Source organism: Magnolia sinica, chromosome 17 (genome assembly GCF_029962835.1).
Source record: "Magnolia sinica isolate HGM2019 chromosome 17, MsV1, whole genome shotgun sequence".
NCBI lineage: Eukaryota > Viridiplantae > Streptophyta > Magnoliopsida > Magnoliales > Magnoliaceae > Magnolia > Magnolia sinica.
The window spans coordinates 53,743,775-53,815,863 of NC_080589.1; the positions used below are offsets into that span (position 1 = coordinate 53,743,775).

The following is a 72,089-nucleotide window of genomic DNA, read 5'->3' on the forward strand; positions in this document are numbered from 1 at the left end:
TCAAAGACCCTTTGCATTAGAGACGGTCCTAAACCATATCTAATGCTCAGGTAAAAAACTAAGAAGTTCAAAAAAATCATGAATTTCGAAAAGAAATAGTTGAGAAGCTTAGAAAAATAATTAACAATGTTTAAGAAAAATTTAGATTTTGAAAAAAAAACTGTGATTTTATAAAAATTTAGATTTTGAAAAAAAAAATTAAGAACTTTGAATAATGTTGATAATTTTGAAAAAAAAAAGATTTCGATAAAAAAAATGATATTTTAAAATATTTTTAAAAAATTAAACAAAATTGTGAAAAAATTGATAAATTGTAAAAAAAAAAAAAAAAAATTTTAAAAAGAAAACTAGATTTTGTATTTTGACAAGAAAAATTAAAAAGTTATATGACAAAAGTGAGATTAAAAAATGATATTTTGAAAAAGAAAAATTTAAAAATTAAACAAAATTGTGAAAAAATTGATAAATTGTAAAAAATTATATATTTTAAAAAAGAAAACTAGATTTTGTATTTTGACAAGAAAAATTGAAAGTTAGATAACAAAAGTGAGATTTTGATGATGTGTTATATATCCTTACCGCCCTTATGTTTCTTCAACCCATTTTTGGGCTGGGTATAAAAAATTGTGTAGATTTATTTAAATCTTAAGTGGGCCACATCACTGGAAAGAATGATAATATAATACCTCGCCATTAAAAATTATAAAGAGCCCATCGTAAGGTTTTATTAATGTTTATTTGCAATCCAACTTGTTGATAATGTAAAGAAGATCTAGATGAATGTAAACTACAAAGATCAAATTGATCCAAAACTTTTGTGGCATTCAAAAGGTTTTTAATAGTTATTCATCATTGTTTTGATTGGTATGGCCCACCTGAGATTATTGAGTTCTTATGATTTGAAATCACATCCAAAAATATGATGGAAAAATATATGGACGGTGTCGATATACATAAAATATATTAAGGTGGGCCCTACACGGTTAGAGTAACACCCATGAAAGAGTTACCTAAATAGTGAAACACTACTATAAGGTCACCTCATGGGAACTTCCCATGAGGTTAATCTGTGTGCGCCCCACCATGATGTGTGTAGAACATCAACACCATGCATTTGATGTGTCCCCTTTAAGTCCAAAAATTAGTCATATACGAAACTCAGGTGGGCCATACCATCTAAAACTATGTGAAGACATCCCTAAAACATATAAAAGTATTTGGTGGGGCCCACATGAGTTTTGGATGTGTATGTAACTTGGTCTGACTCCTCATCCAAGTGGGACACACATAATGAATGGCTGGATCTATGAACCACATCTAGGTGGGCCCAATAAGTGAGTTTTGAATGTTTTAATGGGAGGGTAACCCTCTCAACTATAGTATGTGGTGTGGTCCACCCAAGTCATGGATTGACTTTATTTTTAAGCTTGTGGCCCACCATGGAATGGTGCATCTGACTGATGGGGCAGATCCAAAGTTCAAGTGGACCCACCATAGAAAGGAGTGGGATAGTAACACCCACTATTGAAACCTTCTTAGGGACCGCCGCGATGTTTATTTGAGATCCAACCTGTTTATAAGTTAATACAGACATGGAATAAGGGAAAACATATATATTAGCTTGGTTGGAAACTTCTATGGCTCAAAGTAAGGTTTTAATGGTAGGCATTCAATCCCCACTATTTTTTTGTGATGGGGTCCAAATACTTGAATTAATAGGAAAAACAAATTTCATACTTTATTTTTAAACCCATGGCCACAATGGAATGGTGCATCTGACTGATGGGGCAGATCCAAAGTTCAAGTGGACCCCACAATAGAAAAGAGTAGGATAGTGACACCCATTGTTGAAACCTTCTCAAGGCCGACCATGATGTTTATTTGAGATCCAACCTGTTTATAAGTTAATATAGACATGGAATAAGGGAAAACATGAATATTAGCTTGATCGAAAACTTCTATGGCCAAAAGAAGTTTTTAATGGTAGGCGTTCAATCCCAATTGTTTTATGTGGTGGGGTTCACTCAAACTTTAGATCTGCCTCATAGTTTGGCTCATACTCATATGGTAAAATGGATGGATGGTGCGGATAAACCACATGCATTCGCCTGGGTTATTGTGGGGGTGACCTTGATGCATGTATTACGCATCCATGCCATCCATTAGTATTTTCAAATCATTATTGGGGAAAGCCTGATTTTTAATGGTGGACATCCAATCACTTTTCTTTTCGCATTGTGTGGTCCACCCAAGCTTTAGTTCATGCTCATTTTTTGAGATTGATGATAAAATTATGTTGAGAAATGGATGGATGGCATGGATGAAACAAATCCATCATGGTGGGATCCTCTTGAGCATTCGATCTGCATCCTTTTTGGTATGGTCTCGTAAAACTAACTTCAAAATAAAAGTACGGAGTGGATAAATCAAATACACCACGATGGGCCCACAGAGCCCTTGATATGACCGTTCGTCTCTGCCTATGCGGGAAACAGATTGGCTACTCCCCTTGACACCAGCCAATGGCTGGTGATAGGGCTGGGCATCGGACCGAGTCAGATTGGATTGGGTCCAACTCAACTCAGTCTGGTTTCTACATGGTTTGACCCGAACTTGATCCGATCCGGGAATGAGTTCAGGTCATCTGACTCGATCCGACCCGATTTAGTGATAATTTGACCCGAACTGAGTCCGACTCGGTCAGAAAAAGATTCGGGTTGGGTACTACTCGAATCGGAAGAGAGAAGTGGCCGGTGGTGGAGGTATGTGTTATATCCAAACCATCCATCCATTTGGGGAGCTTGTCTTAAGGCTTGAGCCGAAAAATAAGACAGATCTAAAGATCAGTTGGACCACACTACAAAAAATAATGGGGGATTGATCGTTTACCATTGAAACCCTTTTCAGATCAAAGAAGTTTCAGATAAATTTGAAATTTGTTTTTCAACTTTATTTATGTATTTTTAAAATTATTAACCGATTAGATGGAAAATAAATGTTATGGTGGGGCCATGTAACTTTGATCGTATTTGAGCCATTCGTACAACTCGGAGCTCTAGGCGTGTACGCACTCATCTTCGCACGACATGTATATACAACAGGCTGTAACCCCTTGCGTGTGGCCGCAGGAAATGGATTGGTTGGTCTACTCCCCCTGTCACAAGCCAATGGTTGGTGGTCGGTTCTATGTGGGCCCCAACATAATGTATGTGTTTAATTCAGTTCGTCCATCTATTTTTACAGATCATTTTATGATATGAGTCCAAAAATGAGGTACATCCAAATCTCATGTGGACCACATTACAGGAAACAGTGTTGAATGGGGGTCGACCGTTAAAAACATTTGGGGCCAATAAAAATTTTGGATCAAGATGATCTTTATTTTTTCAATTCATCTGGGACCGTATGACCTAATCAACAGATTGGATGTCAAATAAATAGTATAGTGGGCCTTACGAAGATTTTAATGGTGGATATCCAATCTCTATTATTTTCATGTGGTGTGGTCCACCTGATATTTATATTCCTCCAATTTTTTGGACCAAGCCATGATATTGTCGTTAAAAATGGATGAACGGAATGGATGAAAAGCATACATCATGGTGGGGCCCACAGAGCACCAATCACCAGCCGTATGGGATGTGGATTAGCTACTGACATGTTTAGTAGCTAGATTCCCTGCCGAAGTGACGTGATCAAGTTTTGTGAAGTGACGTGACCAAGTTCTGTGGGACCCACCATGATATATGTGTTGTATCCGCACCGTCCATTCATTTGGAGATATCAATTTAGGGTCGGAACAAAGGAATGAGTCAGATCCAAAGCTCAAATGGACCCCACCACAGAAAAAAGTGGAGAGAGTGACGCCCACCATTAAAATTTTCTGAGGCCCACAGAAGTTTCTGATCAAACTGAAATTTGTGTTTTCACTTCTTTCATGTCTGTCTTAACTTGTGAACACATTGGATCTCAGATGAACATCATAGTGGACCTTAGGAAGGTTTCAACGGTAGAGTCACTCTTCCCACTGTTTTCTGTGGTGGGGTCCACTCCAAATTTAAATCTTACTCATTCTTTATCTCATTGCCTAAAATGATCTCTAAAAATTGTTGGACGGTATGGATACAACACATACATCATGGTGGGTCCCACATAACCTGGTAGTGTGACTTCAGTAGGAGGCTTGGTGGCTACTCAACCTATGTAACTTTTCAATTTTCATTTATATTGCGTGTGATGCAAGAAACCTGCTTAAGGTTATCCTGGTAGGCAACACAACTGTACAGTTGCCTAGCTCTAGGCGTGAATGCAAGTGGGGCCACCGTGAATGCATGTGGTTGATCCACACCGTCCATTCATTTTTCCAAATCATTTTAAGGGTTAAACCCAGATCATTTTTCCACACCATCCAAATCCCAAGTGGACCACATTATAGTAAACAGTGTTGAATGAGGGTCGACCATTAAAAACATTTGGGGGGCCATAAAAGTTTTGGATCAACATGATCTTTATTTTTTCTCTTCATCTGGGATTGTATAACCTAATCAATAGATTGAATGTCAAATAAACAATATAGTAGGCCTTAGGAGGATTTTAATGGTGGATATCCAATCACTATTGTTTTCATGTGGTGAGGCCGGTAGCGGTGTTTTGATACTTAGAGTAGTAGGGAATGGTCTCTGTAGTAAAACCCTAACTTCCCTCACACTTTCTCTCTCTTTCCTTCTCTTTCTTTTATCTTCTCTCACCTAGGTTAGCAAATTCGTATGGAGTGAGAGAGAGGGGGTTTTAAGCCTTTATATAGGCCTAGGACTGATGGAAATGGCCCCAGGGCCAAGGTATACTTAGGTTATATCCAAAGGGCGTCTGTTTCAGTTTAACGGAGCACTTCTGGTGGCCTCCCTTCAGTATGCTGTCGGACTTAAGCTCCATGACATTAGATCTAGGTCAAGCTAAGTTTTCGGTCCGATCGGATTTACAGATCGACCATGGAGGACCAGTTTTAGTTCAACGGTTACTGGTACTCGATTAGGGCCACAAGTGCACCGACATGAGTGGAAAATTTTCCTTGATCCAAGGGTGTAATTGGGTCAGATTCCGACGGTCTGAATCTTTAGATTTGTCCTGCAAGCGAACGACTCAATTCACTTAAATTTGGGTTCGTTTTCTAAAGATATTCGTGTTTCTCACACACTTTGCTCCAGGCTCAAGTTGTGCATTTCTGGATACTGTTAGGACTTAATTTCTGAGATGGTTGTCAAGCCTAGTAAAACGGTCATATTCGTATAGTTTCGCGGTCATCGGACTTTCGACGTACGGTCCAGGTCCAATACGGAGTTTCAAGGTGCTCCCGAGAGCAACGGGGTCTAGAGATTGATTCTAAATTTTAGGGTAAAGTAACGACAATGATTCTGCACATTTTGGGTCTTACAGATCATATTTAAAGTGATTAGTGCTAATTTTACAGGTACTCTAGTGTAACACTAGCTAATACTCGTCTAATTTCTAAAAGTTTGGTCCTGAGTAATTTCTGCCTGAGGTGATACTCGGGTCCTTGTACGGATTTTTTCGAGACGTTACACCATTGACAATAATGAGATCCATGAGCTAAATTTCATGGATTGCTTGATAGAAGAAGAGGAATTGGAACCTAGTCTGACTAAGGAATTGATTCAGATCTTTGGGGACTTGAAAAATTTTGATTTAGAAAAAGTGCTTTCTAAAATTTGTTATGATAATGAGAACACTACCACCCAGGACATTAGTATGTACCAATGGAGACCGCGCACTCAAATCCTATCTATCGAGGACTCAGACCTCTATCATCACCAACCAATGTTCCAAAGCTTGATTTAAAACCACTACCAAATGAACTTAATGTTGAGGGTCAAATATTACAACTTATACCCCATTTATCTCTTAGTTTTACAAACATAATATGGCTTAATGGTATATTTTACATGTGTTTGTATTGTAAGGTGAATTTAAGAGCTTGGATTGAAAAGAATACTAAAAGCATGGATTTAATGCTTAAGAATCATCAAGCAAAGAATGGATCTTTGGAGACTAAGATGGAAGATTTCATGACCCCAAGATTCAAGAAAATCTAGTAGAAAAGGAAGGAAGTGCAGAAATTAGAGAAAAAATTTGCAGGATTTAAGCTTAGATGTCATCGAGGGCCTTAGATGACATCGAAGAATTATAGAAAAATTGAGTTGATTGCTGGACATATTGGGTGCTCTTTTCGATCCATCGAAGATATGTTCGATGACATCGAAGGAAGGGGTTCGATGACATCGAAGTCTTCTCGATGGCATCAAATTTATTGAAGAATTTGAAGCAACTCGCTTGACTATTTTGGGTACACTTTCGATGACATCGAAGGTTGTTCGATGACATCGAACCGGTTACGCGGAATGCGTAAATTTGATCCGGTTTTGTGATGTTGCGGAACTTTGCTTATAAATATGGGTTCCTATGCACTTTATGGGATATTTAGGATTTGGAGGAGCAGAGCAAAAGGGTGGAGCCACTTTCCAAGAGTTTTTCTTCTCTTCTCCTTAGTTTTTAATGCTTTCTTCTAAGGTTTTTAATTCAATCATGTCTATGGTTGGCTAGATCCCTTAGCTAGGGCTAAGGGGTGAAGCTTATAGCATGTTTGGGATGTTTTTCTTATTTGATTCTTGTTATTGTTGAACTCCTTTGATTCTAGTTTGATATTTAAGGAATACTTTTAGTGTTTAATGGTTTGTTGTGACTGAAATTACAATAGATCTGCAATAACTTGAAGTATTTCCTTTTTCTGTTTGGAGTTTGTGGAACTAGGAAATCCTGTTGTTCTCCATCATCCCTTGGGCATGGTTGAGTGATGAAATCTCTTCTATTCTTCACAAATCTCCCATGATAATTGTTGGATCGGTATATCCTGTTGTCTACCATTGTCTCCTGGGCATGGGTAGGTGATTGAATTACTTCCAATCTTCACAACGTTCAGCCGTTGAGAATTAGGTCAATGGAGATTCAGACCTGATCTTATTGAATTTCTTCCAATTGGATAAGATAGGACTCCAATTCCAATTGAGTGCCTTGAATTGAATGAGGAAGCATCCTAATAGCTACAAGTGGATCCCTAGAATCCCTAGTTCCCACTTTTAGATTACTTGAGTTTCTTAATAAACACTTCACAATTACTCTCTTTACTTTCCTGACTTAGGTTAGATCTTCTCCAAGTTTTGATTCTAATTACTTTCAGAATAGATACACAAGATTAGTCCCTATGGATTTGACCTCGGTCTCACCAAGATCATTACTACATTGCGACCTTACACTTGGGGTTGTGAACAAGTTTTTGGCGCTGTTGTCGGGGATTAACGACTGTGTTTTTTCTGAGATTAACTCGTTTTTGAATTAGGTTAAGATTAGGAGTTTTCTATTTTCTATTTTTAGGATTAGGTTTTTCTAAATTATTTTAGAAACTTTCTTTTTTTGTTTTTAGATACTACTTTCTATTTTTAGATTTAGAAACTTTCCTTTTTAGAAACTAGTTTACTTTCCTAATTTGTTTTTAGAAACTTTCTAATTTTAGGATTTCTTTTATTTTTAGAAACTAACTTACTTTCTAATTCTAGGTTTAAAAACTTTGTAATTATAGAATTTCTGTTTTAAGAAACTGACTTGTTTTGTTTTGTTTTACAGGATCTTAATTTAGGAACTTCTAATTTGGTAACTTCTTTCTAATTCCCTCTCTCTTTTTATTTCTAGATTTCTATTCCCTTCTTTCTTTTTTTAGGTTTAGGTTAGAATCTGAAATTGAGGGCTGAGAGTGTTTCATGCCCAAGTGGGTCCGTGACAACACTCAACATCTTTTGACTGAAGGAGGATTAGTTGAGGGGTTATCTATCCATCACAGGATTAGACACCGCTCGAGATCCTTAGAGTTAATTGAAGTGATGACTACAAATCAATCGGTCAATCAACCAGGAGGACAACCTCAACCTAAGGTTGAGGAAGTCCAGGATGAGAATGAGGTGCATCAAGCACCCCCGCCTCATAATTTGTGAGATTATTTACAACCGGTGGGGGTGAGCACACCCTCATGCATGATTTTTCTAGAAAATACGGAACACATGGAAATCAAGCCAGGGGTGATTCAACTCTTTCCAAAATTCCATGGACTTAAATCTAAAAGTCCATATTTGCACTTGAAAGAATTTGATGAGATCATAGCCACTTTATATTTTCCAAATGTGTCTGAGGACACGGTTAGACTGAAACTCGGCCCCTTTTCTTTGAAAGAGAAAGCTAAGATGTGGTTGTATTCACTACGTCCCAGATCTATTGGTACATGGAATGACATGATAAGGGAGTTCATAAAGAAAATTTTTTCACATCATAAAAAGAACACCCTTAGAAATTCAATCATGAACTTCACTTAAAAGGAGGATGAAACAATCTTCCAATATTGGAAGCGGTTCAAGGATCTTATCAGTTCATGCCCACAACATGGTTTTGAAACTGGCGCATTACACACTTTTTCTATGATGGACTGACATCTTTCATGCGCCAATTGGTCGAGATAATGTGCAGTGGGGAATTCATGAAAAAAAATGTTGATGATGTGTGGGACTACTTGGACAGACTTGCTGAAAATGCAAAATCATGGGACACCTACCCAAAATCAAGCACCATTTCTAGGCCCACTCAATCAAAGGAGAGGGGCGGGTTATACCTTTTGAAAGAGGATGATGATATTAATGCTAAACTGTTTAATCTCATAAGAAAATTTGAGGCCATGGAACTAAAGAATGATAAGATTAAGGAAACTGTTTGCGGTATTTGTGCTTGCAACGTTCACACAATTGAAAATTGTCGAACAATATTACCTGCATTTCAAGAGCTATTGAATGAGCAATCTAATGCCGTGAACAATTACCAAAGACTTTTAAATGGACCTACCTCCAATACATACAATCCTAATTGGAGAAATCATCCAAACTTCAGTTGGAGGAATGGACAAATTGCTACCTCTCAAGGTTTAATTCTTTAATTAATTTTCAAATCAAGTGAAACTTGAAGAAGAACTGGTTCAAAATTCCACATAAACTCAAGCGCTTCCTGCTCACAACGTAGGTTGAGGTTGAGGTTGTAACCGTAACATGTGAATCCATCTTTGGCAATCACAATGTAGACTAAATCCAAACATGAAGGAAGTGGTTAATAGAGATGGACATTCCATTTGGCACGTTTGCTTTCAAACAGATGCCATTTGGATTGTATAACTCCCCAACAATTTTCCAATGATGTATGTTAAATATTTTTTCAAATATGGTTGAAAAGTTTCTTGAGGTTTTCATGGACAACTTCTCTGTATTTGGTAGTAGTTTTGCGGAATGCCTCAACAATTTATCTATTGTCTTATCTAGGTGTGAAGAGAAGCACTTTGGCTTAAATTGGGAGAAATGTCATTTCATGGTTCAAAAAGAAATTGTTTTGGGGCAGTTATCTCAAAAAATGGAATCGAGGTAGATCGCTCAAAACTCGATATTATTGTTAATCTACCTATCCCCTTGAACTGTTAGAGATATTAGATAACTTCTACGGCATGCTGGTTTCTATAGAAGATTCATTAAGGACTTTAGTGCCATTACTAGACCCTTGACTAATCTTCTCCAAAAGGATGTCCCATTTAAGTGGATAGATGAGTGTGCAAGTGCCTTTAATAAAATTAAATCATCCCTTACCATTGCACCTATCATGCGTCCACCAGATTGGACACTTCTTTTTGAACTAATGTGTGATGTAAGTGATTATGCCATATAGGCTGTTTTGGGCCAAAGGAAAGATAAACGGCCCTACGTTATTCACTATGCGAGTAAAACTCTAAACTCGCTCAAGTGAACTACTCAACAACTGAAAAGGAGTTACTTACAGTAGGTTTTGCTTTGGATAAGTTTAGGTCCTACTTACTGGGATCCAAAGTGGTCATTTTCACGGACCACTCAGCTCTTAAATATTTACTATATAAGAAGGATGTAAAGCCGAGACTTTTGAGATGGATCCTCCTTGTCCAAGAATTTGACTTAAAGATAAAAGATAAGAAAGAACTAGAAAACGTAATGGTCGATCACCGTGTTAGATGATTCCATTGAGGGGATGCACATCCAGGACACTTTCCTTGATGAACGATTATTTGTGATTTCTAAATTTTCTTGATATACGGATATTAGTGAACTATCTTGTAACGGGAAAATTGTCATATCATTGGAAGTCACAAGATAGGAAGCATTTTAAACCGAGGTTGAGAACTTCTTTTGGGATGACCCGTATTTATATAAATATGGGACTGATCAGATTTTTAGACGTTGTGCCCTAGATGATGAAGTTCAGAGTGTCATTTCCTTTTGCTATATGGAAGCATGTAGTGGCCATTTTTCTACTAAGAAAACCACTGTAAAAATCCTTTAGTGTGGTTTTTACTGGCCCACCATGTTTAAAGACACCCATGCTTTCTGTGTTGCTTGTGATAGATGTCAAAGGTTGGGAAGAGTGTCCCAGTGCAACATGATGCCTTTATCCCCAATTTTACCATTGAAGATTTTTTATTATTGAGGTATTGATTTTATGGGCTTATTTCCATCTTCTTTTGGATTTTTTTATATATTTGTTAGTGTGGACTATGTTTCAAAGTCGATTAAGGAAGTTCCAAGTAAGATCAATGACAACAAAGTGGTTATATGATTCCTCAAGGAAAATATTTTTTCTAGATTTGGAACTCCAAAGGCCATCATTAGTGATGGTGGGTCTCACATTTGCAATAGGACATTAATTGAGGCTTTGATGAAGAAATATGGCATTAAGCATAAAGTGAGCATCCCATATCCCCACAAACGAGTGGGCAAGCAGAGATTTCTAATCGAAAAATTAAACACATTTTAGAGCAAACTATAAGGCCAGATAGGAAGGATTGATCCCTCAGACTATCCGACACTTTATGGGCTTATAGGACTACTTACAAGACCCCGATTGAAATGTTCCCATATAGATTGGTGTATGGGAAGGCTTGCCACTTGTCTGTGGAATTGAAACATAAAGCCTACTTGGCAATAAAGAAATTAAACTTTGATGTGGATTGAGCGAGTGGACAAAGGAAATTAGAGTTGAATGAATTAGAGGAGTTGAGGAGAGACTCCTATGAAAATTCTAAAATTTATAAAGAAAGGACCAAAGCTTTTCATGACAAAAATATTTTGAGAAAAAAATTTGAACCTCAGCAAAAGCTCCTATTGTATAATTCCTGTCTCCAGTTCTTTTCCAAAAAATTAAGATCAAGATGGATAGACCTTCAATGTGAAGAATGTTTATACTCATGTGGCTATTGAAATTGATAATCCACATAATGACAATATGTACAAGGTTAATGGTCAGAGATTGAAGCCTTATGTGAAAAACTTTCATTTTGGAGAGGTGTCCATCCCTCTTCATGCGCCAGAATATTTAGATTGATGCTCTTAGTCTGATGAAGCATTTATGTAGGATTTGTATTATATTCAATTTTATTCTTTTTAGTGTTACTAGCAAGTGAGTTCTTCATGGTATGTACTATCCACCCTTTGTTTTATCTTTATTGTTCTTTGCATTACAATATCATTACATTGGGGACAATGTAGATTTTAGGTTGGGGGGGGGGGGGGGGGGGTGTGGATATTAAACAATGTGAGTTTTTTTTTTTTTTTTTTTTTTTTTTTAAGGTTTTCGGGGAATTTTTTTTTAACATTTTCAAAATAGTATGTTTATATACAAGAATGTGAACATGATATTATACAAATTCCAAAGGCAAAGTTAATACTTAGTTTAGGTTGAAAGTAGTCAAAATTCTGATAACTGAAAATTATAGACTTGAGTTCGCTTATCAAATCACTAGTTTAAAGTGAGTTTTAATTTGATGTGCTAAATACACAATACACCCTAACTAAGTGAAGAATATGATATGTGAACTAGAATAACAAATTTTGATTCAAACAAGGTTGAATGAACTAATACTATTGATATATGCTTAAAAGAGAGAATATTGAAAAAAAGTGATGGAAAAAGAAAATTTTATTATAGAGCATGAATGCAATGACTATAACAATCGTGTCAGTAATCCGGATTAAAGATACCTAAGTATCTATTACTGTTACCATTACAAGTATGATACCTTAGGTTATAAAGCAAACCCGGTGGGAATCTTCAAATAAGGGTCGTCTATAATAATGAGGATATGATGATAAAAGAAGAAATGACATGAAGGAAATGAGATAACTAGAGATTTAATATTCTTGGGATGATTAAAAGGAGTTAGGATAGGGAACATGAATATTTCTCAAAGTTAGATTAGTGTCGCCAAGCACCTAAGTATATTGGATCATAATTATTCTAAATTTTGATTAGGTTTCTGAACTCAAGGATGTAATGGATTAGGAAATTGAGATCCTAACTAACTTCATACTTGGGGTAAGTATTGTTTTGCTTTGGAATTCATATGATGAATGAAGGCATAATTGTATAAATTTCTAAGTGTTGAACTATTTTTCATGTTTTCAATATTTGTAAGTAACATTTCTGGAAACCCTCATGAGACTATAACTCATCCACTAGGAGAAACCTAGGGGTTTGAAGGCTTGTTGCATATGATAAATGTAATCGAGATTACCTGCGAAAGTAGTGTAGTTAGAATTTTTGTTTTCGTTTTAATTTTGTTTCTAGTATTAGTTTTTATTCTTATTTGTATTTTTCTTCACCGATTTTGCTCGGGACTAGCAAAATGCTGGTTGAGGGTTGTGTTGAGATTCAAATAATGCATAGTTTTTCCCATTTATATCTTTGTTTTATGAACATGAATCAGCTTAATGTTCTATTTTACTCATGTTTATATTTTAAGGTGAATTTAAGAGCTTAGATTGAAAAGGGTACTAAAAGCATGAATTTGATGCTCAAGAATCACCAAGGCAAAGGATAGATCTTAGGAGACCAAGATTGAAGAATTCACATGCCAAAGATCCAAGAAAATCAAGTAAGGAATGAGGAGAATCAAAGATTTGAAGTGAAGAAAAGGAATCCTAAAATCGTCCTGAAAAAGCATATTCTGAAACTTTAAGTTATTTTGGAAAATTGTGCAGAGTGAAGTCTATTTTAGCAAGCAGCATAAATTTGAGGCGGTTTCTAGAGTTTTCCAACTAAGTGCGAAAGTTGGAGTTCCCCACTTATAAATAGGGCTTCATAAGGCATTCCTAAGCATCATTCAAGGTATCCCAAAGTAAGATTTAAGGTTTTTAGAGAGTTTTATCTAAAGTTTCATAGTTTTAATTTATTTTTCTTTATAAGCTTTTAGATATTTATTCTTTCTTGTTGCTTTCTTTCTCTATTTTAGTTATGTTTTTCTAGTTTCCTCTATCCTAAGCTAGAAGGGAAGCACATGGGTTTAATAATTCTTTAAGTTTTGATGATTAATTATTTTTAATGATGAAATCAATGGTGTATGCATGTTATCAACTGTTTAGGTTTAGTTTTTGATCCTCATGTAAGATCCATATGTTTCCATTATATGAGATCCACATAGTTGAATAGGCTTACTCTAAATCAATTAGATTTCCTATATAGGAGAGGTTCCCAACCTGTTACATTTCTTTGATATTCAATCTTATAGATATGAATTCTTAAAATCACTGGAGCTTGAGAATATATATCAATGGTGCAAATTCATGATTTTCTAATCTTTTATATCACTTATTTAAAATGTTTAAATTATTTTATTTTCCAATTGGGCCGATGTTCACCACCCCAAGTATAGGGTTGCGATGTAGTAATAATCTCGGTAAGCCCGAGGTCGAATCCACAGGGACTGAATCTTGTATGTAATCTGAAAGTAACCTGAACTAGAACTAAAGAAGATGTGATCTAAATCAGGAGAATGTAAGAGAATAATGGTGAATTATTAAACTAAAACTTATAAAATTCGAAGGTGGGAAACTAGGGTGCCAAGGATCCACTTGTAGCAATTGGAAAGTTACCTTGCATGTTTCAAGTACACAACTGGAATTAGAGTCCTATCCTATCCAATTGGTAAGAAGAGATTTGTCAGATGTCTGAACTTCTCATAGATCTAATCATCAAAGGATGAGAGTGGTGAAGATTTGGAAGTGATCCCATCACCTAACCATTCCCAGGAGACAAGGTAAACAACAACAATTTACCAAACCCACAACCAATCATAAGAGAATGGTGAAAGTTAGGAAGGATTCCGTCACCCGACCATTCCCATGGGATGATGGTGAACAACGGGATTTTCTAAGTTCACAATCTCAATTCAAGAAAAGAAGATATCTCAAGCTATCATGGATCCATTGTAATTTGAGTCACAACAAACCATTGAATGCTAAAAATATTCCTTAATAATCAAACTAGAATCCATAAGGTTCTATAGGACATGAATCAAAACAAAACAAACATCCTAATCATGCTACAAGCTTCACCTCTTAGCCCTAGCTAAGAGGTTTAACTCATCATAGACATGATGATCTAAAGCCTCTTAAAAGCGTAAAGGAAAGAAGAAGCTAAAGAAGAAAAGGAGAAGAAAAACTCCTGTTGTGTCGTCCACTCTCTTTCTCTCTTGCTCCACGTCCAAGGATGATCCCTCTCACATCTTGCGCTCCCCCTTTTATAGAAATAATGTAGGGCGGTGGCTGGAAGTTGTTGGAGAAACTCCTGCGGAAGCTTTTTATGCAGCATAGCAGCGTGCACAGCAAAACGTAAAATGACTTGCGTTTGGAGGAGTTTTGGGACGCTGAATCAACCCATCCTTTGATTCTGACTTCTTGGCTAGGGTTGTGGCCCTCTTGTGCATCTTTTGGGCAATCCAGATCATTGAAACGATCGAAGATCATGGGCCACAACTTCCACGAAATTTCAGTTTTCCTGGACGCTGGCCATGCACACGGGAGTTGCATTGAGCTCTTTGTGGGCCCCATAGTGATGTTTTCGGAGAAATCCACCCCGTCCATTAGATTCATTGCAAAATTTTAGTTAAAAATGGATGGTTTTTCTTGAGTTTGGTGTGGCCCAAGGGATCGAATCTTCCCCCCGTTCATCCTGCGTTTAACGGTGATCTTCTTACGATCACTTGCATGGTGGCAAAAAGACATCATGGCTATGGTCACGCTCCCTGGACACAATGAACGATCTAGATCAACGAATCGCCCCACGGTGGTGGGCCATTACATGTCCGAACATGCGGACGCTGGATGCAAAGCCGAGTGGAAGTCAGGTCAGCTCTTCTTTGACCAGGAATCTGGTCCGTTGCACTGCCTGTGTACATGTGTTGTGCATACGCGCACCCTCAAGGTGGGGTCCTTAGTGTTGTTTTGATGAATCCATTCCGTCCATCATCTTTCTCATCTAATTTAAGGGGTTGAGACTAAAATTGAAACATATCCAGATATCAAGTGAATCCCAAATCAGTGATTTAGTGGCTGATCTATCCTTTAGGCCACTTCCACAAAGATCTAATGGCTGAAATTTATCTTGTACGGTTACTTTATGGTCCTCAGGCCAGATATAAAGTTTTGAGCTAAATGGATGGTGGGAACCCTGTGATCTTGCATTCAAGATGATTTTCAGGCCTCTTTATTATTAATCACTTAGTTTTCTTAGATCTTTGGTGTGTAAATTTTTCGATCTCAATCTCCTAGGATATATCCCTTGCCTTGGTGATTCTTGAGCATCAAATCCATGCTTTTAGTACCTTTTTTAATCCAAGCTCTTAAATTCATCTTGCAACAAAAAAATATGATTAAAATATAATGTTAAGCATTATCATGTACGTAAAACTAAGTAATAACTGGGGTCTAATATGCAATATTTGACCCTCAAAACAATCCCCAACCAGCATTTTGCTAGTCCCGAGCAAAGTATGTGAAAAATATTTTAAGAATTACAGGACAATTTCTATAAACCCGAGTGATTTTTTGAAAAACAATTTAGATACTAGAATTCTAAGATACATCAATGTTGGGTATTTCCTTCTCCTAAACTCAAGTGCATGGTAAACTTCATGGTCAAGTTCAAGGTATTACTCCGTAAATTAGAACAATTCTAAAAATTGAGTTCCATGGGTATTTAGTGTGACTTCGACTTATTACAATTACAGATCCAATCGTCAATTTTTATGATAACATGGATAAAAATGAGCATTCCAGATAACTCAACCTAAATCGAAACCTGCCTTACAGTTCAGCCTTTTTATTCTTCCAGCTTTTGATTTTTCTATTGATGGCTTTCACACTGTGTTAACCTTTTTAAAGATCTTTCACAGGTAGCCATTTTCGACGGCAACTATTTTTTAGCTAGGTATTTTTTTATTATTCATTGAACGTGATGGATAAATTCCCTAGGTTGGTTCCTTCCATGCTTCGTGATTACCAAGATAATAATTCAATATCAAATTGAGGCTTTAATGTGTAAGCTAGGTGTGACACGTGAGATCATGACTCAATCAATCTTAAAAACTTCTAATCATGGATTAATAATTCGAACTTAATTGTGAAATCTAACAGTCAACTGAATCTAAGAATCGTAAATCACCAACATTACATATCTTATACTTCTTAAATCAAGACTATCCTTCAAAATCACGCGAATTCACAAGAATTTCCAGAAAAAAATTTCAGAAATTTTCACAATTTTTGCTCAAGATTGAGAAAACACTGATTAGGTAACCTAATTTCCCATCCCCAATTTAAAATCTACATTATCATTATTGTAAAAGATATAAGCATATAATGCACATGAGGCAACGAAATTGAAGGAGAAGTGATGGAAAGATAGTACCTGATGAAGGAGTTAAGAGACTTTTTCCAAAGAGATCTCAGCGTGAAAGTGGGTAAGCACAAGAGTGAAACCAACAAAATGCGAACTATCCTAGAGCAACTAGAAAGCAAACTATCCTAATGACATAAAGCTAACTATCCTAGAATGACAAAAAAGCAAATTGCCATAGTTTTATGAAAGTGGGGGAAAAGCTACTCAGTCATGCTACAAGGTTCCTCCTTCGACTAATATCGTGATAAATTTCTTAGTAGGTTTCTCAACAAGATCATCCAAAAGCCCTTTTTGTAATAGGATTGGATACCCTGGAGCATGAATTTTCAGAGAAATTTATGGACCTCATCAAAAAATTATCGTTATATCGCTTAAGGTATCCAAAGTATATATGATTCACCTGTGACAGAGAAAGTTTCAAAGTTAGTATTCCTTTGTGAATCAGAGACTACAAGTAGAAAAAATTTAGAAAAAATCTCAGAAGATGATGTAGTCTCAGCACATTTCGAAGTTTTAGACTTCGGTTCAATTTCTAGCTCCTCCTTTAATCATAAACATTTAGGATCTGGGAAGGAGGGGCTTCAGAATAAGGTTTCTCTCGGTCAGTAACAACTATCGAAGTTTGTCTTGTAAGGCATACACTATTTCTTTTATCATAGGATCATTTGAATCTGCAAAGTGTGCCAAGCAATCGTTTAAAGAATTAGAAAATTTAGCTGAGAGTGGCTCATTCTCCACATTGAAGTGTGTGATGATCTGCCCAAGGATTCCAACCTCTCTGGAAGTGGATGGAGGCATGCTCTCTTGCTCTTGCCCTGCACAGACATTAAAAATCAATAGGGGAAGCATTAATGTAAACACTTTGTTCATTGAAGCTACTTACTAGAGGCATTGAATCGTCAAAAGTGTACAACTCAGATAGTGGCCTCAACTGGGTGGTTTCAAATTCTAGAGTCATATCGAGCAACTCGTCCCTCTCCCGAATTATATTATAATTCAATTTAGGGGAATGGTCCAAACATGTCTCATAAGAGTTAGAAGAGTTGGTTATAAGGGGCTCATCCTCCATATTTATATCAGACATGTCAGATGAGTGGAGTAGAACTTCCTGTGCCTCATGTGATCACCTTCCTGGACCATAATTGAAGTTGATTCTAGTAAATATTGGGCTGTACTCTCATGAATCTCATCCCAATACTTATTATCATCTAATTCTGTGCAGTACACACTTGGGATGCGATCACATTCCTCACATTCTATTCCTAGATTGGGTTGAGGTTCGAATAAACTAACCTCTCCCTTATCATTGAAACCAAGTGTGTCATGCGAGTGAAGTGTCATTATCATTATATTTGAAAGACGCCCACGTCTCTTAATCATTCCTTTGGACAGTCATCGAGATCAACTCATCGGAAAATTAAGCCATATGCTTATTAATGCATTCTAAATCCTCATTCTAAATTTCAGAGTTCTCCATAAGCAAGTTAGGATCACTCTCCTTGTATTGTGTTTCTGAATGGAGTTGTGGCTGGGATGAACTAGCCTCCACTATTTTTTTGATGCGCGAATCAAACGCTTCTAATGTTTTTCTGATTTCTGCAAGATAGTCCATGGAACTCTGAAGTGAATCCTCTTGGATCGTTTCTTGTTGGATTTCAAAAGTAGAAGACCCAAGAGAATTATCACTATGATGTATTGCTTGTTCATCCTCCCAACATTGATGTTTCCACTGATTATAGTCATATGGGTCATAGGTGGGGGAATCTGATGATTGTTGGTACATATTATCACCCATAATATAATCTCTCATTATTTCCTTCCTATTTGATGGATGATGATAGTTCTCATAAGTAGGGAATCCAAGGGAGTAATCAATAAAATCAATTGGTAGTTCATCTCTCCAATGTGTCAAGTTGAAGTCACTTTCCTTGCACTGTATTTTTAATTTGGGCTGCGGTTGGGATGAATTAGTCTCCATTAGCCTATCAAAGCGTGATTCAAGTGCTTTTAATAATTTTCTCATGTCAGTAACATAGTCTGTGTAACTCTGAGGTGACTCTTCTTGGATCATTTCTAGTGAAAATTCAAAAGTGACTAATCTAAGAGGGTTTTCACCATGATGTTTTACTGACTTAACTTTGAAATATTTCTGTTTCCACTGATCATAATCATACAGGTTATAGGTCGGGAGTTAATATGCGTCATCATACCAATAATCACATACTGTTTTCTTGATTCGTGGAGCGCAATTATGCTCCCACCTATAATCACCGAAGGACTTCTTAATCGATGGAGCATCATATTCCGATTGGTTTTTGAAGAAATTTTCAGAAAATTTTTGCTGCATAGGCTGTTTCCTATCATAATCATCATATATCCCTTCCCATGACCTCCAAGTTATCTCAGCGTACTGACGTTCCCACTCTTGCATGGTGAAACCCTAATTCTGAATCGAATCCTAAAAGAAAGAAAAATCTTACAGCAATAAGAGATCTAGAAATAGAAAGAAGTTACCAATTTAGAAGTTCCTATGTTAGAATCCTACAAAAGAAGACAAAATAAGTCAGTTTCTAAAAACAAAAAATAGAAAGTTTCTAAAAAGAGAAAAGAAAATTTTCTATACCTGGAATTAGAAAGTAGATCTAAGAAAAAGGAAAGTTTCTAAAAAAGATAGTTTCTAAAAACCAATTAGAAAAGTTTCTAAACCTATAAATAAAAGGCTAAACTAGTTTATAAAATAATTCAGAAAACCCTAATCCTAAAAATATAAACTAAAAAAAACCCTAATATTAAACTAATTCCAAAACTAGCTAATCTCAGAAAAATGCAACCATCAATCCTCGGCATCGGCGCCAAAAACTTGTTCACCACCTTAAGTATAGGGTCGCGATGTAGTAATAATCTCAGTAAGACCGAGGTCAAATCCACATGGACTAAATCTTGTACGTAATCAGAAAGTAACCAGAACTATAACTAGAAGAAGATGTAATCTAAATCAGGAGAATGTAAGAGAATAATGGTGAATTATTAAACTAAAACTTGTAAAATTCAAAGGTGGGAAACTAGGGTGCCAAGGATCCACTTCTAGCAATCGGGAAGTTACCTTGCACGATTCAAGGACACAACTGGAATCAGAGTCCTATCCTATCCAATTGGTAAGAAGAGATTTGTCAGATCTCTGAACTTCTCATGGATCTAATCATCAAAAGATGAGAGTGGTGAAGATTTGGAAGTGATCCCATTACCTAACCATGCCCAGGAGACAAGGAAAACAACAACAATTTACCAAACCCACAACCAATCATAGGAGAATGGTGAAAGTTAGGAAGGATTCCGTCACCCTACCATGCCTATGGGACGATGGTGAACAATGAGATTTCCTAAGTTCACAATCTCAATTTAGGAAAAGAAGATATCTCAAGCTATCGCAGATCCATTGTAATTTGAGTCACAACAAACCATTAAATACTAAAAATATTCCTTAATAATCAAACTAGAATCCATAAGGTTCAACAAGACATGAATTTAAATAAAACAAACATCCCAATCACGCTACAAGCTTCACCTCTTAGCCCTAGTTAAGAGGTTTAGCTCATCATAGACATGATGATCTAAAGGCTCTTAAAAGCATAAAGGTAAGAAGAAGCTAAAGAAGAAAAGGAGAAGAAAAAATCATGTTGTGCCATCCACTCTCTTTCTCTCTTGCTCCACGTCCAAGCTCCACGTCCAAGGATGATCCCTCTCACTCTTGTGCTCTCCCTTTTATAGAAATAACGTTGGGCGGTGGCTGAAAGTTGGTGGAGAAACTCCTGTGAAAGCTTTTTACGCAGCACAGCAACATGTGCAGCAAAACGCAAAATGACTTATGTTTGGAAGAGTTTTAGGACGTTGAATCAACCCATCCTTTGATTCTGACTTCTTGGTTAGGGTCATGGCCCTCTTGTGCATCTTCTAGATGGTCCAGATCGTCGAAACGATCGATGATCGTGGGCCATAACTTCCACAAAATTTTGGTTTTCTCGGATGCAGGCAATGCGCATGAGAGCTGCATTGAGCTCTTGGTAGGCCCCATAGTGATGTTTTCGGAGAAATCCACCCCATCTATTAGATCTATGGTGAAATTTTAGTCATGAATGGACGGTTTTGCTCGAGTTTGGTGCAGCCTAAGGGATTAAATCTTCCCACTGTTCATCCTGCGTTTGATGGTGATCTTCTTGCGATCGCTTGCAAGGTGGCAAAAAGACACCATGGCTATAGATGCGCCCACTAGACACAATGAACGGTCCAAATTAATGAACCGGTCCACGGTGGTGGGCCATTACACATCCTAGCGTCCCAGCGTGCAAATGATGGATGCGAAGCCGGGTGGAAGTCGGGTCAGCTCTTCTTAGACCAGGAATCTGGTTTGGTGGACTGCCTGTGTACGTGTGCTGTGCACATGCGCACCCTCAAGGTGGGGTCCTTAGTGATGTTTTGATGAATCCATTCTGTCCATCCTCTTTCTCATCTAATTTAAGGAGTTGAGACCAAAATTGAAGCATATCCAAATATCAGGTGGGCCCCAAACCAGTGATTTAGTGGCTGATCTGTCCGTTGGGCCACTTCCACAGAGATCCAATGGTTGAAATTTTACGTGTACGGTTACTCCATGTTCCTCAGGACAAAGTTTCGAGCCAAACGGACGGTTGGAACCATGTGATCTTACATTTAGGACGATTTTCAGGCCTCTTTATCATTAATCACTTGGTTTTCTCGAATCTTTGGCATGTAAATCTTTCGATATCGGTCTCCTAGGATCCGTCCCTTGCCTTGGTGATTCTTGAGCATCAAATCCATGCTTTTAGTACCTTTTTTCAATCAAGCTCTTAAATTCACCTTACAATAAAAACATGATTAAAATATAACGTTAAGCATTATCATGCACGTAAAACCAAGTAATAACTAGAGTTTAATATGCAATATTTGACCCTCAATAGCCAACCATAATGTTCGGATCCTTGTTGTGTTATCTAAGTCATCATGATTTTGGAACATTAACCTATGTGTGGAACTTTGAAGCTTGGGTGTTGTTTTAATTCAGTTGAATTACATCCATTCGAAACTCCTAAAATCAAATCATCAGTTTAGTATTTATTACTTAGTTTGACATGCATTTCATTTTCTCCTTCTCGCAATTCATCTCCCTGTGGGATCAACCCTATATTCACAGGATATTACTTACGAACTTCTGCACTTAGAGGCAAGCAATCATACACTCACTTACATACATGATCAGAGTACTAACCATTAAGTTTTTCTATTTTTAGCCTATCATCTGACCAAACTAATTATATTGGTTGATATATGTACATTTCCTTAATTAGTTTGGTGAATATTTTCTTATTCATAATGATTTAGATATAAGTTCTTTTGTAAGAATTACTTAGAAACACGCCTACAACCATGTAGAACCATTAGATTTTCTAAAAATCTCATATCAGCAATAATTATGAAAATGTCATTAACCTAGACTCCTGAATTCTAGATCACATGGTTCTCACGATCCGTTTGAGGTGAAATTTATACCATGCCTATGTATCATAAATTAACTATACATGTCAGATTTCAGCCCTTAGATCATTGTGAAAGTGACTTGATTGACAAATCAGCCCCTTCACCATTGATTTTGGTGTCCATCGAGTATAGAAACCTTGTGAGTAGTTGTAGTAAGATATTTTCCTTCATATGAATGACTTAGATTACCCATTATATGGACCAAGTCTTAAATATGAAGACCCCACTTTGGTAGGCTTTTCTTTATGGACGAAGTTATCCTGTCAAGGCCTACCAACTACTTATAAATCTAGATCTTCCGATTTAACCACTTTTTTCCGTCCATCGTAACTCAAATTTTGACCACAATCTAGTCTTATATGATTATGAGGTTACACCGTTGAAGGTTGAAGTCAGTTCCTTCATTTTGGTACAAAAGGTGAAATTTTAGATTTAGGATTTTTTCACCATCGATTAACCACCAGATTTTGTTCAATTATTTGCCTATCCTGACTACACATTTCTCCCAAAATTGGGCCCTAATCATTTAGTGTGGACCGTTAATTGAGATCAAGTTTATTTTGACACCCGTTAGGAGAATTTTTAAGATAGGCCAATCTAAGTTTCGGATCACCAAGAAAATCATATACGCCGGCTCTATTCGATGACCTTGACACAATGGACAAATTAAATTTAAAGAAAGGTCGTTAGGCAGGAATAAAGTTGGAGAAACTCAATCAAGTGGGATGTGAAACACACCCTTCTCACACGCCCACTCCTTTTAAAAAGGAGTGTGCACTCCCCTCTCCTCTCACACACCTAAATGCCCAAGGATAGAGAGAGAGAGAGAGAGAGAGAGAGAGAGAGAGAGAAATAGAAAGAAAGAGAAAGAGAAGGAGAAGGAGAAGGAGAACCTTAGACGCCCATTTCCTTCTTCATATGTATGGTGCCTCCCTCTTACTTAAGCAATGTCGTGATTCATGTGGAAGCTTTTCTTGTAGAAGCTTAAACGCCCACTTCCTTCTCCATATCTACCAAGGGTTTAGTCTAAGGCTAAGGTGAGGGATTCCTTTAAAGCTTACCTTGATTTAAGTTGATATGATTTATCTTACCTTTTAGATGCTTTCATGTTACTATGATTCTCTCCTTGAAATTATTTAATTTACCACCAACAATTATTTACTCTTTGAGAATTATGGTATGATGTTAATTACGAGTGATCTTTATTATTTTATATGGGGCGATGGAAACAAGCCTTGTCTTTGCCTTTACCAATTTTGTTGAGTTAGCCCTTGCTACTCTCCTCTTTTATTGAGTTAGCTATTGCTATTCTCCTCCTTATTTGAGTTAGCCTATCGCTATTCTTCTCTTTTATTGAGTTAACTTATTGCTACTCTCCTCATTTATTATGTTAGCCCTGTGTTACCTTCCTTTAAGGCTTGTGCATGTGTCTTGGAATTCCAAAGCTCCCATAATTCAATTTATTTACTCTTTGGTGCAAGTACTATGTTGAAAATCTCACTTCTAGTGATCAAATAAATATCGTGGACGTAATGCGGTTTGGGAGTGGCCCCTTGGTCGACACGTAATTTCATGAATTTTGGGTAGTGGTACACAAATTGATGTAAGTATTTTGCAATACGTGTTACATCACTTCTAGGATTGGATGTTGCAAATAGTCGCTTCGTGAACAAATCGTGTCACCTAATTCATCTGAGCCTGTGTTGTGCCGTCATGGGATGCTCGCGTAAATCCACGTTAACATGGGACACACCGATGAATCTCTATAGAATGGGATGCGAGGCGAGCCAAATAACTCTAAATAATTTTCCACATTATGGCAATTGCTAAGTGTGATGAACTACATATACTTTTCTAGGCATGCATCTCATGTAGGTTGCTTGCGCATATTGACACCTGTCGTAGTTGTGGAGTACAGGACGTATCAAAACCCTTGCATTACTTTTATGAATCTCTTGAATCATTGTGAATCTTAAAGGATAACCATCACTATGAGTTGGGCATTGACCCTCTCCAACCGTACAGATGATGCAGGTAATGTACAGATTCATGACCCAAAGAACCATCTCCCTATGGAAGATTATATTGAATGAATAAGAAGATAGTTTTATGATTTAGTTTTATATTTCTTCTGTAAACTCGATAATGTAATATACTCCCATTGAGAGGGCATTTGATAATTTGTTGAATTCTTTTACTCTAATGAAATAATAAATACAGTCGATTTTATTCTCGTGAATAGCTACCTTCTTGAATATAACTGGATGTGATATAAATGAAAAAAAATAGGGTGTAATTTTTAAAGCATCTAATTTATACATTATTAACACCCGGATTACTCGGGTACGAGTATGTACTCAGGCAACGAAAATTCGGGATGTTACAATTTGTATCAGAGTATGAGAATGAGATTAACTGGGCCTGAGGGAATGAACCATCATAAGCTTTATACGACTAGGATAAGATCATGAATTAGATACATATACTTAATTAGATTCCTAAAGGAAATAGGAAGTGGAGGAATTAGAAACCCATATTTAGGTTCCCTATTGAAAATATTAAGTTAGATGTGGAATTTAGAGACTATAATCTAGGTACCTTTAGCAAAAAAAATTTAAAATCCCAAATAAACTTGTTATGAACTATCATCCTTAAACGAATTTTTAAGTAAGAAAAACTAGTTTCACAAACTGGAATAGGATATTTTCCAATTTTCCTAAATTTTGTTATCATTTCGATGAAAACTAACATGTTAGGAAACTTTCGCTGGTCTCGGTAGGTGTACTTATTGGAAAATTTTGAAACTTTTCTGGTACCTCATTTAGGTCCCCATAAATCTCCTTCTAAATTTTTAACCCAATCAGATCTGTACAAAATTCTATAAAAATCCGACAATAAAAAATAGGTAGTAATTGTTGCTGGACACCAAGTTTTTATACACCTCACAAGCATGAAACAACCCCCAAACCGTGGAATATTACCTCATAAATTTTTCTATAACCTCAGGAATAAGTCAAGGACTTAATTTCCAAATTTTGAATAAATTGGACACACGGATCATAAATTAAAATTTTGAGAGTGACATGCTATCAATATAAAATGATTTTGGAAATTTACACTTTTTATTTAAAGGATACACTAAAACTTAGGTTTAACAATGAATGAATAATTTGGGCCTATCCTTTATAAAACCTAGGGTAATTTTAAGGTGGAATGAAAAAAATGTATATATGATATTATCCAAGGATCTAGAATGATTGGGACCACAGATTTACAGAATCAAGTTCAAGCAAGGTAGAAGCGGTTTGATCCGAGTACTAAATCTCGGGCGCTTACCAATGAACTCAATGCCCTGATTAAGCATAAGTTCGAGACTCACCTGGAATGAATAATACCAAAGAACTCACAGCCCTGGCCAGGCAAGAGTGCAGTGTGTTAGGATTAGCCATACTATAACCGTTTTTCGTGGTGCCCCGAAACACTAAGAACAGAAAAAAAATATAGAGAAACTATACTCTAGATAGGGGGAACTAATGTATGAAATACTATAAAGTTAAATACATAAATAAATAAAACAACTATATGTATATAAATCTTGGGGTCGAGATTTTCATTTAAGTGTGGTAGATTGTAGCGTCTCGATTTCATATAGCCAATTATACACACACCTAAACATATATATCCACCTCACGAAGAATATAGTGAAAAAATAAACCAATTGAAAGAGTATAACTAGTACAAGTAATTAAATTTCAAGAAAGAATTTTTGTTTAAGGGGGTAGATTATAACACCCCGAACTTTTCAATACCCGAGTATTAAAAGTTCTCGAGTGTTACCATAAAATTTAACTTATTATGTACATGTGTACAATACCAATCTAGATATCCTAACCTTACATCTATTCTTTAACACGAATCTGATTGTTAGGAATAATCTTCATTTATAGATCAAGCCATCTGACCGTTGATTTTGAGATATGATCATCATATACCCAAGCATTCTTACTTTTCCATTATAACCAACTGTTCAGTTTACTATTTACCACTAGGTAAAGATCTTTGACCTTCCACTCAGAGTTTGGACAACTTGATCATAGTAAACTACATACTTAATCTTAGCATCCACTCGTACACATATCAAATTGAGATTCTGATCTGTTCATCTTGTTCACCACGTATGAATATACTTAACCCACCATCAAACCTACAATTCGATAAACTTATACATGTGAACAAGTCACTTGAATCTAACGGTATACATATTCTATCTCTTGATCATTCCAAAAACTCACTTGTGATCATCAATTTACAAAATTGAACATACACCCACTTTCATACATGTTCAAAGTACTAACTGTAAGGCCCGTATCCTAGTCCGTACCGTTCCTTAGAATCTCGCAATCCTCCCTGTTGAATTTCGGTAATCCGGGACCTATAATCAGCGTTTGTGCGTGACTCTAAGTCGCATCCCGTATATTTGACTTGACTCAACCCGAGACTTGTATCCTAGCGACCGCGTCATTACCGCGGTTCCAACGCCACGAATGGCGCACCAACGCGATGCCCATGCTAGGAGTTGTGGGCCCGCGTTTAATTCGAGGAAACGCAACACGTTGCAAATCCCTAAAGAATCTCTACAACCCATCACATCAATCAATCAATCACAAATTTAAGTACACATCCCATTACAACCCATGCTTTCTTTCTCCCTAAGACAAGCAACCCTCCCCTAAGTCAACCCTTATGTCACTCACACCCATCACTTCACCCATCAACCATCACTTCTCTCTTACAACCACCCTCTCTCTCTCTCTCTCTCTCTCTCTCTCTCTTATTCTCTGCCCATTCCCCAAGCAACCCCAAGAGTGTGGACGTCCAAACTGTCCAAGGAGAGAAAGAGCTTTGTGTGTGACCCACTTTCTACCCCCAAATCTCTCATTCTAACCCTTCAATCTTCATCATCCTCCATCAAAATCGAAGCCAAGGAAGCCATAGAACCAAGAAGAAGTGGAACCTGTGGGTGTTTTATAGGCTTAGATTTGTATTTTGATGATGAGCCAAGTTGAGCCTACTGATTGATGGTATGGATCTCACTTTGGACCCTATGTATGGCCGATGGCCCACCATGATTCATATGTTTATCCCATGATGAGGCCATTCTCCATGGACCCCATCATGATGTTTATTTTCCTATTATAGAAAGGTCATCTAGACCTTGCATTTTTTATGGAAAAGGGATCTCCATTGTTGATTTTTACGATTTAGGGCTCACATGATTTGGGACCCATTTTGATGTATGTATTGTATTTACATGGCCCACCTAGGGAGGGCTCATAGTGGTGGATCCCCTCCTCTCCACCGCACGTCCCTCTCTCTCTTTCTCTCTCTCTCTCTTGTTCCGTATATAATGGCCCACCATGATGTATGATCCATGCCGTCCTGTCCGTGGGGCCCACCTCACTGGCATCCAGCAGGCAGGCCACTGCCTGTTTGCCCCGGACAGACCTGGATGAGGGAAAACATAAATATCAGTTTGATCCAAACGGTGGGCCACGCTAACGTGGACCCACCATGATTTATTTATTATATCCACACTGTCCAGATTGCTAGACAGTGGGTTGCATCGTGGTGCATGTGTTTTATCAACACCGTCCATCTGTTTCATCCAGACCGTTCAGCGGTCTGGACGTGGTTGTGATCCACCATGGTTTATGTATTATATCCCAACCATCCATTGGACAGTGGGGACTAGCCAGCCATATAGTTGTTGTAGTGACGTCAACAAATTCTGCTGGTCTAATCATGAGGTATGTGTTAAATCCAGACCGTCCATCTGCTGGTGGGCCAGCAGCCCAGCCATATGGCTGCTATATTGACGTCAGCAAGTTCTGTGATCATGAGGTGTGTGTTGTATCCCAACCGTCCATCTGGACGTAGGACTCACATCCCACACATGTGGTGTCCACACTGTCCAACTGGGATGGTGGGACCCACCGTGATATGTGTGTTATATCCAAATCGTCTATCCACCTTGTAAGCTCGTCTTAAGGCTTGAGACGAGAAATGAGACAGATCTATCTATCAAGTGGACCACACTGCAAAAACTAGTGAGGGATTAAACGTTTACCATTGAAACCCGTTTGGGATCACAGAAGTTTTGGATCAATATGAAATTTGTTTTTCCTCTTAATTTAGGTCTTTATGACCTTATGAATAGATTGGATGGAAAATAAACGTTATGGTGGGCCCTGTGAATTGTTAATAGTGAAATCATTATCTCCACTGCTATTTGTGATATGGTCCAGATGATCTTTCGATATGTTCATTTTTTTGGGTAATGCTTTAAAATGATCTCTAAAAATAGATGAATGGTGTAGCTATAAAAATAATAATATATAATAATGTTTTATCCACCGTCCAGCTAGGACGGTGGGTCCCACTTGATGTATATGAGACCCATGTGATACGACCCATTTTGATGTATATGAGGCCCATTGTTGCAGCCCATTGCGATGTGTATGAGGCTCATGAAATGTGGTCCATCGTGATGTATATTAGGCCCGTGTGAGAGGCTATTGTGATGAATATTAGGCTCGTGTGAGAGGCCCATTATGATGCATATTAGGCCCATGTGATGAGGCCCTTTGTGATTGTTTTTGAGGCCCATTGAAAATGTGTGAGGCCCACCATGACTTATGTGTTATATACACATCGTTTATCCATTTTTAGGCTGTGGGCCCTACTACCTTAAGTAGGCCTACCACGTATGAGTGAGGTGCACACTTGGTCTATCCGTTTTCTGGATATTTAGAGGGCCGAGAGCCCCGTTATGATTCCAATTCCGATCCCAAATGGACCACACCTTAGGACAACGGTGGTTAAATGTCCACCATTGTAAGCTTTCCTAGGGCCCATTGTTAAGCCCACTTCTACTCTTACCTAGTGGGCTAACCCAAACTACTGGGTCCCCACTTATATCAGTAATACCCATTGGGCTAACCCAAACTGTTGGGCCCCTATTGATGATGATACTTTCCACCATCCTTGTAGGGGATCTCTCCTTAGGATATATGATATGCAAGTACCTTGATGTAAGTTATGATAGTCTAACATGGACCATTCCATATGGACTTCTATATGAGCGTATTGTTCAGCCCCTATCTTTGTAAGTAACATACCGGTTAAGGCCGATCATCGCATTCTATATCTAATAATCATGCTAGTGTACTTAGTCTAGTAGGACACCCTGAGAACATGCTTAGTATTGCATCATGATACATGCTCATACGCATCATTTATATGCCTGTTATGGAGAATGATTGATCATAGCATATGCCATTGGGTTGAGACATTTGTGGGACTCCTTGTGAGATGGAGTGCCCCACATGATCGTGCGGTACGCGCAGGATTGATGCATGACTAGATGGTATGACTCATGCATCTCGCATTTGTGTGGCATGATCACTGTACGCCCTAACAACATCAGGGCCGTGGCCTTCACAGGCACATCGTGGATGATCAGATTGGATACCGAAAATATTGGCTCTAGCACTGTGGGCACATAGGATGTCTTTTGGTGAAAGTTTTAGAACCTTTTGGTACTAAGGGATGCTCCAACGTCTAAACCGAGTGGAAACATGAGCGCATGAGTGCCAAATACCAGTAGGTTGCGTCTCCCATTGTGTCCTGGTTTGTTGGAAGGGGGTGTGGCCTTATCCGCTCGAGTGAGGGGGTTGTAAGCTAGGCTGAGTTTGACCAGCTCGCAAATGGGTCTGCTATCGATGAGTCGAGTAGGTATTGGCAGAGTACTGGTCAGCCAATAGATAGTGTGGTCTCTTCCACTCACTGAGATGTGCGTCTAGGGAGGTGGCAGTCAGTGTGGAGTGTACTAGACCCCAGTGATATCCCCGAGGGGAACTGTACTGATATATGTACTTGATGAGGACTGACATGCATGCTTTGCATCTTGCATATGACATTTGGCTATGTAAGCCTTGCATCGCATAGCCTTGGTATGGCTGATATCAATCATGGATTTACTAGCATTTTCGCTTACTCTGATATTGTATGCTTGGTTCATACATTACATACACACTTACACCACCCTCTAAGCTTTTCATAAGCTTATGCACAACCGTTGCATGCAGGTAGCATTGGATCGCAGCAGCGTTGAGGCAGGAGCGCGTGACAGATTATTTTAGAGCTTTTTGATCATCTTGTATTTTTCTTTTCACATTATACTCAAAGTTTTTGATATAGTGGATATATGGTGATGTTGTTTTGAAATTTTTTTTTTTACTGAAAATCCTCCTTCTAGGATCCCAAGATAGGAACCTGGTATATGGGTGCCGGAAGCCAAGAATGGGGTACTATGGAGGCTGTCAGCGCCGGATTCGGTGATCGGAAATTCTGTGAGCCCAATTTTTGAGTTTAGGGCGTAACACTAACCATTAAAATTTCCTATTTTTAACCTGTCATCTGACCATCCATTATGTTGGTTGATATATGTACATTCTCTTAATTAGTTTCATGAATAATTCCTCATTTATAATGATTTAGATATAAGTTCTTTTGTAAGAATTACTTAGAAACACACCTACAACCATGTAGAACCATTAGATTTCCCAAAACTCTCATATCAACAATAATTACGAAAATACCATTAACCTAGACCCTTGAATTCTAGATCACGTGGTTCCCACGATCTGTATGAGGTGAAATTTTATACCATGCCTATGTATCATAAATTAACCATACATGTCTAATTTCGACTTTTAAATCATAGTAAAAGTGAGCTAATTAACAAATCAGCCTCTTAACCATTGATTTTGGTGTCTATTAAGTGAAGAAACCTCGTGGGTAGTTGTTGTAGGATATTTTTCTTCATATGAACGACTTGGATTGCCAATCATATGAACCAAATGTGAAATATGAAGACCCCAATTTGGTAAGCTTTTCCTTATGGGCGAAGTTATCCTGTCAAGGCTTACCAACTCCTTATAAATCTAGATCTTCCAATTTAACCACTTCCTTCTGTCCATCGCAACTCAAATTTTGACCACATTCTAGTCTCACATGACTACGAGGTTATATAGAATTTAGGCCCCGATCTATGATCCTGTAACGTTGAAGGTTGAAGTTAGTTCCTTTCTTTTAGAACAAAAGGTGAAATTTTAGATTCAGACTTTTTCCACCATTGATCAACCACCAAATTTTGTCCAACTGTTTGCCTATCTTGACTATACATTTTCTCTAAAATTGTGCCCTGATCATTAAGTGTAGACCGTTAATTGAGATTAAGTTCGTTTTGACACCTGTTAAGAGAATTTTTAAGATAGGTCAATCTAAATTTCGGATCACTAAGAAAATCATATACCCCGGTTTTATTTGATGACCTTGACATAAACGGTGAATTAGATGTAAAGAAAGATCATCAGAAAATAAAAAATTGGAGAAACTCAATCCAATTGGGATGTGAAACACACCCGTCTCACATGCCCACTCCTTTTAAAAAGGAGTGTGCGCTCCCCTCTCCTCTCACACGCCCAAACACCTAAGGAGAAAGAGAGAGAGAGAGAGAGAGAGAGAGAGAGAGAGAGAGAGAGAGAGAGAGAGAAGGAGAAAGAGAAGGAGAAGCCTAGACACCCTCTTTCCTGTCCATATGTATGGTGCATTCCTCTTGCTCAAGCGATGTCGTGATTCATGTGGAATCTTTTCATGTAGAAGTTTTCCTACATGGATATCTACATATAGTTTAAATCTAAGGCTAAGGTGAGGGATTCCTTTAAAGCTTAACTTGATTTAAGTTGATATGATTTATCTTTCCTTTTACATGCTTTCATGTTATTATGATTCTCTCCCTAAAATTGTTTAATTTACCAACAACAATTATTTACCCTTTAGGAATTATGGTATAATGTTAGTTACCGGTGATCTCTATTATTTTATATAGGCAATGGAAATAAGCTTTGCCTTTGCCTTTACCAATTTTGTTTAGTTAGCCCTTACTACTCTCCTCTTTTTTAGAGTTAGTCATTGCTACTCTCCTCTTTATTTGATTTAGCCTATCGCTACTTGTGTCTTTTATTGAGTTAGCTTATTGCTATTCTTCTCATTTATTATGTTAGCCTTATGCTACCTCCCTTTAGGGCTTGGGCATGTGTCTAGGAATTCCAAAGCTTCCATGAATCAATTTATTTACTCTTTGGTGCATGTACTATGTTAGAAATCTCACATTTAGCAATCAAATAAATATCATGGATGCAATGCGGTTCAGGTAGCGGACCCCTTAGTCGACACGTAATTTCATGAATTTTGGGTAGTGGTGCACAAATCGATGTAAGTAATTCGTAATATATGTTACATCACTTCTGGAATTAGATGCCATAAATAGTCGCTCCGTGAACAAATCGTGTCACCTAATTCATTCGAGCCTTATGTTGTGCCGCCTTAGGATGCCCGCGTAAATCCACGTTAACGTGGGACACGCTGACGAATCTCCGTAGCATGGGATGCGGGGTGAGCTAGATAACTCTAAATAAATTTTCACATTTTGGCAATCGCTAAGTGTGATGAAGAGCATATACTTTGCTAGGCATGCATCTCATGTAAGTTGCTTGGTCATATTGATACCTCTCGTAGTTGTGGAGTACGGGACGTATCAAAACTCTTGTATTACTTTTATAAATATCTTGAATTATTGTAAATCTTAAAGGATAACCTTCACTATGAGTAGGGTGTTGACCCTCTCCAACCGTATAGATGATGCAAGTGATGTACAGATTCAAGACCCAGAGAACCATCTCCCTATAGAAGATTACACTGAATGAATAAGGAGATAGTTTTATGGTTTAGTTTTATAGTTTCGTTGCAAACTCGATAATATAATACCCTCCCATTAAGAGGGCATTTGATAATTTGTTGAATTCTTTTACTCTAATGAAATAATAAATATAGTCAATTTTATTATTGTGAACGGTTACCTTCTTGAATGTAACTGGATGTGATCTAAATGAAAAAAAATAGCGTGCAATTTTTAAAGTATCCAATTTATACATTATTGACATCTGGATTTCTCAGGCACAAGTATGTACTCGAGCCGCGGAAATTCGGGATGTTAGGACCACTATGAGCATGGAGTTTTCCCATGGCCTTCGTTGTGCGATCGATGGAAGTCTTTAGCCATTGCATGGCTCGCTGATTCTTTTGTTGCGCTGCTTCAAAAGTTGTTAAAAGATGATTCCATAAAGTACCGTCCATGATATTGTTGCTCGACCTGTCATTAGAAGACATAGATCCGAGGAGAAATCCTTACTCTGATACCAAACTAACGCAAGGAAGGACATGTAGAGGTCAAACTCCGTCTTCCTTAGGGGAAGAACTATTTCGAATCCATGGAACTTCTCTGGACTCCTCACGGAGATGCCTCGAATCCATGAGGAGAGAGAAAATAGAAAATAATTCTAATAAAATTTGTAATAATTTGATTGATGATGTGAAAAATGTGCTTACAACCTCTTAAATAATAACATAAAGCCTATGAAGAAGTTTCGAAATCATACTATAACTAAAACTCCTAGAAATTGTGACTTACTATAAATAGTAAACTTACTATTTATAGATGGTCGTGATTCCTGCTATTGCGCATGGTTTTCAACCAAAAATAGTAAGTGTCCCATTTGGCCGAACCACGATGTTCCCCTAATTTTTGTAAGCACTTTTCGTGTTGGGCACAACTCCTAAAGCCCAACGTACGAAGAGTTAGAATCAAACTGAAACTAACTAAAAATAGTAAAAACGAAAATAAACAAGGATTTTGACTGTCGATCTGATGGAATCTCACAAATGCAGCTTGGGCAACCTGGCATAGCAGGGTTGGGTGGCTAAAGTAGCTCGTCCTGCCCCCAAAATCATATATTGTATGTCCGAAAACTCATTATGGTTTGCGAGATATGTCCGTTCAAATTCGGGTTGGGAAACCCAACATAGCAGGGTTGGATGGTTAAACTAGCTCGTCTTACCCCCAAATCATATATTGTACATCCAATAACTCTTTTTGGTTTGCGAGATATGTCTGTTTTAAGTTCTGAAGGTCTGGATCACCTCCGTCTCCCATCAGGCCTTTTATGGTCCATCTTGGCCATGAAATTAACCGCGACCCAGTCTACGTCAACTTTCCCTCTTGTTTTGTTGAGAATGGGATTCTTAAGTCCTATTTTGTATGATAAGGCCATATAACCACATGTATTGAACACACATATACCAACATCATTGATGGTGGGAGATGTGTCCCAGTTGGCCGAGTGCAGACAAGCTTTTCCCAGTAAATCCTGCACCAAAATTAGGTGACTATTTCCATCATTTGATCATTTTATGATTTGACTAGGAAAGAGCATTGATTAAAGGATCCTAAGTCTCAAGTCAACAGCCAATGGAAGAAGTTCATCGATGTGGCAGGACAGATCCATCTATCTAAGAGGTGGACCACCAAATGCATGATTAATGGGTGATTTGAAAGTTCCCCATGCATGCTCGAATTACCATCCAAAGAAGGAGAATTGCTTTGCGCCATCAACCAATTCATAGTTTTAAGTTTTTAAATCACATTTGTACAAGATCAAGACCGTTCATCCGTTGGCCATACTTTTAACGAGTCCTATGCCCAAAGAAAAAAGATCAAATGGGCTTAGCTATCAATTTGCAGATTTTTCTCACTGATTGTCGGCCATTAGTTTTACTTTTTCTACTTGACTGTGATTCCTCAAAAAGCTTGCTAGAATTTTAGCCGTGGAACGTGAGCCTTTGCATTCATTTTGTGTACTGGCAGGGAACCATGCAATTGGTGGGTCCGCGTGCTGAAAGATAGTTAATATGCATAGAAAGTTTGTGCAAGTTCCACAATCATTGAATAGGTGGCCCCCATGATGTAAGCGTTGTGACCCAAGTTAAGACGTTCACCGCGCACTTGTATGGAAGAGAAATGTCGATGGTATTCATTATTGTCAGATGAAGGTCATAAACACTATAAAAACAAAAACAAAAAAGAACACTTACATGTGATTCATTTCATGGTCATTCACCGATGCCGATGATTCTTGAGATGCTGGCCAAAAAGTCAAGTAGGTCCACTCATCATATAATTAAAATATATTTTTTGATTAGTCCATTGGATCATTATCAGAATACATTAGCTATCTCAGGCCTAGAGGTTTACTGATTCCACAAGGGTGTGAAGCCTTGCTAACCCAGACGCCCACACATGCCTGCATGGAGTACGTGTGCAAGGTTTGAGCCTTCCATCCTCAAATAAATTTTTCTTTTTTTTTTTTTTAAAAGGTTTTACGTAAGGGGTACACAATGGCCCATGTCGCGTCCAAAGTAAACCGACGGTTAAAACATTTTCCCAGCAATCCATTTGTTTGTGGTACATCAAAGGTTTCAATTAGCTTATGTGCTTGCGTGTGGATGTGAAAAGCAACCACACCCGTGTGGGATTAGCAAACCTACATAACTCTAATTAATTAGAAAATTATAAAAGAAATAGGAAATTTTGAAAATAGGAAAGAGATTGTTACACGTGACATCCCGTGTGAGAAATGGAGAAGCGTGTACAACAATTTAGGTTGTTTGAGGGTTACACTATGGTGTGTGTATATTCTATCCAATCCGTTCACCAGATGAATACATAAGTTTTTAGGAGTGATTTTATATTATTATTGTTGTTGTTGTTGTTGTTATTATTATTATTGTTGTTGTTGTTGTTGTTGTTGTTGTTGTGATGTGGCATACCTGAGCATTTTTCCTTTGTATCAGGCTGATTTTTGGGCTGTATGATAAGGTTGAGAAGCCTCATATGATGGATGAAGTGATGTCACATCCAGAAGGCTTCATGGCTGTATTTTATTATAGATGGCGATGTGAGAAAAGAATACACTATATTCCTAAGGTGCCATAATCAGAAACACCAAAATGTCTGGCATGGAAGTCCCTTTGTGACCACTGTGAAGAGAAATGTCCTACCTTTAGGGCCTGTTTGGATGCACTCTCAAAAGGGTCGTTTAGGGCCGTTTGGATACCACCACTATAAGAAATACCACTTTTAGCGACGAAAATTTTCGTCGCTAAAAGTCAGATTTTTGTACCTAAAACCCTTTAGCGATGAAAATTTTCGTCGCTAAAAGACTGACGTACAAAGATTTTATCGGCGAAAAATCCAATTCGTCGCGAAAGCAAGCTTTTTAGCGACGAAAATTTTCGTTGATAAAAAAAACTGTACAAGACTTTTAGCAGCGAAAATTTTCGCTGCTAAAAAATTCCTTACACTTTTAGCGACGAAAATTTTCGTCGCTAAAAAGCCTGTACAAGACTTTTAGCAGCGAAAATTTTCGCTGCTAAAAAAATTCGTTACACTTTTAGCGACGAAAAATTTCATCGATAAAAAACCTGTACAAGACTTTTAGCAGCGAAAATTTTTGCTACTAGAAAAATTCGTTGCACTTTTAGCGATGAAACTTTTCATCACTAAAAAAACTGTACAAGAATTTTCACTGCTAAAAAATTCGTTGTACTTTCCTAAAAAATTTCTAAGACTTTTAGCAACGAAAATTTTCGCTACTAAATAATCGCTCCACTTTTAGCGACGAAAATGTTCATCGCTAAAAAAACTGAACAATACTTTTTAGCGGCGAACATTTTCGCTGCTAAAAATTCGTTCCACTTTTAGCGACGAAAATTTTCGTCGCTAAAAAGCCTTTACATGGCTTTTAGCAGCGAAAATTTTCGCAACCAAAAAATTTGTTACACTTTTAGCAACGAAAACTTTTGTCGCTAAAAAACTTTATAGGACTTTTAGCAGCCAAATTTTTCGCTGCTAAAAATAAATTACAAAACTTTTAGCTACGAAAATTTTCATCGCTAAAAGTCCATTTTTTTTTTTATATATAACTCAAAATTCTGCACAAAATTCTTGATATACACCTGTTAACAATATATTTCATCATATTCATCCTGATCTACACCTTTTATATAATATATTTCATCATATTCACATTCACATCCATCTAAATTAACCCAAACCCAAACATAAACTACATTCATCTCAACACAAACAATCTTATCCGCATCACATTCATTCACGCATAAATACATATAAACTTAACATTATAAAAAAATATACAAAAAATCACAAAGATGAAGGCATCGGTGGTGGGGCATCGGTGGGTAAGCGTGCAGCGAAAACCTGAAACATCTCCATCATCCGTCGCTCATGCTCCACCCGCATCTCCTCCATCCTCCTCTCTTACTCCTCCCTCTGCCTCGCCAGCTGATCGTCTATCCTCCTCTCTTGTTCCTCCCTCTGCCTCGCTAGCTCCTCCTCTATCCTCCTCTCCTACTCCTCCCTCTGCCTCGCCAGCTGATCCATCATCTTCCTCTCCTGCTCCTCCCTCTGCCTGTCCAGCTGATCTTTGATGTCATCGACGACGACATGTAGCTGCTGAACCTCTCTCTCTGCGGTATCAGCTCAGCGTACGGCGCTGTTGTCAATGACGATGGATCGGCTGGAGGCAGCTCTAGCGGGTGTCATGAGCTTGGCACCATGACCAAACCCACGCACATATCCAGAACGGGTGCCAAGCACCTGACTCAGGATCTCTGGCTCACTCCGTTGAGTACCATCAGGAGTGGGCTGACTGCGTAAGGTGTCCATCTCCTCCTGTAATGAAAACATATGAATTTTCATAATAAATGACATTATTATAATTTAATGCAAATAAATTTTACAATGTAAGGATCTTTACCCAAATCTCGCTGGCTCTAGGACGTACCCAATATCCCATCGCCTGCCGACAGTGAGTCTCTTTGTAGAAGTTTACTGGTCCGGGCTCCTGGCCAGTGACGGAATCTCGCTGCACAATTGAAAAGCCAATAGAGTTAATATAAATGCATGGAAAGAATATATAAACGTAATAATTACTAGTACTTGCTTACCATGTCGTGATGAATTCGTACAAATGACTTTAAACCAGCTACGTGGTTCACTTCTAACTTTCCTCTGTTGTCAGAATTTATTTTGCTCCTCTTCTGAATACATTATTCATAATACATTGTTATTAATTGCGAATTTAATTTTTACGTTAAGATATCATAAATATGTAAATATTACCTGAAAAGAATCAGACGAAAACCTATCGCAGAGTATCCGTCAGTCCTCATCGGTCACGTGCAGCGGTGCGGACTGTACGACCTCCTTATGGCTCATGCACCGCTTATACTGCCGGTGTAACTTACTGCGGTAAACCTCGAACCGCTCCTTCATCATGTCATCGACGGCATGGGAGATGTGCGGAACACTCAAATCCAAGTCAAATTTATCCTGAAGTTTCGTAAATAATAGATTAAGATAATAAACTTATTAAGAAAATAACTTAACCATAAATGAACTTTTATAAAATAAATTTTAATTTACTAAAATTTACCTGAAGGCGCTGACGGATGTGCTGCCACACATCATCTGTCACGTCTCCCCAACGGGGGGTGGTGGGGGGGATCAGAGATCTGCATAAGACACTGACCTCCGACGTAAACAACATGACATTGTTCCCAACAGGTCTAATACAGTCCTGTGGGAACTCTACCGTCACCCTACCCTCACGCGTAAGTTGCTCTAAAAGCAACTCGCACGTGGGTCCACGTCCTCGTCGGCTGGTCGATGATGCTGTTGCAAAAGAAATATGTAAGTCTAAACATAAACATAAATCATTAAAAGAAATATACGTTTAGACTTACATGCAGTGCCCGGTGTATGCACGACTGAGGGATCAGACGCCTGCGATGCAACATGTGACAGCGATGATGGCTCCGTCGCATCACGGGTAAAAGGGGTAAATCCAGTGCGCGAACGACGTACTCTCCCACCTGGTGCCATCACTGAATATGTGCAAGCTACGAACTTATAAATTTAAACAATATCAATACAAGTGGAATATACTAAAACATTATACAAGTAGTGTTGACAGTACAATGCATTTGTGCTTATACTTAGAGAGTTGATTAAAATATGATTAGACCATTATACTATAATGCAAGCAGAATATAATAAAACTGTAAACTTTAATTTCTAACCATTGAAAATTCCATTATACATTGTCATTCTATATTAAATATACATATTTCGTTGTAATACGAAACAACTTTGAGGTAAACTATCTGAAGTACTCCCTACGTAAGCTATCGTATGCTTCAGAAGCATATGTCATTTCGTATGAAGCACTCGACATATTTACAGCCAACATGCCAGTCACAATAGGAGAAATCTGATCTCTTGGGACTCTATTCAGATGTGCAAGTGATAGAGTTGCATCTTCCATATCTCGTTTTCCGCGGTTATATATCTCCATCAGCCCTGGAATTTCTTTGAGATGGCATAATCTTTCCTCTGAGTCATCGTTAATATATTCCACTCTACACTCATCGACCAAACCAGGTATCTCTATGGCCCTACCAGAAGAAGATAGGACCGAAACATCCATCTGCAATAGCTGATGAAGTATGTTGCGTGATTTTGCTACGCTTTGGTTTAAGGAGGACATGATTAGAAATTGACTCAACTGCAAATGTGGATTATAAACAAGTCAATAAAAAGAATTAATCATGACTTATAATTTTCACGTATACATGGAATACATAAATTATTCGAATTAAAAAATGACATGTAAATCGTGTGTATATTTAATAATCGTCGTCTGTATCACTATCGCTTAGGGCTATTTCTTCACCATCACTATCGCTGATCAATATTTCATCCTCATTGTCCGTATCGTCATCATCAATGAAACCACTATCATCTGTAACAATATCACGTATTATTGAGGCATCAACATGATCAGGTGGCACATCATCTCTATCTAATTGCACCACATCAATATCAACACTTGAATTAGTCCCTGTATCCCTAGATGGCATGTCTTCTTGATATGCTTCTTCAACCCTAAATGTGTCATTTCCCCCATCCTCGCTATCTTCAACTTCTAGTATGGGAACGTCAAATACGTTCCTGGGCTTTATTTTCTGCACCACGTGCCAAGAGCCGCCTAACTTGGTGTCAGCGAGGTAAAATACTTATTCGGCTTGGCTAGCAAGGACAAATGGGTCGTCCTCAAACCACTTCCGAGATAAATTTACGCTCGTAAAGTAGTTGTCAGTCTGTATTCCCAACTTCTTATTTCCAATGTCCCACTAATCACATCTAAATAAGTACACCCGCTTTCTCATACAATAACTCAGATCAATAATACCTGTCAAAATGCCATAAAAGTCAATTTCATCCTCCTCATTTATTCCCTTCACAACCACCCCACTATTTTGTGTGGTCCTGTACTTCTCACGTTCTTCGTTGTGGAATCGAATCCTGTTTATAATACAACTTGTATATCTAGATACATGTCTATTAAGGCCACATGTCAATGAGTATAATGCATCAGTCGCATCCGCAGAGTTGCTCGTGCGCAACGTCTTCATCTATTATCATGTACAGAATATAACTGTTTAGGAATTTTCATAAGTTGAAATAATGTTCAATACAACGAAAATGCTAAGTGTGGTGAGAAACAATGTGAAATCTTACACGTTTGGCGAACAATTCTAGAAACTGATCCTGATGCATTCGATCATAATTTGTGGGGAATTTGGACTTCATCTCGTCTATGTGTTCATTACACATAAATGGCACGTCATCAGCAAGAAACATTAAGATCATCGTATGTAGAGAAAATAATAATCAAGGGAATACTTACTCCAAGTACGACTCTATTTCTTCACAATTATGCAACACATACTACCGCGCCTTTGCTAGATCCCTAAGGTCCATATCCTAAAACCTAACCTAAACCAATAACTTAAACCTATATCCTTAACCTAAACCTAAAACTTATAATCTAAACCTAAACCAAAACCAAAACCTATAACCTTAACCTAAACCAAAACAACCTAAACCAAAACCTATAATCTAAACCTAAAACCTAAACCTATAACCTATAACTTATAACCTATAACCTAAACCAAAACTTATAACCTAAACCTAAAACTTAAACCTATAACCTATAACTTATAACCTATAACCTATAACCTAAACCTAAACCTATAACCTAAACCTAAACTTAAACCTATAAACTAAAACCCTAACCCTAAACCTAAACCTAAAACCTAAATGTATTCTCAAATCCCTAAACCTAAACCTACACCTAATCCTAATCTCAACTCCTTAGCATAAACCTAAACTTGAAAACCTAAACCTAAACCCGATCTCGAACCCGAACCCGATTTCCTAAACCTAAACCTTAACCGATTCTCAATTCCCTAAACCTTAACCTATAACCTAACTTAAAACTAAACCTATAACCTACACTTATAACCTAAACCTAAAACCTAAACTTAAACCTCAAACCTAAATGTATTCTCAAATCCCTAAACCTAAACCTACAAGTCCTAATCTCAACTCCGTAACCTAAACCTACACCTAATCCTAATCTCAACTCCGTAACCTAAACCTACACCTAATCCTAATCTCAACTCCGTAACATAAACCTAAACCTTAACTTGAAAACCCAAACCTAAACCCGATCCCGAACCCCAACCCGATGTCCTAAACCTAAACCTTAACCTATTCTTAATTCCCTAAAGCTATAACCTATAAGTTATAACCTAAACCTAAACCTAACCTAAACCTAACCTAAACCTATAACTTAAACCTATAACCTTAACATAAACCTAAAATCTAAACCTATATATAAACCAAAACCTATAACCTTAACCTAAACCAAAACCTACAACCTAAACCTTAACCTATAACCTATAACCCATAACCTAAACTTATAACCTATAACCTAAAACCTATAACCTAAACTTATAACCTATAACCTAACATTAACCTAAACCTATAGCCTAAAGCTAAACCTATAACCTAAATGTATTCTCAAATCCCTAAACCTATAACCTATAACCTATAACCTAAACCTAAACCTTAACCTATTCTCAATTCCCTAAACCTATAACCTAAACCTAAACCTAACCTAAACCTATAACTTAAACCTATATCCTTAACCTAAACCTAAAACTTATAACCTAAACCTAAACCAAAACCTATAACCTTAACCTAAACCTAAACCTAAAACCTATAACTTATAACATATAACCTACAACCTAAACCTAAACCTAAAACCTAAACCTATAACCTATAACTTATAACCTATAACCTATAACCTAAACCTAAACCTAAAACCTAAACCTATAAACTATAACTTATAACCTATAACCTATAACCTAAACCTAAACCTAAACCTATAACCTAAACCTAAACCAAAACCTAAACCTATAACCTAAACCTATAAACTAAAACCTAAACCTAAACCTAAACCTAAACCCAAAACATAAAGGTATTCTCAAATCCCTAAACCCGAACCTGTAAGCCCCGTATCCTAGGCCGTACCGTTCCTTAGGCTTCCGCGGTCTTCCCGAATGAATTCCGACAACCTTCGACCCTTAACCGGTGTTTGCGTACGACCCTGATTCTCATGCCGTCAACCCGAGTCGACTCAACCCAGGACTCGTACCTTAGCGACCACGTCGTCGCCGCGGTTCCGATGCCCGACTCGCGCGTCGAGGCGATACCCTGGTCGGGAGATGTGGGCCAACGTTCGGTGCGAGGAAAACGCCGCACGTGTGAATTTCGAGGAAATCTCTACAAGGTTCACATCAATCAATCAATCCCATCAATCCCATCATGTCAAGTACACATCACTTTTCACCCTTTCCCAAGCAAGCCCCAAAGTCAAAAAGTTCTTACACAAACCCATACCTCTCTTACAACTTTTGCCACAAAATTCAAAAAGCTTCTTACACCTATCACCACCACATCCATCACTCCATCACCCATCACTCCCTCTCTCTCTCTCTCTCTCTCTCTCTCTCTCCCTTACAAGTCTCTCTCTCTCATTTTCAACTTTCCCAAGCAAGAAAATCCCATACGTAAGACCTCTCCAAGCCCTCCCATGGTGAGAAAATGCAAGTGTGGCCCACCTTTCCATCCCTAGATCTCTCATCTTAACCATCCATTTCTCATCTTCCTCCATCAAAGAGAAGCACAAGGAGCTAAGGAAGCCAAGGAAGCAAGAAGATCAAGCGGTGGGTGCCTTGATAGGGTAGTTTTTGATGTTTTTAAGATGGGCCAAGTGAGGCCAACCGATCAATGGTTTGGATCTCACTTTGGACCCTAAGATGTGGCCCATGGCCCACTTGGATCATCATGATCATTCCATGATGGGGCCATTCTCCATGGACCCCATCATGATGTTTATTTCCTTGTATGCTTAGGGTCATCTAGACCGTCTATTTTAGTGGAGAAGGGATCTTTACCGTTGGATTTCGATTTCATTGACTCACATGTAATGGGACCCACCTGATGTATGATTTAGTGCAAGGGAGGGCCCATAGTGCCGGGGTCCCTCCATCATGCGGGTCTCACTCTCTATCTCTCTCCCTTTTATTTTATTTTTATTTTTTTTGTTGTGATGATAATGAAGTTGTGTGGCCCACTTGAATGGACCCCACCACAAGGTATGTATTCCATCTAAACCATGTTCAAGTGGAGCCCACCTTTTATGTATGGTACCCACACCACTCAAGCATGTGGTGGCCCACCTGAGCAGGGCCCACCTCACTGTTTGTGCTAGCCCCAAACCGTCCAGCGTCTCTGGATGCTGGACAAAAAGGAAAAACGGAAATATCAACTTCATCACAAGCTTTGGGGTGACCCACTCATGTAGGCCCCACCTTGATGCATGTATTCAATTCACGCCGTCCATTCCCTTCTCAACCCCATTTCAGGCATTGAACCGAAATACAGAGTCAATCCGAGGTTCTGGCGAGCCACACCATATCAAATGATGGTTTTTACCATTGAAGCCTTCCCTGAAATTATTATACGCCAAAATACGTCCAATATTGGACTTGTTTTGCTCGTGTTGAGCCATGGAAGGCCATTGGACGGAGTGGATCGTCAAAATATGGACCCCACCTGCGAAAAACCACAGAACATCAAAAAAAAAAAAATTAAAAACAGCAACACAGCAGCTGCTGCTGCTGTGTCAGAAGGCAGCAGCGCTGCCTGCGCACCAGCGCCCGGACGGACGGTGGTCGGGCAGCCACCCACGGCTGTAGCCGTGGGCCCCACCTTGATGTTTATATACCATCTAATTCGTTCATAGGGTGGGCCACTACCTGACGTGGGCCCACCCCAAAAATCAGCCTGATCTAAGACTCAGGTGGCCCACACCGTAGGAAACAGTGGGATTGAACCTCTACCTTTGAAATCCTTTTGGGGTCCACAGAAGTTTTGGATCAGGGTGAAATTTATTTTCACCCTTCATCTAGGCCCACGTGGCCTTACCAACGGGTTGGATGGAAAGCAAACATTACGGTGGGCCCCACATGGAGCCCACAAGGATGTATGTGTTTCATTTCCACCGTCCGCCTGGACGGTGGAGCCCACTGTGATGCTTGTAATTCATCCCCACCGTCCAGGGACGGTGGGTGGGTGCTTATGCGTGCGTGTGTGGCTGTGTGCGTGTGTGTGTATATATTTATATGTACATATATATAATATTATATAATATTGTATGTATTGTATATATATATATTATATATATTATATTATATATAACTTATTGATGGTTGAGGCCCACTTTGATATATATATCTAAGGCCCACCTCAGTTTACTTGTGGCCCATAGTTGAGGCCCACTTTGATATATATGTAAGGCCCACCTCAGTTACTTGTGGCCCATGATTGAGGCTCACTTTGATATATATGTAAGGCCCATGGGTCGAGGCCCATTGATGTATTAGGGGCCCATGGGTTATGACCCATTAAAAATGTTTTGGGGCCTATGGGTTGAGGCCCATTTGATGTACATTTGGGGCCCCATTGGGGTGGCCCATTTGTTACACATGAGGCTCATAAGATTAGGCCCATTTGATGCATTCTAAGGCCCACGGGTCATGGTCCATTGCAATGCACATGAGGTCCATTGGTGTGGCCCATTGATGTGGCCTACTTGATGAATATAAGGCCCATATGATATAGCCATTTGATGTATTTAAGGCCCAATGGGATGTACCTAAGGTCCATTGCAATGTACAATCCCAACATGGGTTATATAATGATGTTTACGTCGGGCTATGCCTTGGGAGCAATGGTGGTTTGACGTCCACAATGCAAGTATAGTGTGGTTAAATGTCCGCATTATGACTTTCCCTATGGCCCATTGTTAGGCTTGTACATGTTATGTGTAGGCCATCTAGGCCCATCTTCGTTATGCACATCATTCATCCTATATAACATGTTTAGTTCCATGATTCATGATCATATGCATCATACGTATGCTTGATATGAGAAATGACTGATCATAGTATATGCCTTCAGGCAGATTGTTTAGGGGCTCCCGTACAGGAGGTGTTACCCTACATGAGCACACGATTACCGCAAGATTGCTGTATGACTGGATAGTGTGATTCATGCATTCGCATTGTGTGATATGGTTATTGTATGCCCTAGCGACATCAGGGCCGTAGCCTCCACAGATGTATCGTGGTTGGCAGGATTGGATACCGGAAATACTGTTCTACATGGGGTGCGATAGATATCCCTGGGTGAAAGTCCCTAAACCCTTATGGTACCAGGAGGTTGCTCCAACGTCTAGACCGAGTGGATGCATGAGCGCTGAGTGCCGATTACCAGACGGTTGTGCTTTCCACTGTGTCGTGGTCGGTTGGAAGGGGGTGCGGCCTTACCCACCCGAGAGTAGGGGCAATGCTAGGCTGAGTCTGACCAGCTCGAGGAATGGGTCCGCTATTGACGAGCCGAGCCCGATATTGGCAGGCGGATAGTGAGGTCTTTTTCACTCACCTTATTACGCGCAATGGGGCGGCAATCTGACTTGGAGTGTACTAGACCCCGGTGATATTCTAGATTTTGAGCTGTATTGATATGTGGACTTAGATGAGGATTTTTATGCTTGAGTTGCATTTCGCATTGCATGGCCTTGGTATGGCCGACATCATTCTTTGCACCGCATGGCCTTGGTACGGCTAATGGTATTCTTGGCATTCATCAGCATGTTCCGCATTACTCTGATACTGCATAACTGTATTACCACCTTGAGCATACACTTTCACCACCCTCTAAGCTTTCTATAAGCTTATGCACGACTGTTGCGTGCAGGTGACGTTGGATCGCAGCAGCGCTGAGGCTTAGACGCGTGGCAGATCTGTTTGGAGCTTTTGGTCTATCATTATTGTATTTTCCTTATGGTCATTGTACTTATAAAGTTTTTTATTATAGTGGAAATGTGATGGAGTTTTTAGTTGTTGTTTGTGGGTTATGCCTTTGGTTATGATTATTACGAATCAAACTGATGTTGAAAATCCTCCTTGTAGCATCCCAGGATCGGAACCTGGCGAATGGACGCTGGGAGCCGAGAATGGAGTTCTACGGAGGCTATCGGCGCCGGATTCGACGATCAAAAATTTTGTGAGCCCGATTTCCGAGTTTGGGGCGTGACAGAAGTTACACCAAATCCCAATCTCAACTCCCTAACCTAAACCTAAACCTAAACTCGAAAACCCAAACCTAAACCCGATCCCGAACCAGAACCCGATTTCTTAAACCTAAACCTTAACCTATTCTCAATTCCCTAAAGCTATAACCTATAACATATAACCTATTACCTAAACCTAAACCTAAACCTAAACCTAAACCAAACCCAAAACCTATAACCTAAACCTTAACTTATAAGTTATAACCTATAATTGAAACTTATAACCTATAACCTAACATTAACCTAAACCTAAAACCTAAACCTAAACCTATAACCTAAACCTATAACCTAAAACCTAAACCTAAACCTAAAACCTAAATGTATTCTCAAATCCCTAAACTTAAACCTACACCTAATCCTAATCTCAACTCCCTAACCTAAACTTAAAACTAAACTTGAAAACTCAAACCTAAACCTAATCCCGAACCCGAACCCGATTTCCTAAACCTAAACCTTGACCTATTCTCAATTCCCTAAAGCTATGACCTATAACCTAAACCTAACCTAAACCTATAACCTAAACCTATAAACTAAACCTTAACCTATAACTTATAACCTATAACCTAACCTTAGCCTAAACCTAATTGTATAAACTAAACCTATAAACTAAAACCTAAACCTAAACCTAAAACCTAAATGTATTCTCAAATCCCTAAACCTAAGCCTACACCTAATCCTAATCTCAACTCCTTAGCGTAAACATAAACTTAAAAACCCAAACCTAAACCCGAACCCGAACCCGATTTCCTAAACTTAAACCCTAACCTATTCTCAATTCCCTAAACCTTAACCTATAACCTAACTTAAACCTAAACCTATAACCTAAAACCTAAATGTATTCTCAAATCCCTAAACCTAAACCTACACTTAATCCTAATCTCAACTACTTAACCTACACTTAAACTTGAAAACCCAAACCTAAACCCGATCCCGAACCCGAACCCGATTTCCTAAACCTAAACCTTAACCTATTCTCAATTCCTTAAAGCTATAGCCTATAACCATAACCTATAACCTAAACCTAAACCTAAACCTAACGAAAACCTAAAACCTAAACGTAAAACCTAAACATAAACCTAAACCAAAACCTATAACCCATAACCTATAACCCATAACCTAAACCTAAAACCAAAACCTAAACCTATAACTTAAACCTATAAACTAAAACCAAAACCTAAACCTAAACATAAAACCTAAATGTATTCTCAAATCCCTAAACCTAAACTTACACCTAATCCTAATCTCAACTCCCTAACCTAAACCTAAACTTACACCTAATCCTAATCTCAACTCCCTAACCTAAACCTAAACCTAAACTTGAAAACCCAAACCTAAACCCGATCCTAAACCTGAACCCAATTTCCTAATCCTAAACCTTAACCTATTCTCAATTCCCTAAAGCTATAACCTATAACCTATAACCTAAACCTAAACATAAACCTTAACCAAAACCTAAAACCTAAACGTTAACCTATAACCTAAATGTTAACCTATAACCTAAACCTTAACCTAAAACCTAAACCTAAACCTAAACCTAAACCTATAACCTATAACCTAAACCTAAACCTAAACCTAAAACCTAAACCTTAACCTAAACCTAAAACCTAAAACCTAAACCTAAACCTAAACCTATGACCTAAACCTATAAACTAAAACCTAAAACCTAAATATATTATCAAATCCCTAAACTTAAACCTATACCTAATCCTAATCTCAACTCCCTAACCTAAACCTAAACTTGAAAACGCAAACCTAAACCCAATCCCGAACCCGAACCCGATTTCCTAAACCTAAACCTTGACCTATTCTCAATTCCCTAGAGCTATAACCTATAACCTAAACCTAAACCTAAACCTAACCTAAACCTATAACCTTAACCTAAACCTAAAACCTAAACCTAAACCTAAAGCAAAACCTATAACCTTAACCTAAACCAAAACCTATAACCTATAACTCGTAACCTAAACTTATAACCTATAACCTAAACCTAAAACCTAAACCTAAACCTATAACCTAAACCTATATACTAAAACTTAAACCAAAACCTAAAACCTAAAACCTAAATGTATTCTCAAATCCCTAAACATAAACCTACATCTAATCCTAATCTCAACTCCCTAATTTAAACCTAAACCTAAACTTGAAAACCCAAACCTAAACCCGATCCCAAACCCCAACCCGATGTCCTAAACCTAAACCTTAACCTATTCTCAATTCCCTAAAGCTACAACCTATAACCTATAACCTATAACCTATAACCTAAACCTAAACCTAAACCTAAACCAAAACCTATAACCTTAACCTATAACCTTAACCTAAACCAAAACCTATAACCTAAACCTAAACCAAAACCTATCACTTAAACCTATAACCTTAACCTAAACCAAAAACCTAGACCTAAACCTAAACCAAAACCTATAACCTTAACCTAAACCAAAACCTATAACCTAAACCTAAACCAAAACCTATAACTTAAACCTATAACCTTAACCTAAACCTAAAACCTAGACCTAAACCTAAACCAAAACCTATAACCTTAACCTAAACCAAAACATATAACCTATAACCTAAACTTAAACCTAAACCAAAACCTATAACCTTAACCTAAACCAAAACCTATAACCTATAACCTAAACTTAAACCTATACCAAAACCTATAACCTTAACCTAAACCTAAACCTTAACCTATTCTCAATTCCCTAAAGCTATAACCTATAACCTATAACCTATAACCTAAACCTAAACCTAAGCCTAAAACCTAAACCTAAACCTAAAACCTAAATGTATTCTCAAATCCCTAAACCTAAACCTTAACCTATTCTCAATTCCCTAAACCTTAACCTATAACCTAACTTAAACCTAAACCTATAACCTACACTTACAATCTAAAACCTAAATGTATTCTCAAATCCCTAAACCTGAACCTTAACCTATTCTCAATTCCTTAAACCTTAACCTATAACCTAACTTAAACCAAAACCTATAACCTAGACTATAACCTAAAACCTAAATATATTCTCAGATCCCTAAACCTAAACCTACACCTAATCCTAATCTCAACTCCTTAACGTAAACCTAAACTTGAAAAGCCAAACCTAAACCCGAACCCGAACCCGATTTCTTAAACCTAGATCTTAACTATTCTCAATTCCCTAAAGCTATAACCTATAACCTAACTTAAACCTAAACCTATAACTGACACTTATAACCTAAACCTAAACTTATAACCTAAATGTATCATCAAATCCCTAAACCTACACCTACACCTACACCTGATCCTAATCTCAACTCCTTAACCTAAACCTAAACTTGAAACCCCAAACCTAAACTTGAACACGAACCCGATTTCTTAAACATAAACCTTAACCTATTCTCAATTCCCTAAACCTTAACCTATAACCTAAGTTAAACCTAAACCTATAACCTACACTTATAACCTAAACCTAAACATGAAAACCGAAACCTAAACTTGAACCCGAACCCAAACCTGATTTCTTAAACCTAAACCTTAACCTATTCTCAATTCCCTAAAGCTATAACCTAAACATAAACCTAAATCTAAACCTAAACCTATAACCTAAACCTATAACCTAAACCTTAACCTATAACCTATAACCCATAACCTATAACCTAAACTTATAACCTATAACCTAACCTTAATTTAAACCTAAAACCTAAACCTAAACTTATAACCTAAACCTATAAGTGTAGGTTATAGGTTTAGGTTTAGGTTAAGGTTGTTTTTCTTTTCATTTGTTTGGATCACCTCTCATATGTTCTCTATCTTTTCATTTGTTTTTTTCCATAAAATTGTTTGTGTTTGGATGGATGCAGATTATATTTGGATGAATGTAGTTTATGTCTGGATGAATTTACGTAGTTTGGGTTTAGATGGATGTGAATGTGAATATGATGAAATATATTATATAACAGGTGTATATCAAGAAGAATATGATGAATTATATTCTAACAGGTATATCTCAGGAAATTTGAGATGGAATATTTTTTTTTTTAAAAAAGAGACTTTTACCTACGAAATATTTTGTAGGTAAAAGTCTCCTAAATGTTTTTTAGCGACGAATATTTTTGTCATTAAAAGTCCTATAAAGGTTTTTAGCTACGAAAATTTTGGTAGCTAAAAGTAATTGATTCGAGATTTCCAAAGCCTTTAGCGATGAAACTATTCATCGCTAAAAGTCTCATCCAGGATTTTTAGCTACGAAAATTTTTGTATATAAAAGTAATCCATTCCAATTTGATGAAGCATTTGGCGACGAAATTATTCGTCGCTAAAAGTCTCATCTGGGATTTATAGCTGCGAAAATTTTCGTAGCTAAAAGTAATATATGAAAAATTGTTTGCAGCCTTTAGCGACAAAAATATTCGTCACTAAAAGTCTCATCCGGGATTTTTAGCTACGAAAATTTTCCTAGCTAAAAGTAATCCATTCCGATTTTTTGAAAATTTGTTTGCTGCCTTTGGCGATGAAAATATTCGTCGCTAAAAGTCTCATCTAGGATTTTTAGCTATGCAAAGTTTCATAACTAAAAGTAAGCCATTCGTATATAAGGAAAAATTGTTTGCAGCCTTTGGCGATGAAAATTTTCGTCGATAAAAATCTCGTCAGTGATTTTTAGCTACGAAAATTTTCGTAGCTAAAAGTAATTCATTCCAATTTTTTAAAAATTTGTTTACTGCCTTTGGCGACGAAAATATTCATCGCCAAAAGTCTCATCCAGGGTTTTTAACTACGAAAATTTTTGTAGCTAAAAGTAATCCATTTGAATTTTTTGAAAATTTGTTTATAGCCTTTAGCGACGAAAATTTTTGTCGCTAAAAGTCTCATCCACGATTTTTAGCTGCGAAAATATTTGTCGCTAAAAGTTTCATCGCTAAAAGTAAACTTTTAGCGACGAAAATTCATTTCATCGCTAAAAGTGACTTTTAGCGACAAAAAGTTATTTTGTCGCTAAAAGTTTCGTCGCTAAAAACCCTCTTTCTTGTAGTGCACCCAATAACTAATCTTTTAACTTATATTAAGTTAAAAAGTTACTTTTTTAACTTAAGTTTGTCTGGTAAGCACCATATTCTAAAAGTAATTTATTTGATGAAATTTACTTATATACATATGTTGATTAACGTATTTTATATTTTGCTTTTTAACTTTCACTTTCCCTCTGTCTCTAGGCAAACAGAATGGAGTGGTCTACATCAAAGGTGGGGTGGGCCTCACATCACGGATGACTCACATCAAGGTGAGCCCATATAATGGATTGTCCACATCAAAGGTAGGTCCTTAATGATGCCTACATCCAAAGCGGGCCCATGATGGATTACCCACATTGAAGTTGAGGCCTGTACAATGGACAATCCATATCCAAGTTGGGCTCCACATGAGGGGTGTGTTAGTGCACTTATTTTTGCAACCTGATTTATCAATAACATGAGTCGTTGTGTCATGTAGTCGGTTGAGCCTTTGGAAAGTGAAGACTGAAGACACAAGTGGAGCAGAAGCATCAAGGAGCATATACAAGTAAAAGAGATGCCTTGGTGACCCTAATCCTTAAACCAAAACAACCATCTAACCTCTAGATTATCTTGACCTAATAGGAATATTAATTGATCATTCCTTAGCTTTCAAAGACCAAGAAAAACATGATAAAGAATGCTAGAAGAGGTACGGATCTACTGTCTAAAAGATAGCCTAAAAATAACAAATTTGAGGGCATGTTCAATGGCATCGATAGGACCTTTGATAGCATCAAAAGGACTTTCAATGAAATTGATTGAGAATTAGGGAAGTCCAACAACCAATTTGAAAATTTGGCTGGAATTCTTCAATGGCATCGAAGGACTTTTGATGTCATCGACAAGACTCTTCGATAGTATCGAAGGACCTTCGATAGAATCAACATGACTGTTTTCTGCCCCTTTTTTGACCGTTGGAGCTTAAACTTTTTATAAAAGGCAATCGGTTTTTGGGCATTTTTATGGATTTTTGGAGCAACCAGAGGTAGGGTGATTCCATATGCATATCCCTCATCCCTAGTCTGTACTCCATTAAGTTTCAAGCCATCTTCTTTGAGATTACTACTCTAATGAGGATTCCAACCTCAACATTGAGATGTGCTTAAACTCCCCCATTTTCTAGAGATTGGACTTAAGCATTTATGATAAATCATTGTCCAACTCTTTTATGAGACCCATTTAGTTGAATCCCCTAAGATAAATAACTACCCATTAATTGTAGGAGAATCAACGCACTCCCATTACCTTGGTCATCTTGAAGACACATCAAATGCAAGGACAGATCATGGAGCTAAAGCCTTGGTGAAGCGGCGGAAACATGATCAGGGGAGCTGATTAAAGCACGGGATTGCAGAGATCAAGCAACCCAAGAGGAGCTAAAAAAAGGGACTCAATCCGATAAGTAAGTATCATTGTTACGAGTCCACAAGTTAGCTTCCTTCCTTGTGAAGGATTGAGGCTACGAGTCAAACTCGACTATGTTTTATGTAGGAACTTGACCTATGTGGCCTAAATTCGTGGTTCTTGTGTAGGACCTAGGTTGTTGGTTAGCCGAATGAAAAACCAACTTAAGTCCTTGTGTAGGCCTTTAAGAGAGAATACATGTCAGGTTCTTGTGTAGGACATAAACTTAGGTTCGACATTAGGACCTTAGGCTGTGTGGCTTAAACCTAGGTCCTTGTGTAGGACATAAACTGTTTGGTACTTATGTAGAACCTTGACCTGTGTGGCCTAAATTGTCAGGTTCGGGATTAGGACTCTTGTCCTTATATAGGATATAAAGTCTAGGTTCTTGTGTAGGACATTTGCTCTTGTGTAGGGCATAAATTGTAGAGTCCTTGTCTAGGGTTGTAAAGGTTTGAGGTAAACCTGATTTAAACCTCTCATAGTAAAATCCGGTACACTCTAGGAGAGAGTGAGTTCACTGGGAGTGGACTAGGCACGTAGTCGAACCACTATACATGCTTGTATTTGGGATTGTCATTTATGTAGTTGTTTAATTATGCTTATGTGTTTGAATGCTTGATTATGTATGAATGATTAGATGAATGTCTAGGATTGATCGGTAACATATTCCATACACACATGTTCACTATGCTATAGGCTAGTTACTGAATTTGCATATCTTGAGTAGCCTATGTGATTGGACCCTCTATTGGCTAGGAAGCCTTTAGAGTTGAATTGCCTTGCTTAGTTTAATTGCAAATTAGTTTAAGTTAGGCAATTGAAATTCTAAATTAGAATAATTTTTAATCAGTTTTAATCATTCCCCCTCTAGGACTTAGTTTACATTCTAATAGCTCCGCTAAGCTTTCGCACTTAGACGCATTGTGGCCCATTAGGGATGGTGGATATTGAAGGTGGCCCTATATGATGGACAATACCATTGAAGGTAGGCCCCACATGATGGATGACCCACATTAAGGTGGCCCCACATAATGAACAGTCAACTTCAAAGGTGTCGATGATGAATGGCCCATATCCAAGGATACCCTGCACGATGGACGACCATCATTGAAGGTGGGCCCACATGATGGATGGTCCACATCAAAGTTGGGCTCGGTGGTGGATATTAAAGATGGGTCTCATATGATGGACAATAACATTGATAGTGGGCCCCACATGAAGACAAATGATATTGAAGATCAGTCCCTAATGATGAATGACTCACATATAAGGCAGGCCTCTTTGATGGATGGCTCACTGTAAAGTTGAGCCTTAAATGATGGATGACCCACATTAAATGTGGGCCCACATGATGGAAGGCCCACATCGAAGGTGGGCCCCACATGATGGATAGTCTACATCAAAGGTGGGCCTCATAAGGCGGACGGTCTCCATTGAAGGTAGGCCCCACATGATGGATGGTTCACATTGAAGATGGGGCTAAGGTGGGCCCCACATAATGAACGGTCCACATTAAAGTTGGGCCCACATGATGGATGGTGGATATTAAGGGTGAGTCAAATAAATTTAAGGGATAAATTCTTAGGTGATGTTGGAAATCAAACATACTTTTTCATGTTTTGGTTGATAAGTATATTATTTACTAAACATACTTATGTGCTGAATAAGTAGAAACCAAGATAAGTTACTTCTGGCATAAGTAACTAATGTAAAGTAAATTACTATCAAAATGCTTCCTTAATGCCTAAATGCAAATTTGACCCAAGATCCTTTTTGTGTTGTCTAGTTAGGTGCACTTTTGCAAACCTATTTAACATCCCACTCATCAAAATAAAAGCGCTAAATGCTCACTCAAGGTGTTTGGATCGTGAGTTACTTAAGATAAGCTGCTTATGCATTAAGCATCTTATCTTAGTTACTTATTATGCAGATAACTAAGTTTGGTAAACAACATACTTATCAATTTCTCCTCTCTTCCATCTTTCTTGATGCCTCTCTTCTGTGAGTTAGGAAAAGTAGGAAAGCTAAAAGAATTAACTGAAGTGATTAAGTAATTATAAGTAAAAAGGTTTTTATAACTAATCATAAACCAAACTTACTTATCTGAAATAAGTCACTTATCTACTATTATAAATAGAAAAAGTAACTTATTTAGTGGTATCCAAATGCGCCTTCACATTGCTTTTTGAAAAATCAACGTACAAAGTTGACAGGGACTTGCTTTTGCTCGAAAATTCTTTTGTGGTTGTCATATAAATGGGGAGTTTGGATATTCTGCAGTGTGGATTTTAGGTAGCTCTGTTTACATGGGCCGATCGAAGGAAAGGTCTAAATGAATCTTGTACATGTCTGATACATTGCAGAGCTTGGGTGCGTGTAGTTAGAGCATTTTGGCTGGATGCACCCTCTCATGTTTTGGATACAGCCACTATATAGCACTAGAGCTACTCAATCATATGGTTAGTGCCCAAGAAAGGATAAAATAGGTCCTTAGGCCCACCCATGATAACATATAAACACTACACCAAAATTCCAAACTATTCCTAAATTTAGGAACGGTTGTCGACTGTTCCTAAATAGGGAGTCACAAAAAATAGTAATGTTTGAAATAGTCACAAATTTTATAATAGAAATGGTTGAAAACCATCACAAATTTTAAAATAGGAACGGTTGAAAACCGTCGTAAATTTTAGAAAAAAAATCATCATAAAATTTAAAAAACAACAATTTCAAAATGGTTTTGAACCCTTATTTAGGAACTGCCAATAAAAGTCGTGTAACCATTGGTAAAAGCCAACAATTTTTTTTCCAATTGGAACCTGTATTATTGTTATTATTTTAATATTTGAAACCCAAAGAATGTTGTAGTACAATTAAAAAAGAATATTAAACAAATATTCTACGACTTTACATTAAAAGATATAAAATATTTACAACAATAAGTTGAAAATTGTCTGAATACATTAAAAAAATCCTACATGTCGTTCACTCCTTGCTTGGCCAATACAGCTAACTATCTCCAGCCTCTTTGTCGACACATTATTGCAACCAAGTAGCGTTGGTACCCATATATAACGTTCACTACCAAAGTCTCTATCTGCAAATTTAAGAGAACAAACATGCCAGGAAGTAAAACAAGATTGAACATCTGCGGTGACTGTCAATGAAATAGATTTATGAGAAATGATTGTATTGTAAAGAGAATATCGACCTCGATAGAGTTGCAGGCATAATTTAATAGATTAGGCAAAGCTCTTTTTCCAATCTAACCATCTGCAATGATGGTTAGGCCCTCAAATCTTACTTCCAAATTCAAAAATTAAAGGCTCACTCTATTTAAGAAAGAATTTAGGATCGAGAAAAAAGAAAAGAGTTAACCAAAAATTTGCAGCAAATAGAAAAATAACAAGAGCAATTGACTATTTTCTCACTAATTGTAGTGAGAATAACATATTCACACCTAATGGTTTTGAGAAATCATGTTTAGAATCGCTAACAAGAAAATCAGAGTTTTTACTTCATAACATGAAGAACATTCAAAGTTGTCTTAAAATTGGGATATAACAAATAAAAGAATTATTAGATATTTCCATTTTGAATTTGAACCATTGATTATTTTTAAGTTGATGGCAGGTAAGCTAATTTGGGCATGGTTAAAAGGTGATAGATCAAGTCCGTATTAAGAGATGAGAAACATGCTAAAACCCTTAGTTGCATTAAAAAAAAAAAAAGTGAAGAAGGCAGCGGCATAGCAGACTTACATCATTACGACCTAACTTGCAGCATTGTGCACACTAAGCATCCATTTTATTTTTGTTGAGAAAAATTTGTAATTTAATAACAATTAAATAACCTTTAAAGGTAATCGAACAACCAAAATGGTGTTATTACATAACATCCTTGTAGGATCCACTTTGAGCATTAGCTACGTACCTTATCAGGACTAAAAATAGGAAGAAGATGATCTTCAGGAACTCAAGAGAGAACGAGCTGATCAACGGTTGTTGGCACAGATCGGGGTCTCCTAAAATACGTCTTAAGTGGAGGTGGATCCACTCTCTCAGCAGAAGGCATTTTTCAGCTTGCTTAAGCTTATTAAGTAAAAAAAAAAAAAAAGAGGCCCCCCTTCTTTATTAAGGGGCCCGTCAGAGTCCTTAGTGGTATGTAAGGCCCTAACGAATCCGTTAGTTTGCAGATAAGAGGTTGAAAAGTTAGTGCTTAAATCTCCCCTCCATTATTTCAGATTATGTTTCTACCTTATTCTCAACAATCGATTTTCATGTGATTTTTGGTGCTCATTTCTTGATTATATGTGGTAGTCACCAATATTTTGGTCATCTGACCTGAATCAAATTGGTCTATAACGGTGTAATTTTTTATTCTCTTTTTATTGATGTATGTAGCAATTGATCCAAATTGACAAACTATTAGGATGCCATGTGGATGGTATTGGGTCCCTCCTTATGTGGAGGTGGGACCCACATGTGTAGGCTTAAGTAACCTTTTATTGCCATGTGTGTGGGGTTATTTTGGTCTTTTAGCCAAGAAAAATAAAATGAGGGGAGATTGGCTTTATTTTTTCTCTTAGTGAGAGTTTTAACAACATTGGATTTTTTTTTCTTTCTTAGAGAAAAATAAAAGAAAGAAGAAAGGTTCATCCATAACGTCCGTTTCTTCAATGATCTTCTCCAAGGGTTTTGTTGGGGAATTTTTACAATCCCTAATTGGTGAGAAATTCATTTCTTTTGTGTAGCTTGTAATCCACCTTTAGGTGATGAAGTTGGGATATCCAAGCGATGCTTCTTGATGATTGTACTTTCATTATTTCTATTATAGATGATTCATGTCGGACTACGTCCTGTGGTTTTTTCCTTTACATCAGATGAATTTTCAGGTAAAAAAACCGTTGTGTCTCTTGCATCCTACATATTTGATGATCTGCTTGTTTGTGTTAGAAGTAATTTTCATCATTTAAATATCTTATATTGTCAATCTTATTGATGTACACATAAAAGGGAAATGTGTGTGGTTTCCTCACAAGTGGTATTAGATGTACGAGTTTCGTTATAATTATTTTATGTGTGACTCATGGAGATAAGCACAACTCAAATGGTTAGTTTGAGTGGAAATAATTGAATAATTTAGAAAGTTAAGATGGAAGGTTTATTGTATTACAAAGATTTGTACACACCCGTTAAAGGTATTGAGGTGAAATTAAAAGATATGACTGATAATGAGTGAACGAAATTAGACCTAAAAGTTGTTGGGTTTATGTAATAATGGTTTGATAATAGTGTCTTTCATCAGATGTTTATAGAAATTTTGGCACAATTACTCTGGAGGAAATTGGAAGGTTTGTAAGAGATTTATTAGAAAGACTGTAAATTTGAAGTATAAAGAAGGAATCTTAAAGGCAAATCATTTAAATGAAATTCAAAATATTGTGAATCAACTCTCTTATATAAAAATGATGATAAATGATGAGTTGCAGACCTTATTACTACTAAGTTTTTTGCCTGACAGTTTGAAAACCTTGGTGGTGTCTTTAAGTAACTCTGCTTCAGATGGAGTTGTTACCATGATTCAAGTAATGGGAAGCTTGTTGAATGAGAAAACAATGAGAAAATCATTGGGTTCCACTCAATCAAAACCACTTGTCAGAGAAAATTAGGAGAGAAGGAAAAGTAAAAAAACCTCATTATCTTGAGAAGTCAAGAGGTAAATGTAAGTTAAGAAAGGATGTTAATTTTTATAATTGCGGCAAGCTATGCCACTACTAAAATGAGTATCGAAAGCCCAAAAATGAGAAGAAGAAAGAAAAATTGAAGGAAATGCAGAAAGAGAAGGACAAAACTGCGATTGTTTCATATGACAATATTATTATCTTCTCAAGTTGTGAACATGTGTGTCTAAATCTCACTTGTTAAGATAAAGATTGGGTAGTTGACACCTATGCTTTATATCACACTACTCATTACAAGGACTTCTTCACATATTGTAAGTCGGGGGACTTTGGTGTTGTGAGGATGGATGACAATGGCTCTTTAAAAAAATAATAATTTAAGAATGGGTTATGTGCATGTTGAGACCAATGTTGGTTCTCAAGGATGTGAGGTATGTATCCAATCTTCGCCTTAATTTTTACAGGAAGATTGGATGAAAAAGGATACAACAATCATTTTGATGGAGGATAGTGGAAGCTTACAAAATGGTCTCTTTTGGTAGGAAACAACAAGAGGTGTTGCATTTTATACAAGACGTAAGAACAATTATGTAAAGTTGAGGTAAACACAACAAAGAATGATTTTTCTACTAATTTTTAGCACAAGCGATTAGGCCACATGAGCGAGAAGGACCTACAAATCCTCTCCAAGAAGTAGCTCATTCCCGACATAAAAAGTACGCCTTTAAATAGTTGCATTCATTTCTTGATTAGAAAACAACATAGAGTTTCATTTCAAAAAAAAAAAAAAATCCTCTCTAAAGGAAAACAAATGTTTTTGAATTAATTTATTTTGATGTTTGTGGTCCTATGAAAGTGAAACCTATAGGCGGTGCTTCTTACTTTGTTACCTCCATACATGATGCTTTTAGAAAGGTGTGTGCATATGCTTTGAAAACTAAAGACTAAGTTTTGGATGTATTTAAGCATTTTCATGCTATGGTGAAAAGGAAAATAGGTAAACCGTTAAAGTGGATTTGTATAAATAATAGTGGTGAATATATTGGGCCATTTGAACAGTATTGTAAAGGCTATAGAATTCGACATGAGTAATCTATTCCCAAGACTCCAAAGTACAATGTGTAGAAAAAATGATGAATTACACTACCATGGAAAGAGTCAGATGTATGCTCTCACAAGAGAAATTACCATTATTTTATTTTTTTTTTGTTTTAGGGGGGGGGGGGGGGTGTGATCGGAGAAATGCACACCGCATGTTACTTAATTAATTTATCTCCTTTAAGTCCTTTAAGTGGAGATGTTACAAAAAGTGTATGGACAAATTCCAGAAAGCTAATGCAATTGACATGATAAATATGTAATATTTACGCATTATCACCCAACTTATAAAATCGAAGGTACTTTGTTACTTTCTAAATAAATAAGTACTTTGATTAGACTTTTACCAAACAGTCCCAAAGTTTATTCTTTTAGAAATAAGCCAATAAGCTCTTATTTGTACAGATGTCAAATACCTTCTAAATCTTTTATATTGTTAATCCTATTGATTTGCACGTAGAAGGAAAAGGTGTGTGATTTCCTAGCAAATGGGTCATAGGTAAGGTGTACCAATTATAGTTGTTCCTAACCATTCCCTATAGATTCTTCTTTACATATGGATGTTCTAGAGTTTTTTAGATTGTTCACAAATAGGCAATGGGTTGGATTGCTGTGAACTGCTAAGAAAAATAATTTTTGGGTCCAACTTATATCCTGGTTATTAACAATTCACCCAATCTCTCTTATGGAAATATCAAGTTTATATACCAAATTCATTAAGAGGGAGAGAGAGGAATGCCTTATATTGCTCAAAAATTTTGAAAGCTTATAATTTTTTGAAGTTGGTAATAATGAATGATGACTCCCTATTTGGAACTAAAAATCCCCACCAATCTTTATATGGATGGCCAGGATGACATTATATAATGATCATCTATCTACTAAAAATACTAAAGCACAATTTTAAAATGATTAATAATACTCTCTCTACACAATCCACTAGAAAATTCTGGAGCTTTTTATCTTAATTTACTCCCACTTACCAGTACTCTTTACAAGTCTCAAAACACTAAATTGCCTCAGTAGTCTCTACATATATACTATACATGTACAAAACATTTAGTGAAAAAATGCTAAAAAAATGGCCAAGTCCCTTGAGTACCTCATCGAAGATACATAACTGGTGAAGCATGGCCGGCATGGATTAATGTTTGACAACCTCAAGTGCAGGGTTATGAAGTAGTATAAAGTGGGTGAATTTGAGGTCAATCCACAGGGATTGATTTAGTTGAGAGCACTACTAGAACTAGAAATCAAGTGAAAATCTCAGGTTTTTCCATTAGGGAAAATTAGAATAGTATAGAAAATTTTAGAAAACAAACAACTAAGGGTCCACGGATTCATTTCTAATCAACCACAATGCTAGTTCATTGATTTAATTTCAATAACTCAATTTGAACTAAATAAGGATCCTTTCCAATTGGAAGATAAAACAGTTAATTCAAATATAATTCACAAATAAGACATGAATTTCAATTGAATGGTTTTCTCATGAAGAAAAAAGTAATTAGTCGTTGGAAATTCCAAGCATATCTATTGTACCCGGAGTTAACCATATATCATGGAATTTTATAAATCAACACTTTTCTAAAATTTAGCTAATTGATTATAGAGAATTCTAAACATCTATTGTGCCCAGAGTATACAATGGATTAAAGGATCACATAATTCAATAACAATTCAAACCAATTAAATTAAAAATTCATCATTCAAACCAATGTATTTAATAAAAAAACTAGAGCATTGTAAATTACCTAGAAGTATCACCCCTTAATCTTAGCTAAGAGAGTAGATAAGCATAACTAACATCTTAAAATAGAAAAAAGAAAAAATGAAAAAAAAAATAGAACCGAAGGTTGAGGAAGAAGGAACGCACTGAAGAAGCTCCGCCCTAACTTTCTCTCACTTCAAACCCTAGGATGATGATAATTCACATCTTGAAGCCTCCTTAAATAGGAAAAATCCCACTGACTTAAGAAATTCAAGAACTTTCACCGTTACGTGCACCGTCGATCAATTCCTTTGATCAATCGAGTCTAATCGAAGTCTCATTGATCGATCGAAACTCTAGCCTAGATCGAATTGAACTTGTTCAAAATTGTCTAGTAACCAATTTTGAATTTCAAGTTTTTTATTGTCAATGGATGCAACACTTTTGATTGATAAAAAATGCCAAAAATAGTCCAAAGAGTTTAGTAAAAAAATAATCCTAATTTCCTCAATTCATCTCTCGATCGATTGACATCAATCGAAGGTCTCTCAATCGATTGAAGACTCTAATCGATGGATCAAAAATTGCTATTTTTCTTCACTCTGGTTGCACTAAATCTTCAATCTTTCTTCCCAGGTACTTCTACTTCTTTTTTTTGTGTCTTTTTAATCTTCAATTCATCTCCTCCTCTTCCAATTCTTCAATTGCTTATTATTCACTTCTTTTGGGTTATAAATTTCCATTTTAGTTTAGATTCTTCTTAGACTTTGAACTTCTCCTATAATAAAAAATATACATCTAATCAACTCAATCTAGTATTTAAACACATGGGAAAAGGATGCAAAATTGGGGATAAATATGTAATATTTAGGACTTAACACACCCCTAACCAATGTTTTGCTAGTCCTAAGAAAAACATGTGAAAAGATTTTTAATATTCCAAGATCAAAATCCTTTTCAAAAGAATGGATTCTATTTATGCATGTATTAAAACAACCCACTATTAGAATTTCTAAGGCATAAACCTTAGTAACAACATCAGTCTAGATTCCAATACATGTAATAAACAATCTGTCATGAGTTCAATTCACTAATCAAACAATGGGAAAGTTTCAAACATTGAGAACCATGGTGTTGTTGAGGTGTGGAGCCAACACACCAATAGCTTGACCGCACTGCTCGATTGGTTGAAGGGCCCTGTTCGACTCAAAGTCCAGCAAGCAGGTTTTTTAGGGCTTGGCCAGTCGAGGAACCTACTGAACTAGTCAAGGGTCTGCTCGACCAGTCGAGGGTTATGTAGATTTTACACGGACTGCGTAAATTTGAGGCGGTTTCACAAGAGTGCGGAAGAGAAGTTGCCTAAACTATAAATAGGGGTTCCTAGGGCTATTCTAGGTTATTCTAAGGTGTATGCAAAGGGTTTTTTATATACATCCAAAAAGAAAAGGGCTATCTCTGTGCATGGGAGCATTAAGAAGGTTAGTATATTACTTGTAATCTCATTTTTCTTCATAGTGTAAGTTTGCACCCGTGGTTTTTTACCCTTGTTGGGGTTTTTCCATGTATATTCTGTCTTGTGGTTTGTTGGTATGCTTTGATTCTACTTGTAGATTATATTTCTTCTTGTTTATCGTTTGTGGGTGAGATAGGAGATTGGATCTCGGTTCACTTGCGTTGTTGGCGTGCTGCGCAACAACTGGTATCAAAGCTATTGGTTTTGTTCAAGTGGGAGCGATAATGGAAGAAGAGAAGAGTAGAATTGAGAAGTTTGATGGTTCAAACTTTGCCTTTTGGAAGATATAGAAGGAGGATTATCTGTATCAGAAGGACCTCTATATTCCTATAGGAGAAAAAGAGAAGAAATCAGAAAAGATGACAGATGATGAATGATCTTTATTAGATCGGAAGGCTTTAGGAATGATTTGACTCTCTTTGTCTAAGAGCGTCGCCTTCAATATATCCAAGGTGAATACCATAAAAGAATTAATGCAGGCTCTAGCTACGATGTATGAGAAACCCTCAGCATCCAACAAGGTTCAGCTTATGAAATGGCTATTCAACATGAAAATGTCAGATGGTGGGAGCATGGCTGAACATCTAAATGAGTTCAATACAGTCACGAGCCAATTGAAATCCGTTGGCATCATTTTTAAGGACGAGGTCAGGGCGTTATTGATTTTGTTCAGTTTTTTAGACAGTTGGGATGGTTTGGTGATTGCCGTGAGCAATTCTTCAGGGTCGATGAAACTGAAATTAGATGATGTGGCCGGTTTAATTCTCAGCGAAGAATCTAGAAGAAAGACATCGGGAGTTTCAGGGGATTCGGGGAATGCTCTAAACATTGAAGGAAGAGAAAGATCGCTGAATAAAGGAGGTAATAAACACGGATGTTCTAAGTCAAGGAAGAAGTCCAAGAGACCTAAAGACAAAGACGGGTATTGGCATTGCTAGAAGAAGGGGCACATGAAACGTGATTGCAAGGTGCTTAAGAAACAAGAAAGAAGCTCTCAAGGTGGGAAGGATTCAGTGAATCTATCTAAGGAGAGTGACACAAAGGTGTTGATCTTGTTTCTTGATGCGAGGAATGAGTCTTAGGTTATAAACTCGGGTGCTTCGTTTTATGTCACTTTGTGTAAGGAAGTTCTACGTGATTATATGTCAGGTGACTTCGAGAGAGTATAAATGGGTGATAATGAGCCATGCAATATTGTTGGAAAGGGAGACGTTCATATAAGTAAGAAAGATGAAACAATTTTAAAATTGAAGGATATTGACATGTACTGAGTTTGAGACGAAATTTAATCTCAGTGGGGCAGTTGGCCGATACCAGATATGTGACGACATTCACCAGTGATTCCTAGAAAATCACATAAGGTGCCTTAGTGATATCTCGAGGCAAGAAGCAAGGTACTTTGTACGTGACTTTAGGATTATATAGTTCACTCGCAGTCGCATCAACTGGAATGAATGGACAGTTGTAGCATCAGAGGTTGGGACATATGAGAGAGAAATAGATGAAAATGTTATTGTCAAAAGGGAAGTTACCAGGGCTAAAATCTATTGATTTGAAATTCTGCGAGGACTGCGTGTATGGCAAGTAGAAGATGGTGAGCTTCAAGAAAACAGGACACACTCCAAAGACGCATCTGTTGAAACTTGTACACACTGATGTGTGGAGACCGACATAGGTATCATCTCGTGGTGGTCCATGTTATTTTGTTTCTTTTATTGATGATGCTAGTAGAAAACTGTGGATTTATTTCTTAAAGCACAAATCTGATATATTTGATGTATTTAAGAAGTGGAAAGTAATTGTAGAAAATGAGACAGGTAAAACAGTAAAATGTCTCAGATCAGATAATGGGATAGAATACTGTGATAAGAGGTTTGAGGAGTATTGTGCAACAAATGAAATCAAACATCATAAAATGATTCTAGGGACACTATAGTAGAACGGTGTGGCTAAGTGCATTAACAGGATTATCCTTGAGTGCGCCAAGAGCATGAGGTTACATGTAGGATTGCCTAAGATGTTTTGGTCAGATGCTATGAATATTGTCGCATATCTCATCAATAGAAGTCCCTCAACACCATTGGATGGTGGGCTACCAGAAGAAATGTGGACTGAGAAATAAGTGAACCTTGCATATATCAAAGTGTTCAGTTGCACTTCATATGTTCACATTGATACAAAGCACAGAAACAAGCTGGATGCGAAGTCCAGCAAGTGCACATTTATAGGCTACGAGAAACATGATTTTGGCTATCACTTTTAGGATACAAAGAACTGGAAAATCATCAGAAGTAAATATGTATTCTTCAATGAAAAAGTGATGTATAAGGACAGTGTGCAGTAAAATAAGGCTGACGAGAAAGAATTCATAGAGTTAGAAAAGTTACTGAACACGGGTGTTACAGTGCCATAGAATGAGCATGCACAGGAGCATAATGAGGCAGAGCGACAGACACCGGTTGTGAGGAGGTCTGCTCGGGAGAGGAGACCCAAGGTCTGATAGTCACCTTCCTTACATTATTTACTGTTGATAGATAATGGTGAACCAGAGTGTTTTGAAGAGACATTATAATTAGATACAGGGGTTAAGTGGGTGCAGGCCATGGATGATGAGATAGACTCTCTTGAGTCCAATCGCACGTGGGAGCTAGTCACTCCACCTAAGGGTAAGAAAGTTCTTCATAACAAGTGGGTTTATAGACTGAAGGAGGAACACGATGGTTTGAAATGGTACAAGGCCAGATTGGTTGTGAAAGAGTTCCAACAAAAGACAGGTATCGACTTTACTGGAATATTTTTACCAATGGTGAAAATGTCTACGATTCGCATTATAAGGCCCGTATCATAGACCGCACCGTTCCATAGACGTCCACGTTCCTCCTCATAGAATTCTGGCAAACCGTGACCTGTAATTGGCATTTACGCGTGACCCTGAGTCGCATCCCGTATATCTGAGTCAACTTGACCTGAAACTTGTATCCTAGCAACTGCACCGTCACCATGGTTTCAATGCTGCGTCTTGTGTGCCAATGCGATACCCAGGCCAGGAGTTGTGGGCCGGCGTACATTTCAAGAAAATGCCACGCATTGTGAATCTCGAGAGAATCTCTACACCCATCACATCAATCAATCAAAGTACAACCATCACTTTATCCTATCCTCAAGTACATAAGCCATTCCCTAAGTCAACTCTCTCTTATACAACCCATACCACCCATCATCCATCACCTATCCCTCTCTCCTTACATCTCCTTTCTCTCTCATTCTTTCTACCATTTTTCCAAGCAACCCTAAGGAGAGAAATGTCCAAGCATTTCCAAGGAAGGAGAAGCTAGGTGTGGCCCACTTCCTACCACCTAACTCCACCATCCAACCTTCATCATCCTCCATCAAAGAGGAAGCTTAGGAGCTTGGGAGATCAAGGAACCAAGAAGATCCAATGATAGGTGATCCACAGTTGATTTTTATTTGAGGGCCCACTTATGATGGGATCCACTTTGATGTATGTGTTGTGATCAAAGAGGGGCCCATAGTGGCGGGTTCCCTTCACTATGTCATCACGTCCCAAACTCGAAAAACGGGCTCACAAAATTCTCAATCGCTGAATCCGGTGCCGACAGCCTCCGTAATGCCCCATTCTCAGATCCCGGTACTCACATGCCAAATTCCAATCCTGGGATCCTACAAGGAGGATTTTCAGTATGAATTTTTTTGTAATGGAATATAACCTAGTCACAAAACAACATCACCACATATCTACTATATCAAAAGATTAAGTACAATGCGGAAAGGGAAATACAGGGTGATCAAAAACTCCAAAAATAATCTGGTGTGCGCTCCTACCTTAGCGCTACTACGATCCAATGCCACCTGCACGCAACGGTCGTGCATAAGCTTACAAAAGCTTAGAGGGTGGTGTAAGTGTGTGCACAAAGTAAGCGCCATGTGTACAATATCAGAGTAATGCGGAAATATGCAGTAAGTCCATTAATGTTATCAGCTGTACCAAGGCTATATGATGCAAGGCATGAATGCTATCGGCCATACCAAGGCCATGCAATACGTGGCCTATGTAGCCATATGTGATATGCGAGATGCAAAGAAAGTATGCTAGTACCCATCAAGTACACACATCAGTACAGTTCCTCTCTGGATATCACCAAGGTCTAATACACTTCACATTGACTGCCTCCTCCCTAGCTGCACAGCCAAGCAAGTGGATAGTCTGCCAATACCTATCCAGCTCGTCAATAGCGGACTCATTTGTGAGCTAGTCAAACTTAGCCTAGCTTATAGCCCCCTCACTTGGGCAGATAAGGCCACACCCCCTTCCAATTGACCACGACACAGTGGGAGATGTGGCCTACTTGTATTCGGCACTCGGGCACTCGTATATCCACTCGATCTAGACGTTGGAGCATCTCCTGGTACCAAAAAGGTTCTGAGATTTTAACCTAAGGACATCCTAAGTGCCCACAATGCTATAGCCAATATTTTCGGTATCCGATACGACCATCCACGATGTGCCTGTGGTGACCACGACCCTGATGTCCCTAGGGCGTGCAGTGATCATGACACACAATGCGAAAAGTAAGAGTCACACCGTCAATCATGCGGCAATCCTACGCGTACCACGCGCTCATGTGGGGCAATCCATCTCATAAGGAGTCCCGCAAATGGCTCAGCCCAACGGCTTATGCTATGATCAAATATTCCTCATATCAAGCATACATATAATGCATATGGCATGAGGCATGAAATTATACTAAGCATGTTATAAAGTGATGAACTATCCTCGCAACGAAAATGGGCTTAGAAGGCCTACACGTAACAAGTATGGGCCTATGAATGGGCCCTAGGGAGAGTTGTAATGCGGACATTTAACCAACAGTATACTTACAATCTGGATGTCAAACCATCATTGTTCCCCAGGCATGGCCCGTCATAAATATCATTACATAAATTATGGAGGAATCACACATTGCAATGGACCTTAGGTACATCCCATTGGGCCTTAAATATATCAAATAGGCCATATCACATGGACTTTATATTCATCAAGTGGGCCACATCAATGGGTCGCACAAATGGGCCTTATGTACATTGCAATGGGCCATAACCCATGGGCCTTATAATACATCAAAATGGGCCTAATCGCATGGGCCATATGCATATCAAATGGGCTACACCCAAATATAGGTGGTGATGATAATTTCCGCCATTAAAAATTCCCAAGGCCTATGATAACATTTATTTCCCATCCAATCTGATCATGAGGTCACACTGACCGAAAGGGGTTTTAATGGTGGAGGTTCAAACCCACTGTTTTCTATAGTGTGGTCCACCTAATCTTAGATCTGTCTCATTTTTGAACTCAAGCTTTAAAATGAGCTTTCAGGTGCTTGGATGGCTTGGATGCAACACATGCATTATGGTGGGTCCCACCGTCTAGTGATATGGACAGTGTGGTATACATCATACATAGGTCCCACAAACCTTGTTGTAGTCAACAGCAGTGGGACCCACCGTCTCTACAGAGAATGGGTGGACGGCATGTATAAAACACATACAATGTGGTGGTTTCCATCGTCCGCCTGGACGGTGTGAATAAAACACATACATCCTTGTGGGTCCCATGTGGGGCCCACCATAACGTTTGTTTTCCATCCAATCTGTTGATAAGGTCGCACGGACCTTGATTAATAGGAAAAACAAATTTTGTAATGATCCAAAACTCCTGGACTCTAAGGAGTTTCAATGGCAGACGTTACATCCTCACTGTTTCCTGTGATGTGGGCCATCTAAGATCCAGATCGGGCTGATTTTTGGAGGGGGCCCACTTCAAGAAGGGGCCCACCAAATGAACTGTTTGGATGACAAACACCCATCATGGTGGGGCCCACGACTGGGACCGTGGGTCCCTGCTATCTGTCCGCTGAACGTTGCCTGCACGCCTTTGGCGGCAACAGCGTCTGCTGCATATGTATTTTTATTTTTTTTTTGAAATCTAGCTTTTCTGAGGTTTTTCATGCATGGGGCCTGCGTTGAAAGAATCCACCCCGCCCACTGGTTTCTACAGTCCATAACAAATCCATCAAGCCCAATATTGGGCATGTTTCGGTGTGTAGAAAAATTTAAGTGAATTTAAACGGTGAACATCACTGTTTGCTAAGGTATGGCCCACCAATTAATCGGATCAGCTTCATTTTTTGGCTCAACGCCTAAAACGAGGTGGGGAAAAGGATGGACGGCTTGGATTGAATCCATACGTCAATGTGGGGCCTACACAAGTGGCCCATCCAAAAGCTTATGAATCAAGCTAATATTTGTGTTTTCGCAGTTCACATCCAGCGTCCCTGGACGTTGGACGGTTTGGGCATGATACATACATTTGAGGTAGGCCCCACCTATGGATGTGGGCCACTAAAAGGAAGGGTTGGATGGTATGGGAAATACATACATCAAAGTGGGGTCCATCCAAGTGGGCCACACAACTACATCATCACAAAGAAAAGGGAAAGAGAGAGAGAGAGAGAGAGAGAGAGAGAGAAACGGGACACGTGTGATGGAGGGCTCCACCACTATGAGCCCCCCTTGTATTCAATCATACATCAAGTGGGTCCCAATACATGTTAGCCCACCAAATCAAAGATCAACAGTGGAGGTTCCTTCTCCACCCAAAATGGACGGTCTAGATGATCACTTTTTATGTAAGGAAAATAAACATCATGATGGGGTCCATGGCCCCATTATGGAATGATCATGAGGATCAAGGTGGGCCATTGGCCACATCTAGGGTCTAAAGTGAGATTCATATCATCAATCGGCAGGCTTCACTTTGCCCATCATCAAAACATGAAAAATCTAGCCTAATAAGCACCCACTGTTCGATCTTCTTGGTCCATTGGAAAGCCGATCTCCTTGTGTCTCACTTTGATGGTGGAAGATGAGAAATGAATGGCTAGGATGAAGGTTTTTGGGATGGGAAGGTGGGCCACCAAAATCACTTTTCTCTCTTGGAATGCATGGACATGCACTTCTCTTGCTAGCTTGGAATTTGTGTTGAGAAATGAGGGAGGGAGAGAGAATTGTAAGGAGTGATGGATGTGAGGTGAGTGATGGGTGAGGTGGGTGATGTACTTGACAGTATGGGTGTATAGGAGAGAGGGTGAGAGAGAGTTGACTTGGTAGTTGCTTGACTTGTGGAGAAAGAAAGTATGGGTGTGTGTACTTGACATGAGGTGATTGATTGATGGGACATGTTGTAGAGATTCTCTTGGGATTGCAAACGCACAGTGTTTTCTTCAAAATAAACGTTGGCCCACATCTGCCTTCCAGGGTATCGGATCGGTATGCAAGACGCAGCATTGGAACCGCGGCGACGGTCCGGTCGCAATGGTATAAGTCTCGGATTAAGCTGACTCAAATCTATAAGATACGACTTAGGGTCGCGCACAAATATCGATTATAGGTCACGGTTTGCCGGATCTTGATGGGAAGGATTGCCGAAGTCGACGGAACAGTACAGACTAGGATACGGGCCTTACAACTCTCCCCACCTAATAAAAATTTTATCCTCAAAATTTATACTACCATCTCAGCTAAACACAACTCATAAGGAAATAAGAAACATAATATCATATATAATCAAAACACAATACATCATACAATCAATCATCGAAAAGATAGGGATAACACTCTCGAATCTCCGCCTCGCGCTCCCAAGATGCCTCATCCACACTATGATGGCCCCATTGCACCTTCACCAAGGGGATGACTTTATTCCGCATGACCTGCTCCTTCCGATCTAGGATACGAACTGGCTGCTCAATGTAAGAAGCGTCCTCACAAACCTCCAACGGCTGCCAATCAATAACAGGAACGATGTCTGACCCACACTTTCTCAACATAGAGACGTGAAAAACTTTATGGACACCAGACAACTGAGATGGTAAGACAAGCCGATAGGCCACAGCGCCAACGTGCCCGGTGATCATGAAAGGTCCTATAAATCTCGGGGCAAGCTTGTCCTTCGCTCCAAAATGAAACACACCCTTCATGGGTGAGACCTTGAGATATATATGGTCCCCAACGACAAACTCCAAGGGACGACGCCGGCGGTCAACAAAACTCTTCTGCCGGCTCTGAGCTGTGTGTATCCTCTGCCTGATGATATCGATAACCTCTGACGTCTACTGCACAAGCTCGGGACTTAGGAGATGCCACTCTCCAACCTCGGTCCAATAACTCGGAGATCTGCACGGTCTGCCATATAATGCCTCAAAAGGAGTCATGCCAATGGTCGCCTGATAGCTATTGTTGTACGCGAACTCATCCAATCGCAGGTGCTCATCCTAGCTACATGAGAAATCAATCACGCAAGCCCGAAGCATATCTTTAAGGATCTGGTTGACCCTCTCGGTCTGCCCATCGGTCTGCGGATGATACACGGTGCGGAGCAGCAAAACAGACCCCATTGTCATCTGAAAGCTCCTCCAAAACTAAGACGTGAACCTCGGATCTCTACCAGAAATGATCGAAATAGGAACGCCATGCAATCTCACAATCTCATTGATAAATAACGTTGCAAGT

At 38.1% G+C, this 72,089-nt stretch overlaps 1 protein-coding gene and 1 non-coding gene across 3 annotated transcripts; both read right to left on the reverse strand.

Moving 5' to 3' along the window:
• Nucleotides 1-8,402: 8,402 nt before the first annotated feature.
• On the reverse strand, nucleotides 8,403-8,509 carry LOC131232041 (small nucleolar RNA R71). Its single transcript, XR_009164646.1, has one exon. It is a non-coding gene; the product is annotated as a small nucleolar RNA R71 (small nucleolar RNA).
• A 29,005-nt stretch (nucleotides 8,510-37,514) lies between these two features.
• On the reverse strand, nucleotides 37,515-39,416 carry LOC131231115 (uncharacterized). 2 transcript variants are annotated; one of them, XR_009164207.1, is made up of 6 exons: nucleotides 39,193-39,416; nucleotides 38,883-39,121; nucleotides 38,570-38,779; nucleotides 38,395-38,487; nucleotides 38,205-38,312; nucleotides 37,515-38,119 (listed from the first exon to the last, which is right to left on the reverse strand). XR_009164207.1 is itself a non-coding variant. In XM_058227209.1 (5 exons), exons 1-3 carry the CDS (start codon nucleotides 39,329-39,331, stop codon nucleotides 38,609-38,611), a joined length of 549 nt encoding a protein of 182 aa, XP_058083192.1. In that variant the 5' UTR covers nucleotides 39,332-39,416; the 3' UTR covers nucleotides 37,515-38,119; nucleotides 38,205-38,312; nucleotides 38,570-38,608. The 2 variants fall into 2 exon arrangements, 1 of the variants encoding a protein (XP_058083192.1); XM_058227209.1 differs by lacking the exon at nucleotides 38,395-38,487.
• Nucleotides 39,417-72,089: the final 32,673 nt, after the last annotated feature.

Coding starts and splice junctions, on each gene's coding strand:
- LOC131231115 (XM_058227209.1), bottom strand. CDS start 39,331: ATGGCACCAGGTGGGAGAGTACGTCGTTCGCGCACTGGATTTACCCCT. Junction 39,122..39,192: donor GCATACACCGGGCACTGCAT/GTAAGTCTAAAC, acceptor CTTTTGCAACAG/CATCATCGACCAGCCGACGA. Junction 38,780..38,882: donor ACATCCGTCAGCGCCTTCAG/GTAAATTTTAGT, acceptor ACGAAACTTCAG/GATAAATTTGACTTGGATTT.